Here is a 72,089-nt window from a genome sequence, read left to right on the forward strand (position 1 = left end):
AATAAACCATTCTAATCACTATCTTATTTGGTTTGAAATTATTAAGTCTTTTGTCACGACCCATTTTCATGAATCGCGACCGGCGCTAGGGTATGGGTAATGTAGTACCAAAACTCGTAGCTAGCCTTTCATTTAACATAATAACACATAAACCTGCAGAAAACCAATACTCGGGGGCAACCGAGACTTCAGCCTAAAACTAGCAGTTATAATATTCCACAATTAAAATAACATGCTTGTTCAATTCCGAGTATAAAATAGATTTATCATAATCCAATGTAAATAATATAACATGCCAAATCAGTATAAATAGTCGAACCAATCCGACAAAGCTATAATAAATAATAAAGACATCTAGTCAACTACTGCAGTCTAAGAATAACAAGGTTTGAATGTTTAAATAAAATAAACAGAACCTCCGGGGAAACAAAGAAACGGAGATAAGCTTTTGCTCAAATCATAAGCCTGTAAAAATTGGGAAAACAACGGGGTCAGATGATACTGAGATGAGTTTATACCACTATTTACATTTATCAAGTGAAAACCTTTAAAACCGTTAAAAACATTTATAACGATATTACGATTAATAGTTGGAACCCTAATCCACAATGCTAAATAAACAATATAATCCAAAAGGCCTGGTCCCGAGAGCTGAGCTCAATACCGAGTTACCACCGACCATACTTATACCAGAGTCCCGAGAGCTGAGCTACACCGAGTTACTCTACCTGGTCCCGAGAGCTATGCTCACACCGAGTTACCACATTTCCATATATACCTTACCCAGATCAATACCGGTGCGCACGCAGTCCTAATGATGCCCATTAGGTAGCATGTTCCAACTAGTAGCCATAATATAAAAACAGTTCGAAAATATACGTACAGTATATATTTAATATTAAAATAACAATTTACTTAATAAAGCGGTAAATAGTAAGTACAAACTTACTGCTTGCTAGTCCACGTGAATACCGGCAAGCAACTAATCCTGGTTCGCCTCTGGCGCACGAACAATAGACGGGTCTAGACAAATAAAATAATTATTAAAACAGACCCTAAGTCTAGAGAGTACTAGACACCACATAGGACTAGCACAAATAACACGTCGGAATTAAATAATCCAAAACAACACAAAATTACCCAAAAGGTAATAAAGTCCAATTAATATAAGTCTATTGAGTTCTCGCTTAAAATCCAATTTATAAATATTATTTAATAATCTTTAAATAATAATTAATTTCCAAATAGTGGGTTAGCCGAGTTATCACAAACTACCAAGTTAACCTCACTTGTCGGGCGACCCAAGTCTAACCCGATTCAAAACGTTTATCAAATATAAACCCAAGTTTATATTTATAAATAAATTAACAAAATAATAATCCATTTTAAAAGCGGAACTCAATAACTTCAATTTCAAGTAACCCAAGTTACGACCCAAAAATCTAACCATTTTAAGTTCATAAAAGTTTAGGGACTAAATTATACTTTTGCCAATTAGGGACTAAATTGCACTTTTGCCAATTTGGTATCCAAAATCAATTTAATCACCTTTGTTTATAATTTAAACAAATAATAAGTCACCAACCAAAAATCCACTTAATTAAGTTTAAAAACATATTAAAGGGCTAATTTGTAATTTAGCCAATTTTATGTCAATTTGATATTCTTAAATAAATAAAATTACCCGAGTAATTATATTAGCCAAATAATAAATAGCTATCGTTTTCAACTTAATAATTATAAATCAAATTTAATTTCAGGTTATTATCAAACAAAAATAAAATCTAACTTAAAGGATCTAATTGATTCAAACATAATAAGCTAATGATCAAAGTGGCTTATTAGCCACCATCAACCTTAATTCAAAATAACCTCACTGCCGCCATAGCTAGGAAGAACAAATATGAATCTATTCCAAGAACAAACTTCCAAACTCAAAAACCAAGCAATCTATAACCTAAGATTTCAACCAACATCCGATTAAGCCTCAACTAGGATCCATAAACAATTAAAATGTTAACAGCTAAAGGAATATAGATTCCGCAAAAACAATCCAAGTGTGAACGATGGACAAAATGGAAACGATGGATCGTTACTCATCGAACGCTTAAACTACTAACAACCCAAGAGATTATGATCATAAACAAGTGAAATCATAAGCAATGGAAGGAAAAGAGTTCGGCAGTAAACATAACGCAAAACAGAAACACATATGCGTACAAAAACGATGAAGCGGGGTTGATTAGAACGAGATCGATAGCGTACCGTTCAGCGAAACTGAGATAGGGAAACGTAGATACGTGAGTCTAGATTCTCTGAGATCAAACGGAATTGATTTCGATCTAGAAACGAACACACACGGATCAAAACATTGAAAGTTGTTTTAAAACTAAAAACTGAAATCAAACGCGACGATATGACGGCGGTGGCTCAAACGAAGGAAATAACGTACCGTTAAGCGAATACGAAAAAGAGAAACGTAGAGAATCGAGTCCACAACGTCTGAGATCAAGCGGAATCAATTTCGATCTAAAAACGAGCAAGAACGATCAACAATACGGAATATCGTTCAAAGGTAAAATCTGGAAATTATAGGAATAATGAACACTTACTGAACAGCGACCTTTGGAGGATGATTACGGCTTCAAAACTCAGTGAATGAACAAAAGAAAAGCGGCTAGGGTTTGTTTGCAGCGTGATCTATATTTTTCGTCTAGAAAGCGTTTATAAATATCGAACGAATTTAGGTTAAAAACGAGCTGGAAGTTGGCGGCTCAACAAACTCCTAAGGAGAGTTGGAGTCTCGTACGAGACAGGCACAGTCTCGTACGAGACAGGCACAGTCTCGTACGAGACTGTGCGAGAAAGAAACTCAGGTCTCTTATGAGACCTGGGTTATCTCCCTTGGTTCAACCATCTGGTTGAACCAAGGTTGAAAGAACCTAAAACCCGAACCAAAACAAACCGGACCACCAACCGAACCATAAATCGAACCAAAAACAGAATAATACCCAAAAAATTTCCGAAACTTATAAAATTAAATATCGAAATTTTACGGGGTATTACATCTTTTAAGTTATTTTTATTCGATAACAACTTGAGTTTCATTATAATTTACAATTGATATATTGTAAACGGTATTTTTATAATCTAAATTAACATAATTACTCGGGTAATTATATTATATTCGAATATCAATTTGGCACGAAATTGGCTAAATTACAATTTAGCCCCTAATTATTTTTAAAAACTTATTTAAGTAAGTTTTTGATTAGTAACGTTACATTTTGTATTAATTATAAACAAAAGTGAATAATTTGATTTCGGATATCAAATTGGCTAAAGTACAGTTTAGTCCCTAATTTGCTAAAGTACAGTTTAGTCCCTAAACTTTTATAAACTTAAAATCGTTAGATTTTCGGGTTGTAACTTGGGTTACTTGAAATTGAAGTTATTGAGTTCCGCTTTTAAAATGGATTATTATTTTATTGAATTATTTTAAAAATATAAACTCGGGTTTATATTTGTTAAACGTTTTGAGTCGGGTTAGGCTTGGGTCACCCGACAAGTGAGGTTAGCTTGGTAGTTAATGATAACTCGGCTAACCCACTATTTGGAAATTTAATTATTATTTAAAGATTATTAAATAATATTTATAAATTGAATTTCAAAGCGAGAACTCAATAGACTTATATTAATTGGGCTTTACTACCTAATGGGTATTTTTGTGTGTTTTGGCTTGTGTTATTCCGACGTGTTATTTGTGCTAGTCCTATGTGGTGACTAGTACTCTCTAGAGTTAGGGTCTGTTTTTAATAATTATTTTATTTGTCTAGACCCGTCTATTGTTCGTGCTCCAGAGGCGAACCAGGATTAGTTGCTTGCCGGTTATCACGTGGATTAGCAAGCTGTGAGTTTGTACTTACTATTTACCGCTTTATTAAGTAAATTGTTATTTTAATATTAAATATATATATACTGCACGTATATTTCGAACTGTTTTTATATTATGGCTTCTAGTTGGAACATGCTACCTAATGGGCATCATTAGGACTGCGTGCGCACCAATAATGATCTGGGTAAGGTAATTATGGTAATGTGGTAACTCGGTGTGAGCATAGCTCTCGGGACCAAGTAGAGTAACTCGGTGTAGCTCAGCTCTCGGGACTCTGGTATAAGTGTGGTCAGTGGTAACTCGGTGTAGCTCAGCTCTCGGGACCAGACCTATTGGATTATGTTTACTATTTAGAATTGTGGATTAGGGTTCCAATTATTATTCTTAATATCGTAATTAAATGTTTTAAACAATTTTAAAGGTTTTCCACCTAATAAATGTAGATAGTGGTATAAACTCATCTCAGTATATCTGACCCCGTTGTTTTCCCAATTTTTCCCAGGGTTATGATCTGAGAGAGTCTGGTGATTTCCGCATTTACTTTTCCTTGGAGGTTCCATTTATTTTTGATAAACTGTCAAACCATTTTATTCTTAGACCGCAGTAGTTGACTAGGCGTCTTTATTTTATTTTAGTTGTTGTCGGATTGGTCCGACTGGATTATTATTGCTTTGGCATGTTATAATATTATTCAGAATTATTTATGTTAAACCGAATTAATATTATTATTGGAAAGCATGTTATTTTAATTGTTGAATATTATAACTGCTAGATTTAGGCTGAAGTCTCGGTTGCCCCGAGCATTGGTTTTCTGCAGGTTTTATGTGTTATTATGTTAAATGAAAGGCTAGCTATGGGTTTTGGTACTGCATTACCCATACCCTAGCGCCGGTCGCGATTCATGAAAATGGGTCGTGACATTACGTTTGACTGGAATTTACCATTGGATTGTGATGTTGTTATGACTATTGCTTACATTGAATGGGTGTGTTGCCGTCGCCAAATTCAGACAGTTGTTGTATTACTCCATGTTGCTGCCGTTGTTCTTGCTTGATGTATCAAGTTGTTGATACGTGGAATTCATATCTTTAGCTTCCTTTTGGTTTAGGAGATGGATTATTGATAGATTAGTTGTTTGGTTGTTATCATTATTGTTGTTTATGCTTTTATTTGAATGAAGATGGGTTATTTGTTTGGTACCAGATCATTGATTTCAAATCTTGACTTGGTTGGTTTGTATATGACCCTTGGTCATTTGCCGTGCATGGAATTGAGCATGTAATTTTGTAACCTCTCATACCCTTGGCCTTTCAAAGAGTTTAAGTGTTGTAATTTTAAATTGGTGAAATTGGGATGTATGATTTTAAATTTCAAAGTTTCATTTATCGTTTCGAATAATTTAAATTGAAAACGATATTATTTTATAACCTAAATTTTTATAATTACTAGGGTAATTATATTGATTTCGAATATCATTTTGGCATATCATTTTGGCTACATTACAATTTAGCCTTTGGACGTTTTTAAAACTTATTTCATTAAGTTTTTGGTTAGTAACTCAGGTTACTTGAAATTGAAGTTATTGAGTTCTGTTTTTTAAAACGGATTATTATTTTATTAAATTATTTAATAAATATAAACTCGGGTTTATATTTGATAAACGTTTTGAGTCGGATTGGACTTGGGTCACTCGTCAAGTGAGGTTAGCTTAGAAGTTATCGGTAACTCGCTAACCCACTTTTTGGAAATTGATTATTATTTAAGGATTATTTAAATAATATTTTCTAAATGAATTTTAAAGTAAGAACTCAATAGACTTGTATAAATTGGGCATTATTACTTATTGGATATTTTGTGCTGCTCTGGATTGTTTTACCCTATCGTGTTGTTCGTGCTACTCCTATGTGGTGTCTAGTACTCATTAGAATTAGGATCCGTTTTTAATTTATTATTTACATATTGTTAGACTCGTCGACTGTTCGTGCTCCGGAGACGAATCGGGATTAGTTGCTTGCCAGGTTATCACGTGGATTAGCAAGCACTGAGTTTGTACTTACTATTTACCGCTTTGTTAAGTAAATTGTTATTTTGATATATATGTATACTGTACGTATATTTTGAACTGTTTTTCCATTATGGCTATTAGTTGGAACATGCTATCTAATGGGCATCATTAGGACTGCGTGAGCACCGGTATTGATTTGGGTAAGGTATTTGTGTAAATGTGGTAACTCGGTGTGAGCATAGCTCTCGGAACCAGTAGAGTAACTCGGTGTAGTTCAGCTCTCGGGACTCTGTATATGGATTATGTGTGGTCGGTGGTAACTCGGTGTAGCTCAACTCTCGGGACCAGGCCTATTGGATTAAGGATATATTTAGTATTGTGGATTAGGGTTCCAACTATTAATTGTAAGTTGTCATTAAATGTATTAAACGATTTTAATGGTTTTCCACTTGATTAATGTAAATAGTTGTATAAACTCATCTCAGTATATCTGACCCCGTTATTTTTCCAATTTTTCCAGGGTTATGATTTGAGAGAGTCTGCAGATCTCTGTTCCTTACTTTCCTTGAAGGTTTCATTATCTTTATAAACTGTCAACTGTTTTATTCTTACACCGCAGTAGTAATTATGAGTCTTTATTATTATTTCAGTTGTTTGGCGGATTGGTCCGACTGGATTATTTATTGTCTAGGCATGTCACATTATTTACTATGTTTTATGTTATGCCATATTTAAAACTCAGTGTTGGATGAGCATGCTATATATAATGTTGGATATTATAAATTGCTAGAATTAGGCTGAAGTCTCGGTTGCCACCGAGCATTGGTTTTCGTGCAGGTTTATTGGAATTGTATGTTATTTATAAGGCTAGCTACGGGTGTTGGTACTACATTACCCATGCCCTAACCCCGATCGCGATTCATAAAAATGGGTCGTGACACTAGTACTCTTTAGAGATAGGGTTTGTTTTTAGTTATTATTTATACCTTGTTTAGACTCATCGGCCGTTCATGCTTCGTAGACGCAACAGGATTAGATTGCTTGCCAGGTTATCACGTGGATTAGCAAGCAGTAAGTTTATATCTCAATTTACCGCTTTATTAAGTAAACTATATATTTTGTGTGTATATTGTATAAATATCTTTCGAATTGTTTTTCAACATTATGGATTTGATTTTGAACGGGCTACTCAATGGAAATCATCGGGACTGCGTGCACACCGGTATTAATGATCATATGGTATTGTGGTAGGTTAGAGATACGTCTCACCTTAGTGAGGGCGCCGATGGAAGATACGTCTCCTCGGACTCACATATTTATTAGGTGACAATCGGGGATCAGTTATACAGATACATCTAACCAACATGACAAATGGATTTAGAATTGTGGTTTAGGGTTTCGATGATTATCCATAATGAATAATTGTTTTATTATTATTTTAAAGGTTTTCTAACTTAATAAATGTAAATGGTTATGTGAACTCATCTCAGTATATCTGACCCCGTTGTTTTCCAAAATTTTCCAGGTTTATGATTTGAGCGTTTGGTTGATCCTTGTTTCTTCATTCTTCTTAGGTTTTTTTTTTCAGAATAAATAGTCAAACTGTTTTAATCTCTTAAACCACAGTAGTAGTACTAGATTGTTTTCTGTCTTAGACTTTTTGTTATGTTTTAAACTATTTTGTTGAGTGATCCAACTGTTATTTTATTTCTATTGGCATGTACTCTGTTTATGGTATTTCTATATATTGCCATACTTTTGGAGTTTTTAATTCAAGAAAAGCATACTTTGAATATGTGTTGCTTTTATATATTGCTAGACTAGGCTGAAGTCTCGGTTGCCCCGAGCATGTGGTTTTATACAGTTACATTGTTTTAAATGTATATTGTTGGTTATGCGAAAGGCTAGCTATGGGTTTTGGTACAATCATACCCATACCCTAGCGCTGGTCGCGATCTATGAAAATGGGTCGTGACAAAGTTGATATGAGAGCTTTTGTTTCAAACCAAGGCTTTTTATATGTTATGTGTTTATTTTTTTGGCATGATAAGTGGTTAATGAATCCTAAGAACTAATACAGAATTAGGATTCGAGTCATGTCTTTGAAACGTCATCTTTTGTTTTCAAAATTTTCTGCGTACTCCTATAGGAATGTCAGGAGTGAGTTGTGTGATTTAACTGATATATGCATGTATAAGTTGTTGTTTTCACTTGGGTGATCACTTGTACGCACTCAAATTATAAGCCTGGAAAATTGGGAAAACAACATGGTCAGATATACTAAGATGAGTTCATAATGCTATTTACATTTATTAAGTTTAAAATCCTTAAAACAAATCATTTTACACTAATATACTTAAGATTATTGAAATACAGTATTGAAATGATACCAGCGTAAGTATGACGTATCATGCTGAACCCAGTGTGGACGGGAACAAATCCTCGTCATATACCAGCGTAAGCAAGATATTATTATGCCGATCCCAGAGTACTTACCGGTGCACACAGTCTCGATACAATCCTATCGAGTAGCTTGTCCAATCCAAATCCATAATCGGTTAAAACAGTTCGAAACAGTTTATATACTAAAATAATTGTGGTGCTTAATAAAGCGGTAAATAACACTACAAACTCACTGCTTGCGTATCCACGTGAATCTTGGCAAATAGCCTAAACCAGCTCCGACTCCAAAGCACGAACAGTCGACGAGTCTAGAAACAAAGCTTAAGTTAAAAACAAATCATCCCCTAATAATAAGAATACTAGACACCACATAGGACTAGCATCTCAAACCACAACCAAGGTATAAGCCCAAGCACAACATCCGTACAAATACATTCCATATTCAAATTAATACCAGACTCGAACAATTGTTTAAGCATAATTGAGTTCCCGTTAAAAATATAATCCGGAATACTTATATAACTTAGTTTAAAACTTTGAAACCAAGTAAAAATCCCAGAGTTGTGAATTTGCCTTCAAGCTTAATCTCACATGTCGGACGACCCAAGTCTAACCCGACCCAATTATATGACAGAGTAATAGCCAATGTTAAATCTAAAACTTTTAAACCAAAACATTATTCATTTGAAAACCATGCAACTCAATATAGCTTAACAACAAGGCAACACTTATACAATATGCTCAAAACTAGCCCTAGTTGGCCAAACCACCCAGAGTAGACACCAGCATGCCAAATCACTTAAAATGATTCCAACAACATGTATACATATCTAAAGCATAAGCTCATATATGAACCAATTAATCAAACCAACAATCATTCATCGCATAGAATTTCTAATCTTATAATCAACAAACATGAAACGTTTGCCCAACAAGTTTAAACAATACCAACATACCAAAGTCATACAAACAACCCCAAAAATGTTTATGGGCAGCAATAATATCCTCAAACAATAACAACAACAAACCAATGTATAATTAAGTATTTTAAACCAACAATCCAACCATAGGTTCAACTTCGAAGTTCTGATGGGATCCAGTGCATTAGTGCTGGTATAATCGCACCCGTCACACCTTGCACGATCATCGTAAATATCTGCTGCCTTGCAACTCATTCAACCAAAATAAAGACTATCTTTAAAAGTACATTTTGGTCCCTGAACATTTTCCATATTTCCCATTTTGTCCCTACATTGCAATTCATCGGTGCTCGTTACTCGTTCTGTCTATGTCTCGGCAATAATACTAAAAAATACAGGCGCGGACCGAAAAAATGCAAAAAACAGGTGCAACACGAGGACTTCCTAGGAGGTCACCCATCCTAGTACTGCTCTCGCCCAAGCACGTTTAGCTTGGGAGTTTTGATGGGATCCGGTGCATTAGTGCTGGTATGATCGCATCCTTCACACCCTGCAAGATCATCGTATATATCTGCTGCCTTGCAACTCATTCAACCAAAATAATAACTATCATTAAAAGTACGTTTTTGTCCCTGAAATTTTTCCATATTTCCCGTTCTGTCCCTGCGTTGCAATTCATCGGTGCTCGTTACTCGTTACTCGTTCTGTTTATGTTTCGGCAATGATAATAATAATAAAAAAATACAGGCGCGGACCGCAAAAAAGGAAAAGAGGGGTGCAACACGAGGACTTCCCAAGAGGTCACCAATACTAGTACTGCTCTCACCCAAGCACGTTTAACTTCAGAGCTCTGATGGGATCCGGTGCCTTAGTGCTAGTATGATCGCACACGTCGCACCTTGCACGATCATCATATATATCTGCTGCCTTGCAACTCATTCAACCAAAATAAAAACTATCTTTAAAAGCACGTTTTGGTCCCTAAACGTTTTCCATATTTCCCATTTAGCCCTACATTGCAATTCATCGGTGCTCGTTACTCGTTACTCGTTCCGTTTATGTCTCGGCAATAATAATAATAAAAAATGCAGGGGCGGACAACAAAAATGCAAAAAAGGGGTGGAAGAAGAGGACTTCCTAGGAGGTCACCCATCTTAGTACTGCTCTCGCCCAAGCACGTTTAACTTCGGAGTTTTGATGGGATACGGTGCATTTATGCTGGTATAATCGCACCCGTCGTACCTTTCACGATCATCATATATATCTGCTGCCTTACAACTGATTCAACCAAAATAACAACAATCTTCATAAGCACGTTTTGGTCCCTTAACGTTTTCCATATTTCCCGTTTAGTCCCTGCATTGCAATTTATCAGTGCTCGTTACTTGTTACTCGTTCTATTTATTTCTCGGTGATGATATGTAAAACTAAAAAACCATATGCGAATACTTGATACCTTTCAAAATCAAAACGTTACTCGTTACTCGTTCTATTTATAGGCCCCAAAGTGAAAAAAAACGACAGGCGCATTGCGAGGCGCGATGGCCAAACGCGCCTGCCGTCGTGCCTTTTGAAAAGACACAAAACACCCCGCGGCGCGTTGCGAGGCGCGATGGCCCAATGTGCCCTCCAATGTGCTCCGGTTCTGATCCAACGGTGAACTCTTTCTCGTGCACAGCATATTCAAAAATGAGCACGATCCAACGGTGCAATTGGGAGATATGGATGTTTTATCAAGACATGTCAGATTCAGAAGGTACACGAACACACTATTGATTATAAACCTGATACAAATCAAATCGCTGTCGAAAATCACACGGCACATGTGACCCATACAAGATACAACTCAAACCCCAAGCATAGTATCACACTTGCTAAGTCCATCATTAACAATCCAAAACTAAGTCGGAAAAACAACAAAACCATGACAAAAAAACGCGGGATATTACAATCTCCCCAACTTATATAAAATTCGTCCTCGAATTTAACGTAACACAACCCACGTAAAACATATGATACAACTGTATGTTGTCTGAAAAAAACACACGTAACAAACGTGAAAACACATAATATGACACCCAAAGTAATCAACGAAAACAATTATAACAATTCTGCATAATGAACTCTATCTCCCAAGTAACCAACCTAAACTGTAACCATAGGAATTCCGTGTTTAACGATCTATGCACTTGCATAATAAAAAAACTCAACAGGTTGTTCTTAGAACAATAACTAAAAATCACGACTTTCATAAACCGAACAATCTTAAAAGGTCATAAAAGCCTTAATGCTAACTTACACTTAACATAAAATGATAACGCCATTTCTAGGTGAAACCAAACGAACGAATACAAATTCTCCTGCATAAAGTTCGACTGAAATACTTGGGATAAATAAGAACGAACTCGAATCTCCATATAAAGCTCGACTGAAATACTTAGGATAAATAAGAACGAGCCTCGAATTTCTTTCAATGATAACTCTAATCAAAATTTCAACCCAGAGAAAGTTAACACAAGACAAAACACTCCGAAAATATATGGGGTATTACATTCTCCCCAACCTAAGAAAAATTCAACCTCGAATTTAAAATAAGAAACTGATTCGCAGTTTAAACGGTCACAACACACATATTGTGCAAAATTCCGATTCTAACAACTTGGTGCTCCAACGACCACTCCATCAACACAAATGTGAACAATCAAAAATTATCCAACGAAGTTGGTTTCCAAAACTAGCTTGAATCTTAAAATTTTTGAAACCCATATCATCAAAGTTCAAGAACAATCCTGAAGCTCAAATTCTAGTTCTTACAAAAACCACACTATATAATACCATTAACTTTGCGAATTATAAAACACAAAAACTCACACCGTTATTCAAAAGAAAATGTGAACTTACCTCATGGTAACGAAATCTCCAGATTATAACAAACAATTTCAATCACAATGATTCCTTTAATCATCCCATAAGTAGTACATAACTTACACTTATAATAACCAAACCTCAAAATTGATTAACACTTAAGTCAAAGATAATTCGAACATCCAAAATTATTCCACCAATATATGTAACCTCAAATCCTAACAATAGATCGCCTAGATCAAATTCACAATTAACCCGGTCATTGGTTATATTCAAAGTCAGACTTATAGGAAAATAAAATTTCCAAAACACAAAAATTATATATTAATATTTTCCACTTCAAAAAAAAAATGTTAACATCTTATACCTTCTTTTTATTTTCCAAAACAAAATGCTTCTACTGTTGGAAAACCTCCAGTTTATAAACACCTCCATTTTTAAAATATTTGTATTTGAATTCACCGTTACACCATACTTTTAAATAAACGTACAAATTTATGAAATCGTTCAACTCACAAGTATATTTTTTTTTTAAATTAACCTTTATAAATTTCCTCACTTTCTCAAAAAGGAAAAATCTGCAAATAAGAATCTCTTCGTTTACAAATAATTTTACATCGATATATCAAAACTGTTTGGACATAAATCGAATTTGTAAACAAAATTTATTTAAAATTTTAAGTGTAAATACACACGTGGAGCATAACCAAATTTCTCAATCCAACACTATCTCAAGTCATAAACCGTTAGCTAACACAAATCCTCCCAATCAAAATTTAACATTTTACCGCACTTACCCCAACTATATCTTGAGTGCAACCTTATATTCATAGCTATAATTTATGAAACACAAATACTCTAACAATATAAAACCAACCATTACAATGCAACTGTCCTTAATTCACTACAACCATCACAGAGTATTTGTCTAGCTACCTTTCAGTAAAAATTTCAAAACCAATTGAAATCCATCCTCTTTATAATTACATTTATCACATAGTGACTGGCGATTTTGTTTCAATTTTTTTTTCTTAAAAGACTTTACTGATAAAATCCACTTTACATAATTGTGCGCCAGGGTGATGATACCTCTCATTCCCAAAGAGTTGCATCCAACTCTAATCATCTATATGCACGTGATGCATGTACTATTATGAATGTATTAATTATTAATTTCTCTTTTATTTAGTGAACATACTCAATGCTCAATACAATTTCCTATTCGTGACATTCAAAATGCATATTCATGATATATCTAGGCACAACTACGTGATAAAAACATTTCAAATACTTTCACAAATTTCATTTGAAATCAATTTCTCGATAAAACATCTGCTAGATGTTACACTCTGTGAGACGTGAACTCGATAGCCTCAAAATATCATTTCAAATTCCGTACTCTCACCTACCAAATCATATGATACTAATATAATAATTCAAACCGATAAATCCTTCAACATCTCTCATGAATAAAATAATACTCTATTAAACTCCAAAACAAGATGAAACTTAACTTAAGGAAAACAATACATCACATATGCTTATACAAAAACTTACCATCAATTCCTGCATCACATCGTCCAACTTGATGAAAAGAACTAGCATTATAAGATACACCGATCTATCTCCTCGTTTAAGAATTTCCAAAATATATTGTTCCTTGATAGTCAAAAACCACCAACCGTTTCAAACAGCACATTACTCCTCTCGATATTGAAACCCAAAATATCTCGATACGTAAAAGAATATACTAACACCAGTCTAACCTCAAACTAAAACTAAAGCAATACAGGCCTAAACAAAGTTTGACTCACAAATCAAAAGCCAACATCAAGGTTAAGTCAAAGAACGCATGAAAGAAATTATCTCCCGTGCTACCCAGCACGACGAGATAAAATAAACTCAACCAACATATACCAAACAAACTTGCGAGGTATACAACGCAAATTAAAACAAAAATATTACGAATTCTACAAATAATAAACCACTCAAACATGCCATTAACCACAATTAATCCAAACTTATTTAAAGGAAAATACAAAGCATGCTACAACACACTGCTATTCGTCGTAACAAGAACAACAAGTAATATGTCATCGATCAAAATACACATCGAAACTTATTTTGAATTATAAAGTCAACCACACCAGTTTTGAAGTTCTAGTTGAGCCTCACAGTTTTAAAATATTTGTTTTCCGGAAAACCTCCTTTGTAAATCATTTTTTTAAAAGTTTCCAAAGTATCTCAATCCAAAACAACTAGCGAGTTAGCCGAGTCATTACAACTACCCAGCTCAACTCCAAAATTTGGGTGACCAATGTCAAACCCAAAACAACCATTTATAAAACCTACTCAAAACATTTGTAAATCTTGAAATGCCTTTAAATAAAATCTCAATCTTTTCTTAAAAATAGGAGCTCAACGTAATCCAAGCATCAAACATCAATTCAAAAATTCAAGTGAGAAAACCCTTTATCACAAACAACCATTCCGAGAAACGCATACTCTCGCGAAACATAATATACCAAAGCATATAACCAAAGAAACCTCAAATGTACACAAACCAAAACATGGTAAGACCATAAAAGTCATAATAAATTATCAAAGCCATATTCCATCATTTAAATAATATTATTTTTAAAATAATCGTTGGTCAATACCAAGTCAAATGTAAGATTCCAAAATGCGGGAAATTAATTTTACTTGCAAAGTAACCAAAAATAACATTTTTTTAAAAAAAGTATTAAATTCAGACTTCTCTTCCGATTCTCGTGTCAAAACACAAATTAAATCAAAATAATTTTCTCAATAAAACCATAAAACCAACGTGTGACCGAACGTGTAACCAAAAAACATGCTTAAAGATTTAAAATAAGAATCCTTTAAAAGCAAAACAAGGCCAACCCTAACAAATCCTCTTATGTGCCACCATATATAAGGCACAACAGTCCACAAAACATCACTTAAAGTATATCTCATATATGGCACAACAGCCAATAAAGCATCACCCAAAGTATATCTCATATATGGCACAACAGCCAACAAAGCATCACCCGAAGTAAACACCATATAAGGCACAACAGGCCATAAAACATCAGCCAATGAATAAGCAATAAATACTCCAAAGTAAAGTACCAGTGTCACGACCAAATCTCAGGGCTGAGACCGACGCTAGGGAATGGGAGTGGTTGCTCTGAAACCCGTAGCAAGCCTAAAAACGTAATATAATTTTTCGAGAAACATAAACGTCATGCATGACATACATAAACACGTGTCATGCAGAAGCACACATGCCAGGCATACATATCCTCTGGCAGTCACAATATAGATAACGCAGCAAGCGTAAAACGTTTAAAACTTTAAAATGTTAAAGTTATATTTACAGAAAACTATTACATACAAACTGACTAACAAAAGACTTATCTACTGCAGCTCTAAGAGTAAAGTACTATTTCTTTATATACTCAAAAATACAGACTTCTGGAAGTAGGATAGAAGTCCGTTGCTTCAAAGCGTCTTTATCCTGAAAGGAAATCTGTGAGGGGTCAGTATATTGGGATATACTGAGTGAGTTCATACATTTACTAATAAGTATTCAAATAAAATCATAAACGATACTTAATCGTATGCAGCCAAGTACAGGATCCGATTGAAACCTTAATCCTCAAACATACTGATAATTGATCGATCAATCCAATCATAAATATCAATTGCGAGTCCAACTCGCTGGTGGCCCAGCCACTAGATACGGGGACTCCAGACTACACCGTAGCCGAGTGCTCTCTCGTATCAAAATCATAAACCCAATCGTAAATGTCATATTCATCATCAGCTCCCAGCTGAATTATATCAAAAACTAGTGATCACACAGTCCTATTGTCGCCCAATAGGTAGCACGTTCCATCGGATCAATACTGGTTTCAAATCAAGCATATGCAATTCGTATAAAAGTTTCACATATAAAACATGCAGTTCAATTAATAAGCAATATAAAATAATTGCTTAAATAAATACTTTAAAAGCAAATCATATAAACTCACAGAAAACGCTTATCCAAAAATACGTCGGGGCTTTAGAACGTCAAGCTTCCCGAACTATTGGTCCAGCTGCTTCTTGCCTCGCCGGATCTAAAACAATTTTAAAACATTTGACTTGTATTAGAATCCTATTCTAAGATTGAGTCTAGACTCAAGACTCGACACATTTCACTTTCATTAGTCGTCGTGCTTCTCACGTATACTCCGATAAACGGTATCAACCTCGTTTATGGATCGTATAACATTTCTAATTAAATTCGCATTTAACCCCGTTAGGTTAACCATAACGCTAATCGATCATTTACTATTTGATTTCCAATTCTCGGTATGTGCGTATAACAAACGGGTGTCCAATTAATTCAATCGGGTACGAAGATCGGGGAGGTGCACGTTCGTGTAGGTGGGTACACGGTCGTGTACCTTGATGGTACACGTTCGTGTACCTTGGTACACGGTCGTGTACCATATGTTGGTACACGTTCGTGTACCTTGGTACACATTCGTGTACCATTGATGGTACACGTTCGTGTACCACAAGCACACGATCGTGTACTGTCGTGCACGATCCCCCGGAATCGATTTCCGGGGTTTCCGACCTGCTATATACGTAAAAACGCTCCAAACTCAACCAAAATGCGTATTCTAAGCTCAAAACACTATATATTAATCCTAAACTCGATAAAACGATAAAATCGTTTCGTGGCCTAAAACTTTGAATCAATATAACTCAAAATATATTCGTTTAAACGATAAAACGTCAAGCTTACCGTGATTACCCGTCGAAATACGATCGTTTGGAGTTATAGAACGTCAGAAACGGACGAGAAACGGAATCGAACGACGGATCGATCGGAAACGAGCGAGAGAAAACGAAAGAGAAAGAAAAGAGTCTGATAGCAATATGGATCCTTCCTTATAAAGGAAATGTTATATATATAACGGCTAATTTGCATTTTGGTCCTTGAAACTTTTCAAATGTTTCAATTTAATCCAAAACTTATTCAATAAATCTTTCTATTAATTCAAATACGTATTATTTATCTCCGAATAAATAATACTAACTTAAAATATATATTTCCATCGGAAGTCCTCAAATTTCTATTTTCGGGGCTGAATTGGCTAATTTGCACTTTAGCCCCTAAACTTTTCAAAATTTACAATTTAGCCCCAAAATACCTCCACATCCAAATTTTCAAAATTAACTCCTTAAATTCCGCTAATTGACTCATTACATTTTTATTCTGAATTTCCGATATAATTAAATTAAATTCTCCTTAATTTAATTTATCGGAAATCACGACACGTGGCACGACTTAATTACCTTAAAATATTTTGGGGTATTACAACCAGATATACTGATATGAGTTCATAATGCTATTTACACTTATTAAGTTTAAAACACTTAAAACAAATCATTTTACTGATATACGGAAGATTATGGAAATAACAGTATTAAATGATCCCCGCGTAAGTGTGACGTATCATACCGAACCCAGAGTAGACGGGAACAAATCCTCGTCTTATACTAGCGTAAGCAAGACATTGTTATGCCGATCCAGAGTACTTACTGTTGCACACAGTCTCAATACAAGCCTACTGAGTATCTCATTCCAATCCAGATCCATAATCGCTTAAAACAGTTTGAAAACAATTTAATACAAAAATAATTGCGGTACTTAATAAAGCGGTAAATAACACTACAAACGCACAGCTTGCGAATGCACTTGATATCCTGGAAAGCAACCTAAACATGCTCTGACTCCGTAGCACGATCAATCGTCGGGTCTAGAATCAAAGCTTAAGTTAAAAACAATTCATCCCTAACTCTAAGAATACTAGACACCACATAAGACTAGTATCTCAACCACAAGCCAAAGCATATGCCACGGAATAAAAATCAAACGTATACAATCCATAGCCAAAGTAATACTAGAGTCAAAAATAAATTAAGCCTAATTAAGTTCTCTTTTGAAAACATAATCCGGAGTACTTATATAACTAAGTTTAAAACATTAAAACCAAGTGAAAATCCCATAGTAGTGAATTAGAATTTAAGCTTAGCGACTCAAGTCCCACCCGACCCAAAGATATGCCAGGATAAAACCAAAACATTCCTCATTTTAAAATACGGAACTCAACCTGGCTTAACAACAAAGATACACATTTACAAAAAACCCAAACCTAGCCACAATCGGTCAAAACACCCAAAGTAGACACAAGCGTGTCACAACACATAAATAGGTTCTAAATACGCATATGAGTTCACCAACTCAGATCTGAATATAGAGAAGCCAATTCAACCATTTACATGGAATAACATTGCCAACTCGTTCTGGGAAAGCCAGTTCACCCTGTCGCGACGCGACACCTTTCAAAATCCAATGCACGACGCGACAATCTCGCGACCACATGGTGCATTCCTTGATGTATCGAGGGGCTTCTTTCCTTCAATATCTCGCGGCGCAACAACGCTATTTGTACCCCAAACCACTTTGAAATCGCTCTGAAGCTTCACTATCCTTCACATATGCCCGTTTTGCTCTATTACGTTCAGAAAACAATCAATTCCATGCATATGCCTGCAACACTTGAACATAACGAATAAAGACCAAAACAAGTATGAATTTGACAATGAAACACAATAATCGATAACTAAAAGCCCTCGGAAATGGGAGTATTTCTACTCCTAAGAGAGAGCTGAGCTACACCGAGTTACAACCGAACACACTTGAACCATAACCATAGTCCCGAGAGTAGAGCTACACCGAGTTACTCTACTGGGTCCCAGAGCTAGGCTACCATCGAGTTACCCCAACCATCACATACCTCATCTAGATCAATACCGGTGCGCACGCAGTCCTAATGATGCCCATTAGGTAGCATGTTCCAACTAAGAGCCATAATGGAAAAAAAAGTTCAGAATTATACGTATACAATATATATAGATATTAAAATAACAATTTACTTAATAAAGCGGTAAATAGTAAGTACAAACTCACTGCTTTCTAATCCACGTGATAACCTGGCAAGCAATCTAATCCCGTTTTGCCTCTGAAGCACGAACGGTCGATGAGCCTAAACAATATAAATGATTATTAAAATGGACACTAACTCTAGAGAGTACTAGACACCATATATGAATAGCACACTATAAGGTCAAGAAAAACACAGCCAAACAGAATGGACAAATTATCACATAATGACCCGAGTCAAAATACGAACCACATCGAGTAACACAGTGCTCAAATAATTAATAAGCCAACAATAAGTTAAGTCTATTGAGTTCCCACTTTAAAATCTGTTTCGGAAAATATTATTCAAATATTAACTAAATAATAAAATAAATCAATTTCCAAATAGTGGGTTAGCCAAATTACCGATAACTACCAAACCACCTCACATGTCGGGCTACCCAAGTCTAACCAAACCCAAAATAATTTATCAAAAAAATAAATCAGAGTCTATAATTCCAATAAACAACTTTGATAAAATAATATGTTTATTCAAATTATAAACAATAATTTATAATTAATAAAACAACTGTGATATAATAAAAAAATCAAAACGGAACCCAATAACTTTAAACATAAGTAACCCAAGTTACAACCAAATACTTAACCGAAATAAGTTAAGAAAGCGTTTTTTAAAACTAAATTTATAATTTAGCCAATAACAGTTTAAAAATTCTCAAACGATAATTACCCAAGTAATTATCCCAATAAAAGATAATAAAATACTTTTCAAATTTATAATACTCCAAAACAATATTATTTTCAAAGGAGTAAACCGCCATAAATTAAAATCAATTTGATACTTAAAAGTTCGGTTTCATTAATTGATAATAACCCAATCAAAACTTTAGTGCACAAAAAAATTAAACCAACCAATTGAACAATTTGCTAAACCCTAATTCATAACCCTATCATAATGAGTAGTATGAGCAGAATATGAACAGTCACAACACATATCTTCGTGCTGTCATAAAACCACAAAAAGATAGCTGAACTGAACGACGAGATTATGGCCAATAAGAAATCAATTTCTGATCTCAAACAATCAAGGCCAGATTCAAATAAAAATTACCCAACTTATAAGAACAATCCAAAAGAACTAAGCACAACAGTGGCCAAGTTTGGCAGCTCAAGCAACTCAACTTAGAAGACGGCCGAATTCAACACGGCAAGAACAATAGAATCACACGAAAAAACCCAATATGTTATGACCAATTCTACCTCAGTTATTAATCCTAGGAACGACATAGACAACCCTAAGAGGTAAGAACCCATCGGCAGCAACAATAATTGCTAAAACAATAACATTAACTCAAAAGCGGTAAATTATAACGGCGCTAGAACTCAACATATTTACGTACCGAAATCAATTCCAATGCGTAAGGATTAACGAGAATGAAGTCTGCTGAAGTAACGAGGAAACCCAACTCAGATTGAAGCTAAAACAAACAAGATACGAATTAAAATCGATATTGACGACATTGAATTAAATATGGAAAACCAACGTGAGAACTTACTGGAATCAAAAGCGAATGGAAGAGTAGAATGATGTAATGTTTTATAGCGTATTCAGTAGTGAAAAGTCGGCTAAGGTTTGTTTTAAAACAAAATAAAGAAATAGGGTTTGAAACAGAAACGTAACAAGTCTATTTATAGACCTCTTAGATCGTCAGCGTAAGGAACGATCGTGCAAGAATGCGAACGATCGTGCACTCATATTCAAGTGCACGCTCGTTCACTTGAGGTGCACGATCGTGTACTATTATTCAACTTCTCGCTCGTGTACTTTGGTGCATGGTCGTGTACCTGACAGCAAGCACAAGGTGCTTGTTTTAGATGTACGGTTAGGGCCTAGGGGAGGACTCCTTCGAGTCCGGCCCGCCAGACTTAACCCGGACCCACAAACGAACCAAAAACTTATCAAAACTCAACAGAAAAATGACGAAAAACCACGGGATATTACAATTGGTGATTGAGTTAGATGTCTACTTAACTTTATTTTTCCATAACTATTAATAATTTTTAATATTATAATTGCTTGCAAAATATTTATCAGTACAGATATTACTCTTAATTAGGCTACTAATTAGGCTTAAATATATTTTTCTATAATAATTAGACTTCTATACTTAACTAAAATTACTTTTCTAATAGTGTTAGACTTTTATTTAATTTTACATTTGCTACGCACGTAAGCGACATTTATATGATTCGTTATATATATATATATATATATATATATATATATATATATATATATATATATATATATATTATAAATAGATTGAATTATTAAATATCATCAAAATTAAATTGTTAATTATCATATGACCCGTTATAAATGTGTATTATAGATAGATTGAATTATTAAATCTAATAAACTACTATTTAAAAAAAATTAATAATTATAGTACGCGAACGATATTTATATGACTAGTTATATATATTAAATGTTAAATAGATAAATATAAATATAATTGTGAGTGGAGCGGGGTTCGGGGGCCGCTCGCCCAAGGCTTATGGCTGACTTCTCGATTTGGAAATGATTTGAAAAATGGAGTCGCCACCTAGTTCAACTAGGAAATGCCTTTTAACCGAATAGATAGCCTTACTCGCCTCCGGTAACACTATCGTGAATCGGACCAAAGACAAGGGTTCGTGGACCTCCCCGAGTCTCATGTGCTTGGCTTATCTGTTACCGGCTTTATTTTATGGACATATTTGTTTTATATCTCATCTCAATAATATATGGAGTTCACAAGATATGGAAGCTGTAAATAAACAATGATGAAAACAGTAAACACGTTTTACGCGCATATGACTCGATCTGGACTGGCATTTGAGGCAAGTAGCAGGTACTCCTAAGCATACATCTAACCTTAGAGGTTTCTAACAAGTAGCATAAGTCTGGTTGGTCTGGATTGATTACATGCACAAAACCTAAAACCGGATGTATAAGTGTGATTGATTGATTGATTTTATTAGGTGAGTCTTGAAAAACCTATACAACCATTACTACTTTTTCATATTAGTCCTACGATGTCTAAGTGATGGGTTGGATTTGCATTAATGGGCCAATTTTGAGTGATTAGTCCTTTAACCGATTATTAATGGATTTGGATGCTTTTGGAAAGCAGTAAACAGTGCTAGCATGCTCAGGGGCAGTTGGATATACATACAAGGTTAGAGATACTTTTAAACCTCGTTGACTTTGAGTGCCTGACACTCGCGCGGGTTTTGACCATCGGTTTGGTCAGAATAGGCTTTCGGTCAGATCACGAGAGTTTTGCGCCTCGTTTATCCGGTTCTAGTGGTTCAATCCGGAGTCAATTCCGAGTTTGGGTTGGCCCAGAATCAGCTCTCGAAGTTGTTGGTTTGCTGGGCCTCAGGCTCGTGGACCCGGTTTATACACTATGTAACATATTTGGACTTCTGGGTCTGTTTTACATTGGGTATGGCCCGTTAGATTATAGAATATTAAACTACACTAAATTCTCTACGTCAGGGTTCAAATTGGGCCTGAGTTGGAGTTCGGATGGGCCCGGAAACACGTTTTGAAGTTTGGATTGCGTTTGGAAGATCTGGGAGCGAATCTGGGGATCTGGCGAAGAATGAACACGGCGCCGGTTCATAGTGCCGTCGCCGGCAGGATGACATGGCGGCGCCGCCGGCTGTTCGTCGGCAATTTTTGAGTCGTTTTGTTTTGCTTCGTTCTCACTCGTTTTAACTCTGTTTTTCATGCAAAAGTAGTCAAAACAGCATAAAATTGAACAACGAATCTAAAAAACACATAATCGAAGTGTTTAGAGCTCATCTATGTAAAATTAGTTTTCTGGTCAACAACTTTTTTTAGGGTTTTCTTAACGCAAAATTATCTAAAATCTACTTACAACATACATTCTAAGGTGTCTAAATTGATTGCTTTTTCATCGAATTTTATGGTGATAGGCAATTTAATAAATAAGTTATTCATGGTAATTCTATAACTAAAATTAACACATATGCTAGCTATACATCCTAAAACATGCAATTACAGCAATTGTGATATTTTATGACATGTCAAATCAAAGGAATTATGATAGAGGGTCCTCAGAAATACCGTTCTAAGTCCTTGGCTCGTTTGCCGGCGAAGTGGATGCGGAATCCAGCTTTGAATCTATGCAGGGCTTGCGTTCTTGGAGAATCAACACGTGTTTAGTTCAGGACTGGATTCAATGTGTGTGTGTGAGGTGGCCGAATTTTCTGTCTAATTTTCTAGGGTTTCTATGACACCTTTAACCAGGCTTGCTTAAGGCTTTATTTATAGTGGTTAAGGGTGACCTAGGATTTGGTTAGAGTCTTCTAGGGTTTAAATTGTTAATTGATAAGTCATTAGGTAATAAGATTAGCTTTAAACTCTATTTAATTAATTAAATTCGGATTTTGACTTGCTAGCTAAGTAAAAAGGTGCTAAAAGTCTATTTTAGTGCCTAAAAGTGCTAAAAAGGCCACTAAGGTCCTATGAGTTTGGTTAAGGTCAATTTCAGTCCGTCAAACTTGCAAATTGGCCAATAAACTTCTAAGATATGGCATTTACTCCAGTTTCTAGACTTAGATTACAATCTCGTTTGATTTTTATGGGCTATTCACGCCAAATTACGTTTTAATCCTCCAAGTTTACAGCTGTGCACAGATTACGCTTGCTTAGATTCCAGGAAGCAAATAAAAAGCTCGTCACTCGGACAAATTTCTCTAGAAATCATCATTGGATGCTTCAGTTCCTTATCACTTTTTACCTATCCGAAAAATAGGTGTCTACAATAATATATTGTTTTCAGCGAGGGAGATAGGGTAGGCCCAAGTAGGTCTTTCGTATGTCATGTTAACCTATCTATATTGTGACGGTCCACTAGAATTTGGCAAAAAAAACGGTCCACTAGAAAATTAAAGGATTGTACATAATTAATAAGAGCTATACATAAATTTAAATATAAATATACTGCCTCTTTAGTGTAGAAATGATCTTTATTGTATTAAATTTATCAGAAATTAATTATTATTATTATTATTAGTATTATTATTATTATTAATTTATATAAAAATAAATAATTCATGCATAAGAGTAGGAAAATACCAATCAAGTTTAGGGGAGAAGTTAGGATTAATTCCATAAAAAATCACGACCTTTACATTACATGAAATTTTATTTTAATCACGACCTTTAAAACTTCCTATATAAAATCATGACCTTTCATTTTTTTCTTAAAATCTATCATTTTAGTGTACTTTTTTTTACTAAGATCTTCATTAAACTATTAGTTAAATACCCAAATTATAAATTAACAGCAAATATTATTATCTTTCGGCTAGAGTCTGGAGGATTACTAATTTTTTGTCAAAAAGAGTTACACCTAATTTTACTTTATTGATAGATTTGAAACAAAATGAAAGGCTGTGCCTTTAAATGCCAACTTTTAAATATTGTGATTAAAATGAAACTTCGTGTAAAGGTCGTGATTTTTTATGGAATTAATCCGAGAAATTAATGATTATTTAAAAAGTTATGACTATTTTGATCAAAACATAAATTTACGAGATAAATCGATACTCCTTCCATCCCAAATTGATAGGTACTCCCTCTATTTTTTTTAGTTGTGCATTTAGCCAAATGAATTTGTCTATATTTACATGTCCATTTAGAATTTCAAGATGACTTTATAAAGGATGGGGGATAATCTCTTGCTAAGAGCTTTTGAAAGCATCTTGTAAAACCCATTTATCAAACTGATAGGACGGTAATCCTTAATGTTTGACGATCCTGCCACCTTTGGAACCAAAACTAAAAAGGAAAAGTTAATACCTCTAGGTAGAGTGCTAAAACTGTGAAACTTACTGAAGAAATCAATAATGACATCCTTCATCGCTGGCCACGCTCTCTGGTAACAATTAAAATTAAAATCGTCCAGTCCTGTAGCCTTATTCACGCCACAAGAAGAGATAGCATCAAGAATTTTAGGCTCCACAAAAGACTTGATCAAAGATTCACTTTACGCATCAGAGATCTTATCGAAAGTGAGACCAGAGATGTCAAAACCAATCCTTCCCTCACAGCTGAAAAGAGATTTATAGAAATCTCTAATATGGACCCTAATGTCCTTTGGCTCCGAGTAAGTAGTTTCATCCACCAGCAGAGATGAAATATGGTTGTTCCTATAATGGGAAGAGGCCATGCTGTGGAAAAACTTTATGTTCCTGCCGCCTTCAGAATTCCATTTAAGCCTTGATTTTTATAGCCAGAGAGACTCCACGTTCTTTTCTGCACGCCAAAGGTCAGCTTTAAGACTAGTGTATTCGGCCAGCTCCTCTTTTGTCATGGTTACCGAATCAGCAGCAATGTCTTTAGCTAAAATCATCCCCAAGAGCTCCTGAATTGTCTTGTTCTGGTCAACAAAGATCTCAAGCATTTTAGTAGAAATAGAAAGGCCATGTATGTGTAGAGGGAAGAGCAGGCGCTGAGAAGCAGCTGGTGATCACCGTCACATCATATGGCTTTTTATGGACCTGGACCTTCTTCTTCAGTCTTCAATTTAGATTATTGTATAGGCTCCACTTCTGCTTCTAAATCACTTGCTTCCTTTCCTATGTTGTTTCTGCTAGAACTAGGTGTAATTAAGGCTCTCAATACTATCAATAATACTAGGTTGATGTTCGCGCGTTGTGCTTGATAAAACCGGTTTTTTAATTTAATTAATTTTGAGTATTAATTTTGTATTTAAATAACTGATTAAACAACTCCGAGTCTCCAACATGCATAAATACTTTATTAACCCGAATTAATATAAGAATGCTAGAACAATATATAGATATCAAAAATTTAAACTTAGTAACAAGTAACAGACAAGTAAGACTTATAATTACTACTGCGGTCTAAGAGTAAAATTAGTTCAATAACTTTAATAAAATAAAGTAAGACCTGCGAGGAAATAAAGAATCGGAGACCAGCTGACTCGTTCAAATCATAACTCTGGAAAAATTGGAAAAACAACGGGGTCAGATATACTGAAATGTGTTCATACAACTATTTGCATTTATTAAACGAAAACCTTTAAAAACCTTTACAACATTTGTGAAGCATTTATCAATATGGATAAGCATTGAAATCCGAAATCACAAATATCTAATCCAGTTGTCGAGTCGGTGAGACGTATCTCCAAAACTGATCCCCGACTGTCACTCAAATAAAACGTGTGAGTCCCAGGAGACGTATCTTCCACCGGCGACCTCACTAGGTGAGACGTATCTCTAACCTTCCTCAATAACCATATGATCATACCGGTGCACACGCAGTCTCGATGATGCTCATCGAGTAGCCCGTTCCAATTCAGATCCATAATGCCGAAAACAGTTGGAAAGCTGTATATACAATATATATGTATGCAAAAATACAATTTACTTAATAAAGCGGTAAATAGCGATATAAACTCACTGCTTGCTAATTCACGTGAAAACTCCTGGCAAGCGACCTAAACTCGGTTCGCCTCGAAAGCACGAACGGTCGACGAGTCTAAACAAATGCAAATAGTTATTAAAAACGGACCATAACTTTATAGAGTACTAGACACCACATAGGACTAGCACAAATAGCTTGCTACGGTAAAGCCAATCAGAGTAAACGCAATACTCAAATAATTATAAAGTCAACAACAAGTCAAGCTTTATTGAGTTCTCGCTTTAAAGTCTGTCTCAAAAAATATTATTTAAATATTTATTACATAAAAAACCAAATTAAAATCCATATCAGTGAGTCAGGCGAGTTATCAAAACTACCAAGCTTCTTTCCACTTGTTTGGCGACCAAAGTCTAACCCAACTCAAAGGCTTTATCAAATTATAAACCCAAGTTTATAATTCCGAAAACAACTTTGATAAAATAATATATTATCCAACTTATAAACCATAGTTTATAATTATAAAAACAACCTTGATAAATAATAATCAAATTCAAAATGGAACTTAATAGCTTTAAATTAAAGTAACCCAAATTAGAGACCAAAAATTTAACTAAATAACTTTAGAAAATGTTCAGGGGCTAAATTGTAATTTAGCCAAATCGACATGCCAAAATGATATTCGAAATCAAATATAATTACCTAAGTAATTATATAAATTTAGGTTACATGATAATTGTCGTTTACACTTTACTAATTTATAAATTAAAACAAAATCCAAAAATTATTATTAAAACAATCACAATAGGTTAAACTAACTTGAGGGATTCAATTGTTTTAGTCAAAACAAATGAGTGATCATTATAGCCATTTAACCATCTCCCTTGAATTCAAACAAGACAATTCCCTCCATCTAACAAAAAGTTGCAATAACCATCAAACTTAAGGCAACCTTAAATCCATACATGATTTATGCTAATATAGCAACTTTATTCATGAACAAACAATATACAAATCACCTAATCAAAACCTAAGAGAAACAGCAGCAATTGTAATAAGAAATCCAGAGCAAAATAAGAACAACGGTATATATTAAAACAAGGCAACGATAAACCGTACGGCGTAGAACGAAAGAACTAAATGTACCGTTAACGATTACAACACGTGAAGATCAAAGAGATCGATGAATAATGAAGAACTGTCGAAGAAATTTTAAGTTTATAGCTAGAACAATGAGATAGGAATCAAGAACCGTATTTGACGATATCGAAATCAAATAAACCAAGTAACGTAATACTTACCGAATCTTTGAATCGAAAGGAAAAGGAATGAACGTCTGAATGTGTTTAAGAGCTTTAGAGTTGGCTAGGGTTTTAATAAAATAGGCTTTTATAATTTTAAAAACCGTGCTCATCCGATCCAGACTTCCAGACGTGTTTCCGGGCTCATCAGGACTCCAAGTCAGGCCCATTTTGCACCCAGACGTAGGGAATTAGATGTAGTTTAATATTCTGTATTGTAATGGGCAAGACCCGATTTAAAACAGACTTAGAAGTCCAAATATGTACATAGTGTATAAACCGGGCCCACGAGCCCGAGGCCCAGCAAACCAGCAACTTCCAGAGCCGATTCCGGGCTAACCCAAACTCGGAATTGACTCCGGATCAAACCAGTAGAACATGACAAACGAGACGCGCAACTCTCTTGATCTGACCGAAAACCCATTTTGACTAGACCGATGGTCAAAACCAGCGCGAGTGCCAGGCATTCAAAGGCAACGAGGTTTAAAAGTATTCCTAACCTTGTATGTATATCCAACTGCCCCTAAGCATACCAACAATGTTTACCGCTTTACAAAAGCATTCCAAATTAAATAATAACCGGTTATAGGACTAATCACCTAAAATTGGCCCATTAATGCAATTCCAGTCCATCGCTTAGACATCGTAGGACTAATACGAAAACGTAGTAACAGTTGTATAGGCTTTTAAAGACTCGCCTAATAAAATCAATCAATCACACCTATACATCCGGTTTTAGGCTTTTGCATGTAAAATATCCAGACCAGTCAGACTTATGTTATTTGCCAGAAATCTCTAAAGTTAGATGTATGCTTAGGAGTACCTGCTACTTGCCTCAAATGCAAGTGCAGATTAAGTCATATGCACGTCAAACTTGTTTACTGCCTTCATACATGTTTATATATAGCTTTCATATCCTATGAACTGCATATACTGCTGAGATAAGAATATAAAACGAATATGTCCAGTACATAAAGTCGGTAACCAATAAGCCAAGCACAAGTCTTGGGGAGGTCCACGAATCCTAGTCTTTGGTCCGATGCATGATAGTCTTAGCGGAGACGAGTAAGGCTATCTAGTTGGTTAAAAGGTATTTCCTAGTTGAACTAGGTGGCGACTCCATCTTTTAAACCATTTCCAGATCAAGAAGTTAGCCATAAGCCTTGGGCGAGCGGCCCCTAAACCCCGCTCCGCTCACATACTGATACTATAAGGTAAGTGTATCCTTAGGGATATAAGGATTATGCGGCGGTTCAAGCGAGTAGATCGATTAAGAGTACTATTGGAAGATCGTGAATTAGGAATAAAGTAGTGCGATGTGAGATGCATAATGATGTCGAGTGAGATGCAGAGAAGAGCTACGAAGATCTACTTTATTACAAGAAGCGAAGTCGTAACAAGTTATTATGTTGATGGTTATTGATAACATTATTAAGGTGTTATTTCTCTCGTAGTAGAAACGAAATGGTGCAAAAAAATGAAGTAAATATATTTATTATGAAAGGGAAGTTATGATTAATTCAAGAAAGTATAAGTGGAAGAGCGAATAAGTGAAAGTAAAGAGTAGTACGGAAAAGAAGTGCAAAGATATTGGAAAACAAAGGGAGAGTAATTGGATATGAGAGTATAGGAAGTTAAGAGAAGATGTGAAGGGATGTTGACGTTAGAATCATATAAAGTAATGAACAAGAATTATACGGAAAATAATTTAATGGAAAGCGTTGTCAGGAGACGATTTAATGTGAATATGAAAGAGTTTCCTCTAGTAAGTTAAGTCATGAGTTAGAAAGTGATGTACTTTAGGTTGAGACATCGATTGTATGATGTAATTGTTGAGATATTCACATAATTATGTGTGAATTGAGTCTCAAGCTGAGAAATTGATGTAAATCAATTCTTAGCAAGGAATACACTACAAGTTTATCTTGAAAAGGAAACTGTTATAACAAACGTGCTGAGTACTGTTTTTGGATAGTCTCACGCGTGATGCAAAAACGTTGGATAAATTATGAAATCATAAATGTTATCGTTTCTTGAGAAAGAATTCTAGTATAAGAAGGTAAGTTGCGAGTAATGGAATTAGTATACTATAAAAAATTACGAAATTGCAAGTGATAAGCGGGAATGAACGGAAAGATTATTATTTAAGGACGATAGAGTGACGTTGATTAAGATAAGATATTCGGTTGTGAAATGACGAATAGAAATCGTTACCAAGGAATGGATTTGATATGAGATAAAGTATTGGTATAAAGTGCAAGAATATGAACATTGAAACTACAATAAGAGATTAAATAATGTAGAACGATGAAAGGTTGATATTAAGTTAAGATTGACATATACTATCGTGTTGGAGAAATTTGGAATAAAGAGCAAAAGCGATTATCGGTAATTTGATGGAAATGGAGCTACGAGTATGTAAATATGCTAGTGTGCTAAAGATGAGTAACACGAGTAAAGACTATTGCTGATAATGGAATAGTCATGCAGTAAGATATTTGAGTAAAGATGGTTGCGATTGTTAGGTGAATAATAAGGAACAAAGAATGGGTAAGTCGTGATTAAGAAGGACATATCGTTAGGAAACGATTAACAAATGAGAAATTTAGCTTACAAGATAAGCTTCCCATCATTGCGTGTTATACGACCACGAAGTGCAAAAAATTATCATACAAAAAGGAATTAGTCCAAACTCAACGTAACACTCATAGTTTTGAGTTCCAATTCGGGGACGAATTATTTTAAGGGGGGAAGAATGTAACATACCTGACTATTATGACATAAGAATCCGACGTGTGACACACGTATGGTTGAAAGTCCGATAAATGCATGTCGTGTTTGATATATAACTAAGTTAAATATGTGAAAGGGAAAAAAATAAATTGTGATTTAAGGATGAGATAAAATTATATTTTGAGTCATAATCAGGTATGAAGAGATAAACATTCATATCGGGTATAATACGCGTGCAAAATAGTATTTGATAAAATAACTGTTAAAATAAAATATATTAATATATCAATATGCATCTCTAATTGAAGAGTAGAAAGTTTTTGAAAACTCCCTGAAATTAAAACATCAAAATATGGAAGTTTGGACATAAAAAATTAAGAATAAAAAAAATAGCGATTAAGGGACACGTGGCGTGCATACGAGAAGATAAGTGTCCCGCATGCAAGATGACAAGTGTCACGCATGCACGGTGACACATGGCGCACATGCATAGTGACACATGTCGCACATGCATGGTGACACAAGGCGCACATGCACGGTGACACATGGCGCACTGGCACGGTGAAATGTGGCAAGAAACATTGCCTATATATAGAATTAAAAAACATTTAAAATATGTTTTCTTATTTTGTCGATATCTCTCAATCAAGACATTGGAAATTGACATGTTTTATGTCAAATCGAAGCTATCGACGTGATCTTCGACTATACAATTTTAATTTTTCGAAATTAAGTCGAAATATATATCAGAATATCGATGCAAAGTGATGCTAAAAACGACGTGTTCGGTTCGTCGTGCTTCGAATAATTTTCTCGTTCGTTCTTATGAAAATTTAATCTCTTAAATCCTTTGGTTAAAGTTTCTGATTTTTAAAGAGCAGTATCTTAATGATTTATTGCATGTCGAGGCATCGAGATTCAAACCTTTGCGAGTTCATATTGCCATAAGAAGGCGCACGATCTGTGAGTTGTACTTTATTCTTAAATATTAATGTTATTAATTATTTTTATATATATGAAATGTCTGGAAACGATATATAATATATGTTATGAAAAGCCGATATAGTTCCGACGAAATGAGGTTACCTATTAAACAACAACAGGATTGCGTGTAAAGTAGTAATGTCAATGAATAGATAGTGTTATACTTAATATATATGTTTGTTTGCGATTGCAAGTGTGTGTTGATTTGAGATTTGTGAATCAAGCTTGAAATATTAATGTGTGTGATGTTTGGTTGTGAGAATCATGTCATGCTTATATTTGTATATTCAATGAGAATTGATAATAGTCGTTGGTTGCCTAAAATGGCCATTCAGGCCAGCATCGTGAGAATTAATTATTGGTTGCCGAAAGGCGATTTGGGCCAATAGCGTAATGTTGGTTGCCTATATGGCAATTTGGGCCAACATTGTGATAATTAAGTTATTGGTTGCCTAAATGGCGATTCGGGCCAATAACAATATGTTTGTTGCCTAAAAGGCGATTTGTGTAAATGTGGAAACTCGGTGTGAGCATAGCTCTCGGGACCATTAGAGTAACTCGGTGTAGCTCAGCTCTCGGGACTCTGGATATGGAATAAGTGCGGTCGGTGGTAACTCGGTGTAGTTTAACTCTCGGGACCAGGCCTATTGGATTAAGGATATATTTAGTATTGTGGATTAGGGTTCCAACTATTAATCGTAAGTTGTTATTAAATGTTTTAAACGGTTTTAAAGGTTTTCCATTTGATAAATATAAATAGTGGTATAAACTCATCTCAGTATATCTGACCCCGTTGTTTTCCCAATTTTTCCAGGGCTCGCAGTTCTTCGTTCTTTACTTTCCTCGAAGGTTTCATATCTTTTTAAACTGTCAACTATTTTATTCTTAGACCGCAGTAGTAATTAGATGTCTTTATTATTATTTCAGTTGTTTGACGGATTTGTCCGACTGGATTATTTATTGTCTAGGCATGTCACATTATTTACTATGGTTTATGTTATGCCATATTTAAGACTCAGTGTTGGATGAGCATGCTATATATAATGTTGGATATTATAAACTGCTAGAATTAGGCTGAAGTCTCGGTTGCCCCCGAGCATTGGTTTTTTTGCAGGTTTATTCATAACCGAGAAAAGAGAGCACCCTCTTTCTTGGCTCGTATTAAACTCCCTCCCAGAATAGCACAAGCTCTCAAAAACAAGGAATTCAAATATCGCTGCTTTACCCGCGGCTCTCGCCTCTGCATCTGGATATGTGCTTGGCATTTGCTCTTCTACCCGGAATATCTCGAGATCAAGACCCATAATGTAAATTGAGTTGGGAATCCCACCCCTGCCCACTGGTAGGATGACCAAGAACCGATTCCGCCACAACCTTCACTATTCTGTCTTTTATCTACAAGGCTAGCTACGGGTGTTGGTACTACATTACCCATGCCCTAGCGCCAGTCGCAATTCATGAAAATGAGTCGTGACACTAGTACTCATTTGAGTTAGGGTTTGTTTTTAATTATTATTTATACCTTGTTTAGACTCATCGGTCGTTCGTGCTTAAGAGATGCACCAGGATTAGATTGCTTGCAAGGTTATCATGTGGATTAGCAAGTAGTAAGTTTATATCTCAATTTACCGCTTTATTAAGTAAACTTTATATTTTGTATGTATATTGTATAAATAGATTTTGAATTGTTTTTCAACGTTATGGATTTGATTTGGAACGAGCTACTCGAAGGGCATCATCGAGACTGCGTGCACACCGGTATTAATGATCATATGGTATTGTGGTAGGTTAGAGATACGTCTCACCTTAGTGACGGCGCCGATGGAAGATACGTCTCCCCAGACTCACATATTTATTAGGTGACAGTCGGGGATCGGTTATAGAGATACATCTCACCGACATAACAAATGGATTTAGAATTGTGGTTTAGGGTTTCGATGATTATCCATAATGGATAATTGTTTTATAAATGATTTAAAGGTTTTCTAACTTAATAAATGTAAATGGTTATATGAACTCATCTCAGTATATCTGACCCCGTTGTTTTTCTAAATTTTCCAGGTTTATGATTTGAGCGTTTGGTTGATCCTTGTTTCTTCATTCTTCTTAGGTTTTTTTTATTTTTCAGAATAAATAGTCAAATTTGTTTTAAACTCTTAAACCATTGTAGTAGTACTAGATTATTTCCCGTCTTAGACTTATAGTTATGTTTTCGACTATTTTTTTGAGTTATCCAACTGTTATTTTATTGCTATTGGCATGATTACTCTGTTTATGGTATTTCTATATATTGCCATACTTTTGGAGTTTTTAATTCAAGACAAGCATACTTTGAATATGTGTTACTTTTATATATTGCTAGACTAGGCTGAAGTCTTGGTTGCCCCCCGAACATGTAGTTTTATACGGTTACATTGTTTTAAATGTATATTGTTGGTTATCTGAAAGGCTAGCTACGGGTTTTGGTACAACAATACCCATACCCTAGCGTTGGTCGCAATTTATGAAAATGGGTCGTGATAAAGTTCTTATGAGAGCTTTTGTTTCAAACGAAGGCTTTTTATATGTTATTTGCTTATTTTTTTTGGCATGATAAGTGGTTAATGAATCCTAAGAACTACTACATAATTATGATTCGAGTCATGACTTTGAAACGTCATTTTTTGTTTTCAAAATTTTTTGCGTACTCCTATAGGAATGTCATGAGTGAGTTGTGTGATTTAACTGATATATTTCTTGTATAAGTTGTTGTTTTCACTTGGTTTCACTTGTACGCACTCAAATCATAAGCCTGAAAAATTGGGAAAACAACAGGGTCAGATATACTGAGATGAGTTTTTAATGCTATTTACATTTATTAAGTTTAAAACCCTTAAAAAAATCATTTTATACTAATATACTTAGGATTATGGAAATATAGTATTGAAATGATACCAGTTTAAGTATGACGTATCATACTGAACCCATAGTGGATGGGAACAAATCCTCGTCATATAGCAGCGTAAGCAAAACATTAGTCTGCTGATCCCAGAGTACTTACTGGTGCACACAGTCTCGATACAAGCCTATCGAGTAGCGTTTTCCAATCCAAATCCATATTCGCTTAAAACAGTTCAAAACAGTTTATATACTAAAATAATTGCGGTACTTTATAAAGCGGTAAATAAAACTACAAACTCACTACTTGCGTATCCACGTGAATCTTGGAAAATAGCCTAAACCTGCTCTGACTCCAAAGCACAAACAGTCGACGAGTCTAGAAACAATGCTTAAGTTATAAACAAATCATCCCCTAACTCTAAGAATACTAGACACCACATAGGACTAGCATCTCAAACCACAACCAAGGTATAAGCCCACGAACAACATCCATACAAATACATTCCATATTCAAATTAATACCATAGTCAAATAATAAGTTAAGCATAATTGAGTTCCCGTTGAAAATATAATCCGGAGTACTTATATAACTTAGTTTAAAACTTTGAAACCAAGTGAAAATCCCAGAGTTGTGAATTTGCCTTCAAGCTTAATCTCACATGTCGGGTGACCCAAGTCTAACCCGACCCAATTATATGCCAGAGTAAAACCAATGTTAAATCTAAAACTTTTAAACCAAAACATTATTCATTTGAAAATCATGGAACTCAATATAGCTTAACAACAAGGCAACACTTACACAATATGCTCAAAACTAACCACAGTTGGCCAAACCACCCAGAGTAGACACCAGCGTGCCAAATCACTTAAAATGATTCCAACAACATGTATACATATCTAAAGCATAAACTCATATATGAACCAATTAATCAAACCAACAATCATTCATGACATAGAATTTCTAATCTTATAATCAACAAACATGAAACGTTTGCCCAACAAGTTTAAACAATACCAACATACCAAAGTCATACAAACAACCCCAAAAAATATTTATGGGCAGCAACAATATCCTCAAACAATAACAACAACAAACCAATGTATAATTAAGTATTTTAAGACAACAATCCAACCATAGTTTCAACTTCGAAGTTCTGATTGGATCCGGTGCATTAGTGCTGGTATGATCGCACCCGTCACACCTTGCACGATCATCATAAATATCTGCTGCCTTGCAACTCATTCAACCAAAATAAAGACTATTTTTGAAAGTATGTTTTGGTTCCTGAACGTTTTCCATATTTCCCGTTTAGTCCCTGCATTGCAATTCATCGGTGCTCGTTACTCGTTCTGTTTATGTCTCGGCAATAATACTAAAAAAAATGCAGGCGCGGACCGTAAAAATGCAAAAAAAGGGTGCAACACGAAGACTTCCCAGGAGGTCACCCATCCTAGTAATGCTCTCGCCCAAGCACGTTTAGCTTCGGAGTTTTGATGGGATCCGGTGCATTAGTGCAGGTATGATCGCACCCTTCACACCTTGCACGATCATCGTATATATCTGCTGCCTTACAACTCATTCAACCAAAATAAAAACTATCTTTAAAAGTACATTTTGGTCCCTGAACTTTTTTCATGTTTCCCGTTTAATCCCTTCACTGTAATCCATCGATGCTCGTTACTCATTCTGTTTATGTCTCGGCGATAATAATAAAAAAAAAAATACAGGCGCGGACCGCAAAAATGCGAAAAAGGGGGTGCAACACGAGGACTTCCCAGGAGGTCACCAATCCTAGTACTGCTCTCGCCCAAGCACGTTTAAATTCGGAGTTCTGATGGGATCTGGTGCATTTGTGCTGGTATGATCGCACCCGTCACACCTTACACGATCATCGTATATATCTGCTTCCTTGTAACTCATTCAACCAAAATAAAAACTATCTTTAAAAGTACATTTTGGTCCCTGAACTTTTCATATTTCCCGTTTAGTCCCTACATTGCAATTCATCGGTGCTCGTTACTCGTTCTGCTTATGTCTCGGAAATGATAATAATAATATAAAAATACAGGCGCGCACCGCAAAAATGCAAAAGATGGGTGCAACACGAGGACTTCCCAGGAGGTCACTCATCCTAGTACTGCTCTCACCCAAGCACGTTTAACTTCGAAGTTCTGATGGGATCCACTGCATTAGTGCTGGTATGATCGCACCCGTCACACCTTGCACGATTATCGTATATATCTGCTGTCTTGCAACTCATTCAACGAAAATAAATACTATCTTTAAATGTACGTTTTGGTCCCTGAACTTTTTCCATATTTCCTGTTTATTCCCCACATTGAAATTCATCGGTGCTCGTTACTCGTTCTGTTTATGTCTCCGCTATGATAATAATAATAAAAAAATACAGGCGCGAAACGCAAAAATGCAAAAAAGGGGTGCAACGAGAGGACTTCCTATGAGGTCGCCCATCTTAGTACTGCTCTCGCCTAAGCACGTTTAACTTCGGAGATTTGATGGGATCCGGTGCATTATAGCTGGTATGATCGCACCCGTCGCACCTTGCATGATCATCATATATATATATATATATATCTGCTGCCATACAACTCATTCAACCAGAATAAAAATAATCTTTAGAAGCACGTTTTTGTCCCTGAACGTTTTCCATATTTCCCGTTTAGTCCCTGCATTACAATTCATCGGTGCTCGTTACTCGTTCTGTTTATGTCTCGGCGATGATATGTAAAACTAAAAAACCATATGCGAATACTTGATACCTTTCAAAATCAGAACGTTACTCGTTACTCGTTCTATTTATAGGCCCCAAAGTGAAAAAACACGATATGCGCATTGCGAGGCGCGATGGCCCAATGCGCTTGCCGTTGTGCCTTTTCAAAAGGCACAAAACACCCTGCGGCGCGTTGCGAGGCATGATGGCCCAATGTGCCCTCCGACGCGCTCCGATTCTGATCCAACGGTGAACTCTTTCTAGTTCACAGCATATTCAATAATGAGCCCGATCCAACTGTGCAATTGGGAGATATGGATGTTTTATCAAGACATGTCAGATTCAGAAGGCACACGAACACATTATCGATTATAAACCTGATACAAATAAAGTCGCCACCGAAAATCACACGACACATGCGACCCATACAAGATACAACTCAAACCCCAAATATAGTATCACACTTGCTAAGTCCACCAATAACAATCCGAAACTAAGTCGGAAACACAACAAAACCATGACGGAAAAACACGGGATATTAAAATCTCCCCAACTTATATAAAATTCGTCATCGAATTTAACATAACACAACCCACGTAAAACATATGATACAACTATATGTTGTCTGAACAATAACACATGTAACAAACGCGAAAACACATAATATGACACCCAATGTAATCAATGAAAGCAATTATAACAATTCTGCATAATGAACTCTGTCTTCCAAGTAACCAATCCAAACTGTAACCATAGGAATTCCGTGTTTAACAACCTACGCACTTGCGTAATAAAAAAAATCAACAGGTTGTTCCTCGAACTATAACTAAAAATCATGACTTTCATAAACCGAACAATCTTAAAAGGTCATAAGAGCCTTAATGCTAACTTCCACTTAACATAAAACGATAACGCCCTTTCTAGGTGATACTAAACGAAGGAATACAAACTCTCACGCATAAAATTCGACTAAAATACTTAGGATAAACAAGAACAAACCTCAAATCTCCATATAAAGTTTGACTGAAATACTTAGGATAAATAAGAACGAACCTCGAATCTCTTTCAATGATAACTCTAATCAAAATTTCCACCCAGAGAAAGTCAACACAATACAAAACATGCCAAAAATATATGGGGTATTACATTCTCCCATATCTAAGAAAAATTCGACCTCGAATTATAAATAAGAAACCGATTCGCAGTTTAAACGGTCACAACACACATATTGCGTAAAATTATAATTCTAACAACTTGGTGCTCCAACAACCACTCCGTCAACATAAATGTGAACAATCAAAAATTATCCAACGAAGTTGGTTTCCAAAACTAGCTTGAATCTTAAAAATTTTGAAACCCATACCATCAAAGTTCAAGAACAACCCCGAAGTGAAAATTCTAGTTATTACAAAAACCACACTATATAATATCATTAACTTTGCGAATTATAAAACACAAAACTCACACCGTTATTCAAAAGAAAATGTGAACTTACCTCATGGTAACGAAATCTCATGATTATAACAAACAATCTCAATCACAATGATTCCTTTAATCATCCCATAAGTAGTACACAACTTACACTTATAATAACCAAACCTCAAAATTGATTAACACTTAAGTCTAAGATAATTCGAACATCCAAAATTATTCCACCAATAAATGTAACCTCAAATCCTAACAATAGATCGCCTAGATCACATTCACAATTAACCCGGTCATTGGTTATATTCAAAGTCAGACTTATAGGAAAATAAAATTTCCAAAACACAAAATATTATATATTAATATTTTCTACTTCAAACAAAAATGTTAACATCTTATACCTCCTTTTTATTTTCCAAAACAAAATGCTTTTACTGTTTGAAAACCTCCAGTTTTATAAACACCTCCATTTTAAAAACATTTGTATTTGAATTCACCATTACACCATACTTTTAAATAAATGTACAAATTTATGAAGTCGTTCAACTCAGAAAGTTTATTATTTCCTTTTGACATAAATAAGTATCTCTTCGTTTACAAAATAATGTTATATCGATATATCAAAACTGTTTGACATAAATCGAATCCACTTTACATAATTGTGCGCCAGGGTGATGATACCTCTCATCCCCAAAGAGTTGCATCCAACTCTAATCATTTATATGCACGTGATGCATGTACTATTATGCATGTATTAATTATTAATTTCTTTTTTATTTAGTGAACATACTCAATGCTCAATGCAATTTCCTATTCGAGACATTCAAAATGCATGTTAATGATATGTCTAGGCACAACTACGTGATAAAGACATTTCAAATACTTTCACAAATTTCATTTGAAATCAATTTCTCGATAAAACGTTTTCCAGATGTTACACTCTGTGAGACGTGCACTTGATAGCCTCAAAATATAATTTCAAATTCCGTACTCTCAATCTGCCAAATTATATGATACTAATACAATAATTCAAATTGATAACTCCGTTAACATCTCTCATGAATAAAATAATACTCTATTAAACTCCAAAATAAGATGAAACTTAGCTCAAGGAAAACAATACATCGCATATGCTTATACAAAAACTTACCATAAATTCATGCATTACATCGTCCAACTTGATGAAAAGCACTAGCATTATAAGATACACCAATCTATCTCCTCGGATAAGAATTTCCAAAATATGTTGTTCCTTGATAGTCAAAAACCACCAACCGTTTCAAAGAGCACTTTGCTCCTCTCGATATTGAAACCCAAAATATCTCGATCCGCAAAACAATATGCTAACACCAGTCTAACCTCAAACTAAAACTAAAGTAATACAGGCCTAAACGAAGTTCGACTCACAAATCAAAAGCCAACATCAACGTTAAGTCAAAGACCGCATGAAAGAAATTACCTCCCGTGCTACCCAGCACGACGAGATAAAAAAACTCAACCAACATATACCAACCAAAATTGCGAGGTATACAACGCAAATTAAAACTAAAATATTACAAATTCTATAAACCATAAACCACTCAAACATGCGATTAACCATAATTAACCCAAGCCTATTTAATGGCAAATAAAAAGCATGCTACAACACACTGCGATTCGTCGTAACAAGAACAACAAGTAATATGTCATCGATCAAAATACGCATCGAAACTCATTTTGAATTATAAAGTCAACCACAAAAGTTTTCAAGTTCTAGTTGAGCCTCACAGTTTTAAAAAACAAATTCCCGGAAAACATCCTTTGTAAATCATTTTTTTAAAAGTTTCTATAGTATCTCAATCCAAAACAACCAGCGAGTTAGCCGAGTCATTACAAATTGTACCCACCAAAAAGGTGAAAGCAATCCAATCAAAATCATCCAAGGCGTAAAAGCCAACAACTAATCACCCAAGTTAAACATCATATAAGGCACAACAACCAACAAAGTATCACCCGAAGTAAACACCATATAAGGCACAACAGTCCATAAAACATCACTCAAACTATATCTCTTATATGGCACAAAAACCAACAAAGCATCACCCGAAGTAAACACCATTTAAGGCACAATACGTCATAAAACATCACCCAATATAAAAGCAATTAACACTCCAAAGTAAAGCATCAGTAACACATAAGACCGACATTCAACATTCCTATAGATGAAGGTAGAAAGTTTTGAAAATAAAAGATGACGTTTCAAAAGACAAGAGTTGAATCCTAATTACGCAGTAGATCCTATGACACAGCAACAACTGAACATGCATTAAAGCAGTAAACACATAACATGCAAAATGACCTTGGTTTGAAACCAAAGCTCTGATACCAACTTTGTCATGAACCAATTTCAAGGATTGCGACCGGCGCCAGGGTATGGGTATGGTTGTACCAAAACCAATAGCAAGGCTTGCGGATAATCATACAACATATAAACTTGCAAGAAAACCACTGCTCGGGGCCAACCGAGACTCCAACCTAAGTCTAGCAGTTTATATCACGACTTAAATAATAACTTAAATATTTGAACCGCTAGGCTAAAACTCAAAACTCAACAGCAGGCCTTATATAAATGATCATATCTAATGTATATCATGCCATCAACAATATAAAATAGTCGGACCACACCGACAACCAAAATATAAAGTTATCATAAATGACTAACTAGTTCTACTGCGATCGAAAAGTATAAAACAGTTGACTAGATTTATTAAAACAAAGGAACCTCCGAAGGAATCAAGAAATCGGAGATTGACCAACTCTCTCAAATCATAAGCCTGGAAAAATTGGAAAAACAACGGGGTCAGATATACTGAGATGAGTTCACAATGCTATTTACATTTATTAAGTTTAAAACCCTTAAAATAAATCATTTTACTGATATACGGAAGATTATGGAAATAGCAGTATTGAAATGATCCCGGCGTAAGTATGATGTATCATATCGAACCTACAGTAGACAGGAACAAATCCTCGTCTTATACCAGCGTAAGCAAAATATTGGTCTGCCGATCCAGAGTACTTACCTATGCACACAGTCTCGATACAAGCCTATCGAGTAGCACGTTCCAATCTAGATCCATAATCGCTTAAAACAGTTCAGAAACAGTTTATATACTAAAATAATTGCGGTACTTAATAAAGCGGTAAATAACACTACAAACTCACAGCTTGCGAATTCACGTGAATAACCTGGCAAGTAACCTAAACATGCTCTAACTCTGAAGCATGATCCGTCGACGGGTCTAAAAACAAAGCTTAAGTTCAAAACAATCCATCCCCTAACTCTAAGAATACTAGACAACAAATAGGACTAGTATCTCACCCACAAGCCAAAGTATATGCCACAGTATAACAATCAAACGTATACAATCGATAGACAAAGTAATACCAGAGTCAAATAATAAGTTAAGCCTAATTAAGTTCTCTTTTGAAAACATAATCCGGAGTACTTATATAACTTAGTTTAAAACTTTAAAACCAAGTGAAAATCCTGAGTAATGAATTAGCATTCAAGCTTAATCTCACATGTCGGGCGACTCAAGTCCAACCCGACCGAAAGATATGCTAGAATAAAACAAAAGTATGATCCGAAAGCTTTAAATCAAAAGATTACTCATTTGAAAATATGAAACTGAACCTGGCTTTACAACAAAGAAACACATTTATAAAAAAACCCAAACCTAGCCACAATTGGTCAAAACACCCAAAGTAGACATAAGCGTGTCACAACACTTAAATAGGTTCTAAATACGCATATGAGTTCACCAATTCAAATATGAAAATAGAGAAGCCAATTGTAATACCCCATATGTTTCCGATGTGTTTCGTCTTGTGTTGACCTTTTCTAAATAGAAATATTGATTATAGTTATCTTTGAAAGAGATTCAAGGTTCATTTTAATTATCCTAAGTATTTCAGACGAGTTTATTCCCTCGTTTTAAGTTAAGGGAAAATTAGTGTTGATACCTTTTGTGACCATTTGAGATAGTTCTTCTTCCTTCGAATCAACATCAGTAGTGGCCTAATGCCCGTCTTTAAGGCAAGCGAATCGAAATCGACGTATCAATCAGACTGCTTTTCCTTTGGATTTTGATTGAAAAAGGCACTCTATTTTCCATGACCTGAAAACTACCAAAGTCAGTTTGTGCAAGTGGTGGTATTAAGTTATCGTTCGAGGAAAAACCTGTTGAGATTGTAGATACGCAAGTGCATAAGTTGCAGAACAAGGAGATTCTTATGATCAATATTTTCTAGCGTAATCATTATGTTGAAGAGTGCACTTAGGAAACGGAGTCCGATATGCAAATTCGTTACCCTATTCTGTTTCCTTGAGGTAGGTTGAGTTGGTGTGTTTTTTATGTTTTGTGTTTATTTGTGCGCCTTATATTTTGTGTTATTTGAGTTGTTTCGTGTTTAAATTCGAGGACGAATTTTATATAAGTTGGAGAGAATGTCATATCCCGTATGTTTTTTTTTTTGCTTTTTCTGTCGAACTTTCGGTAATTATTTTAATCTTTTGGTCGTGGTGCGATTTATGTTGAGTTGGTTGGCCCATGATTTATGTAATTTTCTCGATTGTGCTCGTGTGGCCCAAGATTCTTTTTCTTGCATGTGCCTTGTTGGCGATGGCCATGCATATACAATTAGACCAATGTCTCATTTGAGACACTGTTATTGTAACATCTGGTAGACAATAATAATAATAATAATTAACACGAATAAAACTGTAATTTTATTTTAAGAGAAATTAACCTTAGTGATGTGTATTTAAGTGTAAAATCCAACAATTAATAATAATAATAATAATAATAATAATAGCAGTAGTAGTAATGGCAAAGTTGGGTTTTCATCTTTCTTATAAAACCCTAATTCTAACAAAATGTATTTAAAGAAGTCTATTCTAATTTATTTGTTTTTGCTACAAACAAAACAAGAATTTAAAAGAAAAAAATGAGCCGTCACTAAAGATTTTAATACAGTGGCTTTCATAAAAAAACTGGGAATTTGTCTCTACCAGTAAAAACAAACTTTCCATAATACCTTGTTAATTATTATTTCTATTCTATAATCTAATTAAGTTTTGTATTAATAATCGATTTTGATATATTTATAATTCTATTATTATCAAAGAGTTTATTTTCTCTGTATTTGTTATCATATTTCTGAAAAGTATTAACGAATTGCATGATTCATTTTTGAGTGGTAATTGGTCATATGTTGAAGCAACATTTTGCCAAACTAAAGGTGGTGTTTCGAATCCCTGAAATATGGAGAAACATATGATATTTTTATTTCTAAACTTTTAATCTTGTTAATTTTAAAATATTTTGTGAAAAAAAATCTAATAAATGAATAGAAATTCAATGAGTGCTATGTTTATAATACTAGAGCAGTATAGTTAATTATATTTGTATACTCCCTCCGTCGTATTTTGTTTGTCCACTATACTATATTTAAAAGTCCCAAAATGATTGTCACAATTGTATTATATACACATATTTTTCTATTTTACCTCTTAATATTAATGGATATTATTCTTATATTTGTGGTGGCATTTAATCTTATTATTATTTTATTGACTATTTTTTTCAATATAGTAATTCTCAAAAACCAAAAAAGGGGTATAAAAGGAAGAATTGTTAGTAATTAATGTTTTCTTAATATGTGTGAAAATAAGAAATGGACAAATAAAATGAGACAGAGGGAGTATATATTAACTAGTTGCTAAATATGAGTTATTTGATTATGTGACTGTCATTTAGTTCCTTATTATATGTAATTTCCATTTTATCAAAATTATTATTTTTGGTATTGCAATTTGTAGTTTATATTTTGATATAAATGGTTGGATCGGATTAGACATTGGTCGCCCGACATGTGAGAAGAAACTGAGCGACGTAACGTCTCAGTTTGCTCACTACGATGGAATTATTAAATTAAATTTAACGTTTTCATTTGGGTTTACCTTTTCCGGATTATATTTTAAGGCGGAAACTCAATAAGCTTGACTTGTTGTTGACTTATAACTGTTGAGTATTATGTTTACTATGATTGACTTTACCTTAACTTGTTGTTTGTGGTAGTCCTATGTGGTGTCTAGTACTCTATATAGTTAGGGTCCGTTTTAATAATTACTTATATTTGTTTAGAGGCCTAATTACTCAAAAACCACCCACCTTGTAATTTTTTTTCATTTATACCATGACCTAGAAAAATTTTCAATTGTACCCTATTTTTGATTTTTATGTTTCATCTCTACCCTAATGAGTTGAATTGACCTATTTTCTTTTAAAAAAGAGTTTAAATTAGTCCTTTATTTTTAATCTATATTCTAATTAAACGTTAATGTTAATCATTTATGTATCTTATTTTTAATATTTTCATCTTTAAATTGATTAAATTATCAAAAAATTTACTTTTGGGGTACAAACGAAACATAAAAATCGAAAATAGGGTACAATTGAGAATTTTCCTAGGTCATGGTATAAATGAAAAAAAGTTACAAGGTGAGTGGTTTTTAAGTAATTAGGCCTTGTTTAGACTTGTCGACCGTTCGTGCTTTGGATTCAGAGCAGGTTTAGGCTGTTTGCCAAGATTCACGTGGATACGCAAGCAGTGAGTTTGTAGTGTCATTTACCGCTATTAAGTACCGCAATTTATTTTAGTATTATAAATATTTTTGAATCGTTTTTAGCGATTATGGATCTGGATTGAAACGAGCTACTGCTTTTATCGAGACTGTGTGCACAGATAAATACTTTGGGATCGGCAGACTAAGGTCTTGCTTACGCTGGTAATTTGACGAGGATTTGTTCCTGTCCACTTTGAATTTTTCGGTATGCTATGTCATACTTATGCTGGGATCATTTCAATACTGTATTCCATAATCATATATTATATTAGTATAAAAGGATTTGATTTAAGGGTTTTAAAATTAATAAATGTAAATAGTATTACGAACTCATCTCATTATATCTAACCCCGTTGTTTTCCCAAATTTTCGAGGTTTATGATTTGAAAGCTGGTCAACTCCGATCCTTTGATTCTTCGGAGGTTTGTTTTATTTTAAATAAATTGTCAAACTAATTTTTATTCTTAAACCGCAGTAGAAAACTAGAAGTCTATATTATTCTAGTTTGTTTTTCGAATTGGTCTGACTTGCTTTATTCTATGCTTTGGCATTATTATTGTTTAATTGTAGTTATTTTTATTTAATGGTAGTACTTTATTTAAACTGGTATTTTAAGTTGGAGTCTCGGTTGCCCCCGAGAATTGGTTTTTCTGCAGGTTTATATGATTGGTAGTTTTCCGCAAGGCTTGCTACAGGTTTTGGTAAAACCATACCCATACCCTAGCGCCGGTCGCGATCCATGAATTTGGGTCGTGACACACTTGGTATCAGAGATTTGGTTTCAAACCAAGGCCTTATGCATGTTATGTGTTATGCATTTTTGGCATGATAAGTTGATGTCGTGTCTTAGGAACTACTGTGAAATTAGGATTTGTGTCGTGTCTTTTGAAACGTCATCTTTTAATTTTAAACTTTCTACATACACCGATAGGAATGTGTTGAGTCAATCTTTTTATGTCTTGATTTGATGCTAATAGTTTTGTTGTTGATACTGTTTCGTTTGGGTGATTTTAAATTGCTTTTGATTTCTCGGAAAATCTTATTATGGTAAATTGCTCTAATTCATGTTTGGGCATGATATCATTTTTCTTATCATATTGTTGGTGCGTTTTACTGGGTGATAGTATTTTGGCTTTTATGCCTTTAATAAAATTGTTGATATTGGATTATTTTGTGAGTACTTCTAGCGTTGGCCGAAAGCCTTGATTTTAAAAATGATATTTTATCAGGCTTTGATATTGTTTCGGGTTTAAATGACGTTTGACTGAATTTTTTTTATCACGTTTTGTGGATTATGTTGCTGGCCACGTATTGTTTTAATTTTTTTAAGAAAATTATTTTGGCCCAACTGGTATTTTGACATAAAAAGTCAAATAGGTAGTCTGGACACGACACCGTAAAATACTATTTTAGTATCTTGCCAGTAAAAAAAATTAAATTCATGTATTTCAAATTCTTACATTTGACTGATGATTACAAAAGGGTTATTCTTTTGAAATAAAATGATTGTCTCGTATTTTAAATTTTAAAGGTTACATCTGAATTGTTATTTCTAAAACGACTTTCTTTGAATTAAAATTATTTTTAAGGGAATACCATTTTGACATTTTAATATTGCATTCGTGATTTTACCATTTTTTAGTTGGTCTTGTACTCGATTTGCTAATTTTGATTGAAGCTTATGTTTTTAGAAAGGTTGTTAAAAAAAATCGTTTTCTCACTTGGGCGATGAGTTTGATGTTGTTATGTGGGTGACGTCGAACTTTTTCTTTTGAAAATATTGAAATTTGTTTTAAAATGCGTTTTTCCGGATTTGAAAACTTATTGTATATGTTCTTTTTTACAAATGGTTCTTGCGGGTTTGACTTAGGTCACCTAAGTTTGGAGTTGAGCTTGGAAGTTGTAATCACTCGGCTAACTCGATGATTTTAAATTGAGGCGTTGAGAACAAATTTTAACCATTGATTTGTAAAGAAGTTTTCCGGAAAATGATTTTTTTTCTTAAACTATGGGACTCGATATGAACTTGAAATCTATTTTTGTAAATTTTATCTTTCAAGATGGGTATTGATGCGTACTTTCGGTCAATATCTTTATTTATTTTGATCCGATTAGACGTTTTGAGCATGTTATATTATGTTTTAATATTTTGATCATTTCCGGACAGTTTGAGTTGTAACAATGTCGGTAGGAATTCGTTGACCACATAAGATGGTCTATGCTCAATCCTTTGAGATTTATATTGTTTAACCATCCTAATGAGTAATTGTTTTACTGCGAGATGTTTAAGTGTCATTATTTTTGTCTCTCATGATTGATTAAGTTATGTCATATCAGTTATTGACCTCGTTGGCCTCATTGTGTGGAGTGTCACGTGAGGGTATCTCTCATTAGTTTTTCCTTGGTTTAACTTTTGCGTTGGTGTCAATGTGCGATTCGAACCTTTGTTTTGACCCTGCGATTAGTTTAGATGTTATAATTCGTTTATGCCAGATCTATTGTTTGAACTCTGGAGATTTTGGGTGATTAATTTTGACATCAAGTAATTTGAGGAGAGTTTCTTGGGATCATTAGTAGATCCTGTTTAAGAATCTATCTTTGTTATTGGAAGGTGAGTTGAGTTATATTACTCAACACCGATGGAATAATTCTACTCGTAGGTGTTTGCCTCGTGCGTGAAGCTTCGAGCGTTAGGCGTTTCTAGGTCGGACTAGTTTTTGATAAATTGGAGTATCGAAATTTTTGGCTTTTGGCATTCTAGAAATAGATTTGGAATCTGTGAATCGAGATTGATCAGTGTAGTAATACGCTAGTGTTTGCATCAGGTAGATCGGTGAAATACCAAAACTGGTGGTGGGGCTGTGAAGGCGGTTGTGTTGTTTTATTGTTTTTGGAGAAATTTTCAATTTTATTTGAGGTGGAAGTCATTGTTAGGTAAATTTTAGTTCATTAGTGTTTTGGGTTATTTCGTTAATGACGGTGCAAATTGGTGGATTAGGATAATGAAGATGGGAAAATATGTCAAGTTGGATGAATGCGCGTCTAACAGAGTGTAATGTATAGTAAATATTTCGAAGGGAAATTGATTTTAAATATTAACTTGTTAAAATAATTGAAATATTTTCAACACGTAATTGTGCCCAGACATATCATGAACATGCATTTATAATGTCACAAATGGGATTCCATTGAGCACTTATGTTCATTAAATAAAAGATAAATCAGTAGTTGATACATGCATAATAGTACATGCATCACGTGCATAGAAATGATTAGGGTTGGATGTTACTCTTTGGGGATGAGAGATTTCATCTCCTTGGCGCACAATTATGTAAAATGGATTTTTATCGATAAATTGTTTTGAGAAAAATGTTTTAAATCAAGCTTGCGAGTCGCATTGTGATAAACCTATTTATAAAGTTGTCGGATTTCAAATGATTTTGAAACTGTTACCGAAAGGTAGTTGGACAAATACTCTGTGATGATGGTGGTGAATATTTTTGGATGATTGCGTTGTTAGAGATCGGCCTGTGTTCTCAAAATCTTGTATTTTATAGAAAATAAGAATAAATTTGAAGTTGCGCTCGTAAAATAGTTGTGCCAAGTGCGGTGTATGTTTATATTCAGATTAGGAAATTTTCGTGATAATTTCTGATTTATTATTTAAAAGTTTGTGGATTAGGATATTGGTTATGCTCCTGTGTGTTTAGACAATGCATTTTTTAAAAAGACATTATCTTTTCAGATTTTAAAGTGTGCAAGTATTTAGGTATATTGATATAAAGATTTTTTATAAATAAAGAAAATTGCATTGCTAACTTTATTCTTTTGAGAAAAGGATGAAATTTCATCAAATTTGATTAAAAAAGAATAATAAATTTTTCGGTTGAACGATTTCTTCAAATTGTGTTTTTGTTTGAGAGCAAGATTTAGAAACGACTTAAATTTTGGATGTTTGAAACATCAATGTGTATTTCAGTACGAAGGATTTTCCACGGTTTGTGTACTTTCGAGAAAGAGATACATTTATTTTAACAAGTTTAATTTAAAGATAACGTAAATTTTGTCAGTTGATGTAATACCCCAAAAGATTTAATTATTTATTTGGGCCACATGTCTAGTTTAAACTCGCTAGAGTGGCGAAATCGGAAAGATTTCTGATAAAATTAAGATAACTAAGTTTTAGTAGGTCGGTTTTGGAAAAGATAATAGCGAAGAATTTAATAATATATTTCAATTCTAGAGTTGGAAGTGGAATAGAAAGGAAAAATGCCAAGAAAGGCCCAAAATAAAATGCAGGGACTAAAGTTGTAATTTAACCACTATGTGTTGAAAATGGAAATTCATAGGTTTTGACGGGAAAGTATTAATATCGAGCTTCGTATTATTTATTGGATATAAATAATACGCAAAAGTTATAATTTAAGAATTTATAGATTTAGTTATGGACTAAATCGTACAAATGAAAAGTTTAAAGGATAAATGGTAACAAAAAAGGACCAAATGGCACTTAGCCAAGATATATATAATTATTTCATTTGAAAAAGAAAGATAAGAGAAAGGAAGAAGTCCAGAGAGTTCCATATCGATCGATATCGTCGTTTCGCCGCCGTTTCGCCGTTTGGAGTCCGATTCAAGCGATTTGCGCGACAATCTCTTCGAAATCGAAGGCTCTATCGATCCTAAGCTCCAAATTAAGGTAAGAATCTCGAAATTTGGTGTGAAATTCGAATATACAGGCTGTTTTAGCGGATTTAGCAAAATTGATGTTTTTGGATCGTTTTTAGCGTTTTGACGAGAACCGAATTACGGGTTTGTGAGGAAATGAAGTGTTTTAGGTGTTTGACGAGTGGTAGCACGACGGGGCGCCCGAAAATGATGTTTGTGAGGATTTAGCAACATTTGTGCGGACGCACAGTGTGCGAATGCACACTTGTAGTGTGCCACACTGAAGTATGCGAACGCACACTACACTGTGAAGACGCACAGTGCCCTTGCGCACCCGCACAATGGGTCCATGAGGACCAAAATGGTCTTTTAGCCCTAATTGAGCGGGATTTCAATATTTTCAAATATTAGACCCAATAACGATTAAGGACCCCGATAATTTAAAAAGTAAGGTTTTAGCTCAACATTTTACGCGAGCAATGATAATGGAAAACGCTAAGGATGTTATACGTTTCTCGAATATGAGAAACAAAGTTCGATATATCGTGAATATGATAAAGGAATATCGAGTTCACGAATAATATTAAGAATGAAACATAACCCTAGAATTTAAAATATTACACGTATAAAAACACAAGATTAATATCTAACTATTAAACGTTAATTATTATGTATTAGACGTGTTAGCGAGTAGAGAGGTCAGTAGACGTGGGATGGCGAGGGCATATCATTTCATCGACTACGTCATTGATTGGATTGCTGTTTTTGTGAGTTGCACTTTAATTTCGTGTATTACATATTAAAGTTATATTATATATATGTAAATTGTTTACACGCGTCGCATTATATATGATTGATTGAAATGTTATATGTTTTATTAAGTTTTTATATACGAGGAACTAGTATACGATCAGAAGAAACTAGCTACCTATTGGGTGTCAATAGGCTGTGCGATCACCAGTATCGAGTCAGTCTAGTGCATTTGCATATGAGAGATGATTTAATACTATATGATATGAAATGACACGATATAAATATGAATTTCGAAGTTGGACAATGAATTCGATACGGTGTAGTCTAGAGTCCCCGTATCTAGTGAGTTGGACTCACACTTTGGGATTACGAGATAGGTCGTGATAGACGAGGTAGAGTGTGAGCACTCCCAGGTCAGACTATCTGGATTAGTATGATTTTATTATTCGAAAGTTGTGTCGCATGCTAGGATATTAGTTTCGTACGGATCAAATACCTGTTTATATGTATTATTTTATATTAAATTATTGTTTTCTTGAAATGCGATGCTATGTTTTATTGTAATGCCGTTAGTAAACTGCAAACTCACTCAGTATTTTCCCAAATACTGACCCCTCACCTTTGATGTTTTTTCTGGTGCTTAGTATGTGGGCTTAGCTAGAAGCCAGTTTTGAAGTCTAGAAGTCAGCTGTGTATGTATTGTTTCGTGACTTCTGTGAGTGCTGCAGTAGTGGTCCCGTGTTGACAGAGTCGTAGCCTAGACAGCAGTACAATTTGAGTGTGCATATTACTTGCTGTCTTGTTTATATGTTTTTGTAGGCTACAGGTAGTATGTTTATTCACAGCCCAGATGCCAGTGATATGTTTTATTACACTAACTTATGTATATAGTACAGCGAGGTCAGTTCGTACTGGGTACGGTAACTAGAGCCCGCGAGGCTTTAAACAGTTAGTGTAAATATTTGATTAGATGTTATATATGTGTATTTGCTTCCATTATTAATGTAATCTGTTTATTATTTGCGAAAAATTCATAGTCGTTTGAGGCTTGCTACGGGTTCCGGAGCTACCACTCCCGTTCCCTAGCGCCGCTTGTGGCTCAATATTTTGGGTCGTGACAATGTTGGTATCAGAGCAGTTGGTCCAGTTACCACTGCAAGTTTGTTTCAATGTTTATTTGAGACCAGTTGTCCCAGTTACCACTGCCATTCTTGTCTGAGTGTTTGTTGATTTGGGATACTCTGTCAAGTAAGTAAACCTAGGAACTACTGCAGCAAGAGAGTCGGACCTTAGTTGCCTGCATTTGTTTGATATGTGCATTAGGAATATGTGGTACAGTGCGCGGAATCAGGGCTACTAACCTATTAAGTGATTAGTATATGTATATACGAACGACTGAGATAACTAAGTGCTTACTACTTTCGCTAGAATTGTTAAATGATTATTTGCTTTTAAACTACGTGCATTTGGATTAAATGCTCAATGTTTACAGCATTTTATAAGTTAATATTGGAATTGCGTGTGGAAATGGGCTAAGATGGTCGCTTATGTTTGAAATTGTTTCTTTTCAGCATGTCTGGGCAGAACGGAGCTCAGTCACATGCTGAGGAAGAACGTGAGAAAGCGCCTCCTATATGTCAAAATGAATTTCACAATGAAATAGGCGAACCATCTGGAGTCCATCAGAATGGATTCCACGCAAATATTAGAAGATCGCCATAAATTTATCAGAATGGCTATATGTCTGTGTCAGAGATTGGCAGTTCTTTTGGAAATAGAGGTAGAGTCCATTCGCCAGAAATAGAGTATATTGAAGAAGATGAGGAGGATCCTGAGGAGGATCCAGAAGAGGACCCTGAGGAGGATCCAGAAGAGGACCCTGAGGAGGATCCTGAAGAGGACCCAGAAGAGGACCCTGAGGAGGATCCGGAGGAGGAAAATCTAGAAGAAGAGTTAGAAGGAGAGGAGTTTGAAGAAGAGGAACTGTTAGATGAATCAGACATTGAGGAGTACAGAAGCGAGCATTTCTGGTCTAGGGTGCGGAGATACCGTGATTTGAGAGAAGATGCAGACATAGCAAATGGTCAGGCACATATAGCTTTAAACCAAGTTAGGAGGCAGATGCGCTCCATTTCTAGAGAGATGCTAACAGTAGGGTTGTATTCTGCTAATTTTCTGCGAATGGTTGAGGGAGTCCTTGATCTAAATGAAGATAATAAAACCATCAGCCGTAGATACGTCAGAGGCTTAGGACCTGAGTTTGGTGAGCTATATGAATATGTAGGTGAACATTTTGGGATGCTCACTACGATGGCCCGTAGAATCGAGACTGAACGTGAGTGGGAGGGCGATCCCGTTCGACCCTTCTATTTTAGGCGTGAGTTCCATCCGGATTACGTCAACACATCCTCTAGAATCAGGACCAACCCTCACTTTGTGCACAGAGGCGGAGGCAACTCCGGTAGAAGAGTTAGGGGCCAACACACAGGCATAGTCATTAGGGAACCTAGCGTTCCGCATCAGGCACCTCTAGGTATCAGCGATTTACATGCTCTGTGTGTTTGTGTTAATATGTTTGCACGGCTATGTATATGTTTGCTGCATTGCATATAGAATATCAGTATTAGGATAATACCTTTGATAGCTAGAACCTATAGGAAGCAGTATCGACGAATACGCGCCTAATAAAAGAAAGTATGAACATGATTTATAAAAGTAATAATATAATAAACACCACATAATACATATATCGCGAACGTAATTCCTATATTACGTTCTCGAAGCTGTAAAAGTAAAGATAGATTACTGAAAAGGGAATCGATGTGGAACATCGGTACCTACGTTTGTGTATGACATGATACAGTGCATCAACGAAGTGGATGTAGTGATTACAGCAATAGAGAACTTCAAATTGAATTGAGTTATCGGAGATATGGAAAAAGAAGTGATGTGACAGAAGAATAGTCAGGAAAAACGACAGTAAGTGACAGCAATACAAAAATTTGAAATATACCCAATAAGTATAAAGAAAGCCGTTAATAGTCGCAGAGTGTACAATCTAGAGTAAAATTACGATTTTATGAAAATTATGAAAGTTTTTAAGATTTTTTTTGAAAGTACAATTGCGCTCAGACATCGCATACGACATTGCATAATCACTTTAGAAATGCATAAGAAAATGATTTTCAAATTATAGATCATGCATCATATCTTTACAAAGATAAAGAAAATGCGATTTCGAGCAACTCTTTGGTGATGAGAGGTGTCATCACTCTGAGCTACAATTGTATTGACGATTTTAAATGATTTATGAAAAGTGATTTAAAGTGCTAGCTAGCCAAAAAGATGCTTTCGAAATCGTATTGGTTTTGTAAGTGAACTCAGACGTGAAACTCTGCGACGGATAATAAAAGATTTTTAATAAATAAGAATAAGACTTGTAAAAATAAACCCCAATAACAAAATAAAGCCATGTTAACGATTAATTGCAACACAGTTAACGAAGTTAAAATAAAATGCGAATAAGGAGTTATCGACGGAGAGCATACGCAGACAAGATGCGATGCGCTGGCAATGTCTAAGGATACAATATCTATCCTTATGTTAAAACAAAGGGTGTAATGACAGAGAATCATGTTAGACGAAAGAGAAGTAATGAATGCGCAAGGATGAAGAATATAATGATTATCCTTATATTAAGACAAGTAACATAGCAACCAAAAGCCATATCGGAGGAGAGAAATTAAAAGTATAAAGGATGAGAAGACGATAATATGGATGATGATCATCAAGTAATATTTTAAGGATATGTAACCTTATCAATGTCAGCAATAGAAGATATAGAGAAACACATTAAAAAAGAAGTAAAGGATACGAACGACGAAGAAGATGATCTTGTAAGATGTGAAGGTTCGAAGTTAGATAGATCAAGAAATAAATGATGCTATATGACTGATATTAAGTGAAGTTACTAATATCAGCGTTAAGAGCTGTAAGTTGCGTTAACAAAAAGGACAAAAGTTAAATTGTAGAATTCTAGTATAAAGATAAAGGTCACGCACATAGACATGCGTATCAATAAATTTAAAAATGGCAAAAAATAAATATGAAAGAAAATGTGATTGGAAACGTATGTGTCCTTAAAATCTAGTAAGATGAATTGAGCAATAGAAAGTTCTAGAGATACATCAGAAGGATTATCAGAATAAAAAAGCATCAATGGAACTGTTATAAACGGAGGAAAGACGTATGTTATAATAACAAGAGTTGGTATTAGTACAGAGAAATCAAGTTGCTCAAACGACAATTAGAACCATATCATAAGTGCTAAGGAAACACTTCAAGAAGAAAATGAAATGCAGAATAAGGACAAACTAAGAAACAATCATAATAAGTATCAGGACGAGACCTTGAAGAGTGAGAATAAGCTGTGAAGCTATTCAAGAGTAGGAAGAAGAAGTGTAAGACGAAAAAGAAAGTCGTTCATGTAACAAGGAGGGATTATGATAAGGAAAGTGATGAAAATTTATGAGATTGTCAGTTATAAATTAATACAAATACCAAAGCGGATAAATATGAAGTTAAGAAGATAGATCATTAAAGATCTATTGGATTATTTTGATCTTAAAAGTAAGAATGCAAGTGAGCGAAGACTAATTAGTGAGAAACATTCTTGAGACAGTTAAGTATTAAAGAAACATTTAAGATTCTTATGAAGTCAACATGAATAAGGAATTGTAACGTAAAGAAAAAAAACATGTTTGACTGACAAGACAATTAAAGACTCGAGAGGATCTTCAAGAACCAATCAAAGAGAGTCAAAGAAGATAAAAACACGAATAGTGGCGGTCAAAGAAGACGGTCGTACAAGCTACACGATTAAAATCAACGTAAAACGAGCGGTTATAATAACGGTAAACGAGTGAAGAATCACAACTAACAAAACGACGTAAGGTTCACGATAGTTTAATAAAACAAAGGAAAGAGAAATTGTAGATAGTAAACGATGTATCAGGCTCAGCTATGTTAAGAGATAGTGAATGTGTTAGACAAGGTGCAAGTTGAAAGAGATTGGTTGATGAGAAATGAAGTGTCAGATAATGATAGAGAGGAGTAAAAAATGACAAGAACCAGCTAAGAAAGAAAAGTGACAAATACAAACGATAGTAAAGACCATAACCGTAGATTATGATTACAAGAGAAAATACTCATAGAAGTATGAATGAAGAAAGTACGTCATTAGGGATGTAGCCAGCACGTCGTGACAATACACGTACAAAAGAGACAAGTAGCGACCCGATGACGACTAAGAATGGAATAATGGGTTTGGACAGTATTAATTAAGGATTAATGACAACCATGTGATAAGGACACAAAGATCTCAGTATCGAGGGTACGCTAAAGCCATACTACTTCAGAGAGGCAATAGATGAACACAAATAATAACAAGAAGATTCTCAACTATGCGATGGTACGAGGTTATAAGGAAAGATCTAAAAGCGGAAGTAAAAGAAAAGCTACGACTAAAACGCACTAGTGGACATCAAGGAAAGCGTACGACCAATTATAAGGTCTCAATAAGTTCTATGAAAATTCGAAGAAGAATTTTTATAAGGGGGGAAGAATGTAATACCCCAAAAGATTTAATTATTTATTTGGGCCACGTGTCCAGTTTAAACTCGCCAGAGTGGCGAAATCGGAAAGATTTCTGATAAAATTAAGATAACTAAGTTTTAGTAGATCGGTTTTGAAAAAGATAATAGCGAAGAATTTAATAATATATTTCAATTCTAGAGTTGCAAGTGGAATCGAAAGGAAAAATGCCAAGAAAGGCCCAAAATAAAGTGCAAGGACTAAAGTGGTAATTTAGCCACTATGTGTCGAAAATGGAAATTCATAGGTTTTGACGGGAAAGTATTAATATCGAGCTTCGTATTATATATTGGATATAAATAATACGTATAAGTTATAAATTAAGAATTTATTTATTTAGTTATGGACTAAATCGTATTAATGAAAAGTTTAAAGGATAAATGGTAACAAAAAAAGGACCAAATGGCACTTTAGCCAAGATATATATAATTATTTCATTTGAAAAAGAAAGAACAGAGAAAGGAAGAAGTCCAAAGAGTTCCATATCGATCGATATCGTCGTTTCGCCGTTCGGAGTCCGATTCAAGCGATTTTCGCGGCAATCTCTTCGAAATCGAAGGCTCTGTCGATCCTAAGCTCCAAAGTAAGGTAAGAATCTCGAAATTTGGTGTGAAATTCGAATATATTGGCTGTTTTAGCGGATTTAGCAAAATTGATGTTTTTGGATCGTTTTCAGCGTTTTGACGAGAACCGAATTACGGGTTTGTGAGGAAATGAAGTTTTTTAGGTGTTTGACGAGTGGTAGGATGACGGGGCCTCCGTAAACGATGTTTCTGGGGATGTGTGCATGGCTTCACAACGTGTGCGAATGCACACCGTGGTGTGCGATCGCACACAATAGGTGTGCGGACGCACACAACAGGTGTGCGGACGCAGACTACACTATGCGGACACACAGTGCCCTTGCGCGCTCGTAGAGTGGGTCCATGAGGACCAAAATGGTCTTTTAGCTCTAATTGAGCGGGATTTCAATATTTTCAAATATTAGACCCCAATAACGATTAAGGACCCCGATAATTTAAAAAGTAAGGTTTTAGCTCGACATTTTACGCGAGCAATGATAATGGAAAACGCTAAGGATGTTATACGTTTCTCGAATATGAGAAACAGAGTTCGATATATTGTGAATACGATAAACGAATATCGAGTTCACGAATAATATTAAGAATGAGACATAACCCTAGAAGTTCAAATATTACACGTATAAAAATACAAGATTAATATCTTACTATTAAACGTTAATTATTATGTATCAGACTTGTTAGCGAGCAGAGAGGTCAGTAGACGTGGGATAGCGAGGGCATATCATTTCATTGACTACGTCATTGATCATATTGCGGTTTCTGTGAGTTGCACTTTACTTTCGTGTATTACATATTAAAGTTATATTATATATATGTAAATTGTTTACACGCATCGCATTATATATGATTTATTGAAATGTTATATGTTTTATTAAGTTTTTATATACGAGGAACTAGTATACGATCCGAAGAAACTAGCTACCTATTGGGTGTCAATAGGCTGTGCGATCACCAGTATCGAGTCAGTCTAGTGTATTTGCATATGAGAGATGATTTAATACGATACGATATGATATGAAATGACACGATATAAATATGAATTTTGAAGTTGGACAATGAAATCGATACGAGTGAGCACTCGGCTACGGTGTAGTCTAGAGTCCCCGTATCTAGTGAGTTGGACTCACACTTTGGGATTAAGAGATAGGTCGCGATCATCGAGGTAGAGTGTGAGCACTCCCGGGTCGGACTATCTGGATTAGTAATTTCTCCTTTTCAGCTATTTATGCCAAACGTTTACAAACGTTACGACACAAATCCAAAAGTTTCGCCTTTTTAGCAATTGAAGCCAAACGTTTACAAACGTTACGACACAATTCCAAACGTTTACAAACACTACGAAACAAATCCAAACGTTTCACCTTTTTAGCAACTAAGCCAAACATTTACAAACGTTGCTAAACAAATCCAAACATTTCACCTTTTTAGCGATTTAAACCAAACGTTGACAAACGTTCCGAAACAAATCCAAACGTTTCACCTTTTTAGCAATTTAAGCCAATCGTTTACAAAGGTTACGAAACAAATCCAAACGTTTAACCTTTTTAGCGATTTAAACAAAGGTTACGAAAAAAAATCCAAAGGTTACAAAACAAATCCAAGCATTTCTCCTTTATAGCAATTTAAGCCAAACGTTTATAAACATTACGAAACAAATCCAAGCGTTTCACGTTTTTAGCGATTTAAGCCAAACGTTTACAAACGTTACAAAACAAATCCAAATGTTTCCCCTTTTTAGCGATTTAAGACAAACGTTTACAAACGTTACGAAAGAAATCCTAACGTTTCACCTTTTTAGCGATTTAAGCCAAACGTTTAAAAGCATTACGAAACAAATCCAAACGTTTCACCTTTTTAGTGATTTAAGCGAAACGTTTACAAACGTTACGAAATATATCCAAACGTTTCACATTTTTAGCAATTTAAGCCGAACGTTGACAAACGTTATGAAACAAAACCAAATGTTTCACCTTTTTAGCAAATTAAACCCAACGTTTACAAACATTACGAAATTAATCCAAACGTTTCCCATATTTAGCAATTTAAGCCAAACGTTTACAAACGTTACGAAACAAATCAAAACGTTTCACCTTTTTAGCGATTTAAGCCAAACATTTACGAAGGTTATGAAACAAACTAAAATGTTTCCCCTTTTTAGGAATTTGAGCCAAACGTTTATAAACGTTGCGTAACAAATCCAAGCGTTTCACCTTTTTGGCAATTTAAGCCAATTGTTTACAAATGTAACAAAACAAATCGAAACGTTTCACCTTTTTAACAATTTAAGCCAAACGTTTACAAACGTTACGAAAGAAATACAAACATTTCACCTTTTTAGCGATTTAAGCGAAACGTTTACAAACTTTACTAAACAAATCCAAACGTTCCACCTTTTTAGCGATTTAAGCCAAACGTTTAGAAACGTTACAAAAGAAATCCAAACGTTTCCCCTTTTTAGCGATTTAAGCCAAACGTTTACAAATGTTTTGAAACAAATCCATACGTTTCGCCTTTTTAGCAATTTAAGCTAAACATTTACAAATGTTACGAATCATATCCAAACGTTTCCCCTTTTTAGAGATTTAAGCAAAATGTTGACAAACATTACGAAACAAAACCAAACGTTTATAACGTTACTAAACAAATCCAAACGTTTCACATTTTTAGCGATTTAAGTCAAACCTTTACAAATGTTACGAAACAAAACCAAGAGTTTCACCTTTTCAGCAATTTAAGCCAAATGTTTACAAACGTTACGAAACAAATCAAAGCGTTTCATATTTTTAGTAATTTAAGCGAAATGTTTATAAACGTTACGAAACAAATCCAAGCGTTTCCCCTTTTTAGCAATCTAAGCCAAACGTTTAGAAATGTTACGAAACAAATCCAAACGTTTCACCTTTCTAGCGATTTAAGTCGAACGTTTACAAACGTTAAGAAACAAAACCAAACATTTCACCTTTTTAGCAATTTAAGCGAAACGTTTACAAACATTACGAAACAAATTAAAATGTTTCCCCATTTTAGCGATTTATGCCAAACGTTTAAAATGTTACGAAACAAATCCAAATATTTTACATTTTTAGCGATGTATGCCCAACGTTTACAAACGTTACGAAACAAATCCAAACGTTTCGCCTTTTTAGCGATTGATGTTAAACGTTACGAAACAAATCGAAACGTTTCACCTTTTTAGCGATTAAAGCCAAACATTTACAAACGTTACGAAACAAATCGAAACGTTTCACCTTTTTAGCGATTAAAGCCAAACATTTACAAACGTTACGAAACAAATCCACACGTTTTCCCATTCTAGCAATATTAGCAAAACGTTTAGAAATATTACGAAACAAATCCAAATGTTTCACCTTTTTTGCGATTAAAGCCAAATGGTTACAAACATTACGAAAGAAATCCAAACGTTTTACCTTTTTAGCGATTGAACCCAAACATTTACAAACGTTACGAAACATAGCCAAACGTTTACAAATGTGAAAAAACAAATCAAAGTGTTTCACCTTTTTAACAATTTAAGCCAAACACAAACGTTACGAAACAAATCCAAACGTTTCACCTTTTTAGGGTTTTAAGCAAAACATTTACAAACGTTGCGAAACAAATTCAAACGTTTTCCCAGTTTAGCGATTTAAGCCAAACGTTTACAAACGCAAAGAACCAAATTCAAACGTTTGACCTTTTTATCGATTTAGCGATTTAAGCCAAACGTTTACCAACGTTACGAAACAAATCCAAACATTTTGCCTTTTTAGCAATTGAAGTCAAACGTTTACAAATGTTACGTAACAACACCAAACATTTCACGTTTTTAGCGATTTAAGCCAAACGTTTAGAGATGTTTCGAAACAAATCCAAACGTTTCACCTTTTTAGCTATTTAAGCCAAACGTTTACACACGTTACAAATCAAAACCAGACGTTTCACCTTTTCAGCAAATTAAGCGAACGTTTACAAACGTTACGAAACAAATCCAAACGTTTCTCCATTTTAGTGATTGAAGCAAAACGTTTACAAATATTACAAAAAAAATCCAAACGTTTCAAATTTTTAGCGATTGAAGACAAAAGTTAATAAACGTTACGAAACAAAATCAAACGTTTAACCTTTTTAGCAATTTAAACCAAGCATTTACAAACGTCACGAAACAAATCCAAGCGTTTCACCTTTTTAGCAAATTAAGCCAAACGTTTACAAACGTTATGAAACAAATCCAAGTGTTTCACCTTTTAAGCAATTTAAGCCAAACGTTTACAAACGATACGAAACAAATCCAAACGATTCACGTTTTTAGCGATTTAAGCCAAACATTAACAAAAGGTACGAAACAAATCTAAATGTTTTACCTTTTTAAAGATTTAAGCCACACGTTTACAAACGCTACGAAACAAATCCAAACGTTTTCCCTTTTTAGCAATTAAGCCAAACGTTTACAAACGTTGCGAAACAAATCCAAACATTTCACCTCTTTTGCAATTTAAACCAAACGTTGACAAACATTCCGAAAAAAATCCAAACGTTTCACCTTTTTTGCATTTTAAGCCAAACGTTTACAAACGTTACGAAACAAATCCAAACGTTTCACCTTTTTAGCGATTTAAGCCAAACATTTACAAACGTTACGAAACAAATCCAAACGTTTCACCTTTTAAGCAATTTAAGCCAAACATTTACAAACGTTACGATACAAATCCAAACGTTTCCCCTTTTTAGCGATTTAAGCCAAACGCTTACAAACATTACGAAACAAATCCAAACGTTTCACCTTTTTAGCGATTTATGCCAAACGTTTACAAATGTCACGAAACAAAACCAAACTTTTTAAACGTTACGAAACAAATCCAAATGTTTCACATTTTTAGCGATTTAAGACAAAATCAAGCGTTTCTCTTTTTAGCAATTTCAGCCAAACGTTTATAAACATTACAAAAAAAATCCAAGTGTTTCACCTTTTTAGCAATTTAAGCCAAATGTTTACAAACGTTATGAAACAAATCTAAGCGTTTCACCTTTTGAGCAATTAATGCCAAACGTTTACAAACGTTACAAAACAAATCCAACTGTTTCACCTTTTTAGCAATTTGAGCTAAACGTTAACAAACGTTACAAAACAAATCAAAATGTTACGCCTTTTTAGCGATTTCAGCCAAACAGTTACAAAGATTATGAAACAAATCCAAATTTTCACCCTTTTAGCGATTTGAGCCAAACGTTTACAAACGTTACGAAACAAATTAAAATGTTTCACATTTTTAGCAATTTGAGCCAAATGTTTACAAACGTTACGAAACAAATGCAAGCCTTTCACCTTTTTAGCAATTTAAGCCTAACGTTTACAAACGTTACGAAACAGATCCAAACGTTTCACCTTTTTAGCTATTTAAGCCAAACGATTATAAACGTTACAAAACAAATCCAAACGTTTCATCTTTTTAGCGATTTTAGCCAAACATTTAAAAATGTTTCAGAACAAGTCCAAATGTTTCGCCTTTTTAGCGATTTTAGCCAAACATTTACAAACGTTATGAAAAAAATCCAAATGTTTCGCCATTTTAACAATTTAAGCCAAACGTTTGTAAACGTTACGAAACAGATCCAAACGTTTCACCTTTTTAGCGATTTAAGCCAAATATTTACAAACGTTACAAAACAAAACCAATCGTTTAAAACGTTAAACGGTTCACATTTTTAGCAATTAAAGCCAAACCTTTACAAACGTTATGAAACTAAACCAAGTGTTTCACATTTTTAGCAATTTCAGCCAAACGTTTACAAACGTTATGAAACAAATCCAAGCGTTTCACCTTTTTAGCAATTTAACCCAAACGTTTACAAACGTTCCGAAATAAATCCAAGCGTTTCACCTTTTTAGTAATTTAAGCCAAACGTATACAAACTTTAAGAAACTAATCCAAGTGTTTCAAATTTTTAGCAATTTAAGCCAAATATTTACAAACGTTACGAAAGAAATCCAAATGTTTCACCGTTTTAACGATTTAAGCCGAATGTTTACAAACATACCAAAAAAAACCAAACATTTCAACTTTTTAGCAATTTAAGCCAAAAATTTATAAACATTACGAAACAAATCAAAACGTTTCCCCATTTTAGCGATTTAAGCCAAACGGATAAAACGTTACGAAAAAAATCCAAACATTTCTCATTTTCAGGGATTTATGCCAAACGTTTACAAACGTTACGACACAAATCCAAAAGTTTCGCCTTTTTAGCGATTGAAGCCAAACGATAAGAAACGTTACGACACAATTCCAAACGTTTACAAACACTACGAAACAAATCCAAACGTTTCACCTTTTTAGCAACTAAGCCAAACGTTTACAAACGTTGTGAAAAAAATCCAAACGTTTCACCTTTTTAGCGATTTAAACCGAACGTTGACAAACGTTCCGAAATAAATCCAAATGTTTCACCTTTTCAGCACTTCAAGCCAATCGTTTACAAAGGTTACGAAACAAATCCAAACGTTTCACCTTTTTAGCGATTTAAACCAATGGTTACGAAAAAAATCCAAAGGTTACGAAACAAATCCAAGTGTTTCTCCTCTATTGCAATTTAAGCCAAACGTTTATAAAAATTACGAAACAAATCCAAGCGTTTCACCTTTTTAGCGATTTAAGCCAAACATTTACAAACGTTATAAAATAAATCCAAACGTTTCCCCTTTTTAGCTATTTAAGACAAACGTTTACAAACGTTACGAAAGAAATCCTAACGTTTCACCTTTTTCGCGATTTAAGCCAAACGTTTAAAAACATTACGAAACAAATCCAAACGTTTCACCTTTTTAGTGATTTAAGAGATACATTTACAAACCTTATGAAACATATCCAAACGTTTCACCTTTTTAGCAATTTAAGCTGAACGTTGACAAACGTTATGTAACAAAACCAAATGTTTCATCTTTTTAGCAAATTAAGCCCAACGTTTACAAACGTTACGAAATTAATCCAAACGTTTCGCATATTTAGCAATTTAAGCCAAACGTTTACAAACGTTACGAACCAAAACAAGGAATTTCACTTTTTTAGCGATTTATGCCAAACGTTTACAAACATTATGAAACAAATCCAAACGTTTCACCTATAATGTTACGAAAAAAATCCAAACGTTTCACCTTTTTATCGAATTAAGCCAAATGTTTACAAACGTTACGAAACAAATCCAAACGTTTCACCTTTTTAGCGATTTGAGCAAAACGTTTACAAACATTATGAAACAAATCCAAAGGTTACGAAACAAATCCAAACGTTTACAACTGTTACAAAACAAATCCAAACGTTTCACCTTTATAGGAATTTAAGCCAAACGGTTACAAACGTTATGAAACAAATCCAATAGTTTCACCTATAAAGCAATTTAAGCAAAATGTTTACAAACGATACGGAAAAAGTCCAAACGTTTCACCTTTCTAGCGATATTAGACGAACATTTACAAATGTTACGAAAAAAAACCAAAGGTTTAACCTTTTGAGCGATTTAAGCCAAACGTTTACAAACGTTACGAAACGAATCCAAACGTTTTCCCATTTTAGTGATTTAAGCCAAACGTTTAAAACTTTACGAAACAAATCCAAACGTTTTGCCTTTTTAGCAATTAAAGCCAAACATTTACAAACATTACGAAACAAATCCAAACGTTTCACCTTTTTAGCGATTGAAGCCAAACGTTTACAAACATTACGAAACAAATCCAAACATTTCACATATTTAGCAATTTAAGATAAACGTTTACAAACATTACAAAACAAAACCAAGCGTTTCACTTTTTTAGCAATTTAAGCCAAACGTTTACAAACGTAACGAAACAAATCCAAGCCTTTAACCTTTTTACTAGTTTAAGTCAAACGTTTACAAACATTACGAAACAAATCAAAGCGTTTCACCTTTATAGCAATTTTATCCAAACGTTTACAAACGTTACGAAACAAAAACAAATGTTTCACCTTTTTAGCGATTTAAGCCAAACATTTACAAATGGTACGAAACAAATCCAAACGTTTCACCAATTTAGCGATTTAAGCCAAACGTTTACGAACACTACGAAACAAATCCAAGCGTTTCACCTTTTTAACAATTTAAACCAAACGTTTACAAACGTTGTGAAACAAAAATAAATGTTTCACCTTTTTAGCTATTTAAGCCAAACGTTTACAAATGTTCCAAAACAAATCCAAACATTTCACCTTTTTAGCAATTTAAATCCAAACGTTTCACTTTTTTAGCGATTTAAGCCAAACGTTTCACCTTTTTAGCGATTTAAGACAAACGTTTACAAACGCTACAAAAAAACCAAACACTCAAAACATTACGAAACAAATTCAAATGTTTCCCATTTTTAACGATTTAAGCCAAACTTGTAAAAACGTTACGAAACAAAACCATGCTTTTCACCTTTTTAGCAATTTAAGCTAAACGTTTACAAACGTTACAAAATATTACGAAACAAAATCAAACGTGACAAACGTTACGGAATAAAACCAAACGTTTAAAACGTTACGAAACAAATCAAAATATTTCACATTTTTAGCGATTTAAGCCGAACGTTTACAAACGTTAAGAAACAAATACAAATATTTCACCTTTTTAGCAATTTAAGCCAAATGTTTACAAACACTACGAAACAAATTCAAGCGTTTCACATTTTTAGCAACTTAAACCAAAAGTTTACAAACGTTACGAAACAAAACCAAATGTTTCACCTTTTTAGCGATTTAAGCCAAACGTATACAAACACTACAAAATAAATCCAAACAGTTCACCTTTTTAGAGATTTATGCCAAACGTTTACAAACGTTACGAAACAAATCCAAACATTTTACCTTTTTAGCAATTTAAATCCAAACGTTTCACCTTTTTAGCGATTTAAGCCAAACGTTTCACCTTTTTTGCTATTTATGCCAAGCGTTTACAAACATTGCGAAACAAATCCAAAAGTTTCACCCTTTTAGCGATTTAAGCCAAACATTTACAAACATTACGAAACAAATGCAAACGTTTCACTTTATTAGCGATTTAAGCCAAACGTTTACAAACGTTACGAAACTAATCCAAACATTAAAAACGTTACGAAACCATTTTTAGCAATTTAAGCCAAACGTTCCAAATGTTACGAAACAAATCATAACGTTTCACCTTTTTAGCGATTTATAACAAACGTTTACAAACGTTACGAAACAAATCCAAACGTTTCATCTTTTTACCGATTTAAGCCAAACGTTTACAAACGTTACGACACAAATCCAAACGTTTCACATTTTTAGCAATTTAAGCCAAACGTTTACAAACGTTGCGAAACAAATCCAAACGTTTAACCTTTCTAGCGATAGTAATACGTTTACAAACGTTACGAAAAAAATCCAAACGTTTCACCTTTTTAGCAATTTAAGCCGAACGTTTACAAATGTTACGAAAAAAAACCAAACTTTTTGTCACGACCCAAATTATTGAGCCGCGACCGGCGCTTTGGAATGGGAGTGGTAGCTCCAGAACCCGTAGCAAGCCTAGAATCCTCTATGAATTTTTCTTCTTGAATTATTTATATTATTATATTTAAAACATCTTCAGAAAATTCTCTTAGATAATACAATTAAAGATATTAAAATATCATATTTCTTTCTAGAAAAGGTTGGCAAACGATTCATAGAAATTAGGGTCTTACCGAGCGATATCTCATATCCAGCATTGCCCTGTTTCTAGTCATCATCGTGACCAATTCCACTCATGGAAATTGGGTAAAGAAATCAAATGGTTAAAATACAATCTTTATAAACAAATAATGTATATATATTTATAGCATATTAGAGTTCCCCATTTAATATACCGTTTGAATTCAAATCATGGGTTACATACAGACATATAGGAACTACTGCAACTCTATGAAGAAATCGTCCTTTGACACATACTTCAACTATTGTAGACTTCCGAAACAATAAAAGGAAGTCCATTCTTCAAAACGCTTTCACCTTAAAGGAAAGATTATGAGGGGTCAGTATATGAGAATATACTAAGTGAGTTTATATACTTTACTAATAAGCATTTATAAAACGTCAAACAATGATATAAACATTTCAAACATAAGTAGCCAAGTAAAGGATACGAATGAAACCCTAATTCTCAAACATGCATAGCATATATAATCAAATCAAAGTGATCCAAGTGGTCCAACCCCGGGATAACTCAACCGTGCCAGCCGCGACCAACTTCTTAATACTAACTTGTGGGTCCCGAAATAGTTCAACCGAGTTCAACACACTAGATACGGTCCCGAGATAGTTCAACCGAGTTCAACCTCGTATCTATCAACCATATATCCAACTTTCACATTCTTATTCATATTCTCATTCATAAATGTTTTCAATCGAAATTGGTGATCACACTGTCCTATTATCGCCCAATAGGAAGGCACGTCCCATCAGATCTATACTGGTTTCAAATCATCGTGTATGCATTTCATGTAAATTATTTGCAAAATAAATATTTATTCAAAAGTAAAGAAATATAAAATATTTGCTTTATAATGAATGCTCTTTTAAATACTTTAAAAGTAAACATATATAAACTCAGTGTGACCGCTTATATCCAAAACATCACGTTGCTTAGAAACTGTCAAGCTTCTCGAGTTTCTTGTCCAGCTACTTCTTGCCTCGCCAGATCTAAGATGATTTTAAATCAATAACTAAAAATCAGATCAAAGTGATCCAAGTGGTCCAACCCCGGGATAACTCAACCGTGCCAGCCGCGACCAACTTCTTAATACTAACTTGTGGGTCCCGAAATAGTTCAACCGAGTTCAACACACTAGATACGGTCCCGAGATAGTTCAACCGAGTTCAACCTCGTATCTATCAACCATATATCCAACTTTCACATTCTTATTCATATTCTCATTCATAAATGTTTTCAATCGAAATTGGTGATCACACTGTCCTATTATCGCCCAATAGGAAGGCACGTCCCATCAGATCTATACTGGTTTCAAATCATCGTGTATGCATTTCATGTAAATTATTTGCAAAATAAATATTTATTCAAAAGTAAAGAAATATAAAATATTTGCTTTATAATGAATGCTCTTTTAAATACTTTAAAAGTAAACATATATAAACTCAGTGTGACCGCTTATATCCAAAACATCACGTTGCTTAGAAACTGTCAAGCTTCTCGAGTTTCTTGTCCAGCTACTTCTTGCCTCGCCAGATCTAAGATGATTTTAAATCAATAACTAAAAATCAGAATCCTATTCTAGAATTGACTCTAGATTCAAGACACGAATTGTTATAGACTATCATGCTCTCACATGTTCGACTCCGATACCCGATTCATAACTCGTTTCAATTCGTATTACTTTTTCAAGTCGATTCTCAATAACCTCTTCAGGTCTATTAACTCAAACTAATCGACAACTAGTCGATTTTGATAACGACACGTAAATACGAAACGAGGTTCCGAAAACAAAACGATATGCCGAGATGTTGTGCGATCGCACGTCTCACTGTGCGTTCGCACAACCCCGGCTGTGCGTTCGCACAGCACATGTGTGATCGCACAGCACATGTGCGATCGCACAGCTACGCTGTGCCACCCACAGCCGGGGTTTCCTAACCCCGAGCTCGATTCCGACGTGCTCTAGGTCAATTTTTCGCATACCCATCGATCCTAAAATGTATAGAAACATCAATAACACGTAATCCAAATTCAGTACGCTAAAATCAATCCCAAAATCGTTAAAACGATAAAACCGCTCGAAAACCTTAAACTTTAACTCAATATTCCATAAAATGAATCCAAACAAACGGCATAACGACGTGATTACCGTGATAACCCGTTCAATCCCGATCAAATCGAGGTAAGGAACGTCGAAAACGGACGAGAAACGGAGATCGAGCGAAAGAACGATGAACTGACGATGAGAAATGAAGAAGATGATAATTTTGGCTTCTGGATCCTTCTTCATTTCATATCTCATTTCTTATATATATATATATGGTTAAAATACTCTTTGGTCCTTGAACTCTTTAAAAAGTTGCAATTTAGTCCAACACTAATCCGCGTCCAAATTTTAAACGGTCTCCGATCGACACGAAACGTTTACCATAAATGCTATACAATATTTCGCGGACTTTGGCGAAATAATTACTATCATGAGATTTTTAATTTATTTTATATAAATTTTCTAAGTTTTCTCTTAAATTCTGCAAATTCGCGCAATACAATTTCTTCTAAATTCCCGATGCTAATAAATTAAATCCATCTTAATTTAAATTATCGAAATTTATGACATGTGGCATGACTTAATTAATTTTAAAATATTCGGGGTATTACACGTTTCACCTTTTTAGCTATTTACGCCAAACATTTACAAACGTTACAAAACAAAAACAAAATGTTTCACCTTTTTAGCGATTTAATCCAAACGTTTACAAACCTTATGAAACAAATCCAAACATTTCACTTTATTAGCGATTTAAGCCAAATGTTGCAAACGCTACGAAACAAATCCAAGCGTTTCACCTTTTTAGCAAATTTTAACCAAACGTTTGCAAACGTTACGAAACAAAACCAAATGTTTCACATTTTTAGTGATTTAAGCCAAACATTTACAAACGTTAGAAAACAAATCCAAACATTGCACCTTTTTAGCGATTTAAGCCAAACGTCTACAAACATTACGAAACAAATCCAAACGTTTCACCTTTTAAGCAATATAAATCCAAGCTTTTAACCTTTTTAGCGATTTAAGCAAAACGTTTACAAACGTTACGAAACAAATCCAAACGTTTCAGCTTTTTCGCAATATAAGTCAAATGTTTCACGTTTCTAGCGATACAAACCAAACAATTACAAACGTTGCGAAACAAATCCAAACGGTTCACCTTTTTAGCGATTTAAGCCAAACGTTTACAAACATTACGAAACAAATACATACGTTTCACCTTATTAGCGATTTAAGCTAAACGTTCACAAAAGATACGGAACTAATCCAAACGTTTCACCTTATTAGCGATTTCGAACAAACTTTTAGAATTGTTATGAAACTAATCCAAACGTTTCACCTTTTTAGCGATTTAAGCCAAACGTTTAGAAACTTTACGACTCAAATCAAAACGTTTCACTTTTTCAGCGATTTAAGCAAAATGTTTACAAATGTTACGAAACAAATCCAAACATTTCACCTTTTTAGCGATTTAAGCCAAACGTTTATAAACTTTAAGAAACAAATCTAAACGTTTCACGTTTTTAGCAATTTAAGCCAAATGTATACAAACGTTACGAAACAAATACACACGTTTCACCTTTTTAGCAATTTAAGCCAAACGTTTACAAATGTTAAGAAACAAATCCAAATGAAATTTAAGCCAAACGTTTACAAGCGTTACAAAACAAATCCAAACGTTTCCCCTTTTTAGCGATTTAAGCCAAACGTTTACAAACATGATAAATCGTTGAAAACGTTACAAAACAAATCCAAACGATTCCCATTTTTAGCGATTTAATCCAAACGTTTAGAAACGTTACGAAAAGAAAACAAAACGTCTAAAATGTTACGAAACAAATCCAAACGTTGTTTCACATTTTTAGCGATGTAAACCAAACCTTTACAAACATTACGAAACAAAACCAAGCGTTTCACCCTATTAGCAATTTAAGCTGTCACGACCCAAATTATTGAGTTGAGACCGGCGCTAGGGAATGGGAGTGGTAGCTCCGAAACCCGTAGGAAGCCTAAAACCACTAATAATTTTTTGCATTTAAAAGTATAATATAATATATGAAACATTTCGGAAAAACTCTTTGAAATAATATACATATAATTATTGAAATACTATATTAGTGTTTACATTCAAAACAACTATTTGAAATCAATCTTCGGGCAGTTTGACCCATATTTCTGAGGTTGGGTGGAGACCCATGGTTTGTGAGTGGCATAGTTTGTTAGCTTCAGGATTCGGTTTTCAGGTTTCGCAGAGGGGTTGTTTGTTGGCACAGTTGCAAGTGCAACCGGTTTTGATTGATAGGATCAAAGCTTCACAAGCTGAGGATCCACAATTGAAACGGATCATGGATGAGAGACCAGATTCTGGACTGTGTGTTCCGGATTCGGATGGTTTGAGAGACCAGATTTTGGAGGAAGCACACAAGTCAGCTTACAGTGTTCATCCGGGTTCTACCAAGATGTATCATGATCTCAAGGGTACGTACTGGTGGAGCGGAATGAAAAAGGACGTTGCAAAGTTCGTGTCTAAGTGTTTGACTTGCCAGCAGGTAAAGTTGGAACATTAGAGACCGTTTGGATATCTGCAGCCGCTACCTACTCCAGAGTTGAAATGGGAGCATATCGCGATGTATTTCGTGGTGGGTTAACCACGTACACACAGGGGTATGATTCGATTTGGTTGATAGTTGACTGTTTGACTAAGTCAGCTCACTTCTTACCGATCAAGGTGACTTATCAGGCTTCGAAGTTGGCACAGTTGTACATCGATCAGATTGTTAGTCTCCATGGTGTACCAGTGTCGATATTTTTGGACAGAGGTTTTATTTTCACCTCTCGGTTTTGGAAGGCATTGCAGGAATCTTTGGGTTCGAAGCTAGATTTCAGTACTGCATTTCATCCTCAGACTGACGGTCAGTCTAAAAGGACGATTCAGACTTTGGAGGACATGCTCAGGATGTGTGTTCTGGATTTTCGGGATAGCTGGGATACTCATTTGCCTTTGATTGAGTTTTCCAACAACAACAGTTATTACGCTAGTATTGAGATGGAACCTTATGAGGCTTTGTATGGGCGCAAGTGTCGATCTCCTATCTGTTGGGGAGAGGTCGGCGAGCGTAAACTTTCTGGAGCGGAGATCATCCAGATTACCTCTGAGAAGGTACCTTTGATCAAGCGTAGGCTTGAGACTGCTTTTCGTCGGCACAAGAGTTATGCTGATCTTAACCGGAAGGATTTTGAGTTTCAGGTTGGCGACTACGTATTTCTTCGGGTTTCGCCAATGAAAGGCGTTGTGCGTTTTGGTGTTCAAGGGAAATTAGCACCGAGGTTTGTTGGTCCGTATGAAATCTTAAAGAGAGTTGGAACAGTTGCTTACCGTTTGGCGTTGCCGCCAGA

The 72,089-nt window shown here is 34.7% G+C and overlaps 5 non-coding genes and 2 pseudogenes across 5 annotated transcripts; all 7 read right to left on the reverse strand.

Annotated features, from left to right (window-relative positions):
• Positions 1 to 9,646: 9,646 nt before the first annotated feature.
• LOC126685102 (5S ribosomal RNA) lies at positions 9,647 to 9,765 on the reverse strand. Its single transcript, XR_007643255.1, has one exon. It is a non-coding gene; the product is annotated as a 5S ribosomal RNA (ribosomal RNA).
• A 230-nt stretch (positions 9,766 to 9,995) lies between these two features.
• Positions 9,996 to 10,114, reverse strand: LOC126685119 (5S ribosomal RNA). Its single transcript, XR_007643271.1, has one exon. It is a non-coding gene; the product is annotated as a 5S ribosomal RNA (ribosomal RNA).
• A 225-nt stretch (positions 10,115 to 10,339) lies between these two features.
• LOC126685143 (5S ribosomal RNA) lies at positions 10,340 to 10,458 on the reverse strand (annotated as a pseudogene).
• Positions 10,459 to 35,873: 25,415 nt separating this feature from the next.
• Positions 35,874 to 35,992, reverse strand: LOC126685085 (5S ribosomal RNA). Its single transcript, XR_007643238.1, has one exon. It is a non-coding gene; the product is annotated as a 5S ribosomal RNA (ribosomal RNA).
• A 222-nt stretch (positions 35,993 to 36,214) lies between these two features.
• LOC126685089 (5S ribosomal RNA) lies at positions 36,215 to 36,333 on the reverse strand. The gene has a single exon (XR_007643242.1). It is a non-coding gene; the product is annotated as a 5S ribosomal RNA (ribosomal RNA).
• Positions 36,334 to 36,554: 221 nt separating this feature from the next.
• LOC126685100 (5S ribosomal RNA) lies at positions 36,555 to 36,673 on the reverse strand. Its single transcript, XR_007643253.1, has one exon. It is a non-coding gene; the product is annotated as a 5S ribosomal RNA (ribosomal RNA).
• A 223-nt stretch (positions 36,674 to 36,896) lies between these two features.
• LOC126685129 (5S ribosomal RNA) lies at positions 36,897 to 37,015 on the reverse strand (annotated as a pseudogene).
• Positions 37,016 to 72,089: the final 35,074 nt, after the last annotated feature.

This window comes from Mercurialis annua, linkage group LG5 (assembly GCF_937616625.2).
Source record: "Mercurialis annua linkage group LG5, ddMerAnnu1.2, whole genome shotgun sequence".
In the NCBI taxonomy this organism is placed as follows: Eukaryota; Viridiplantae; Streptophyta; class Magnoliopsida; order Malpighiales; family Euphorbiaceae; genus Mercurialis; species Mercurialis annua.